This window comes from Lissotriton helveticus, chromosome 9 (assembly GCF_964261635.1).
Source record: "Lissotriton helveticus chromosome 9, aLisHel1.1, whole genome shotgun sequence".
NCBI lineage: Eukaryota > Metazoa > Chordata > Amphibia > Caudata > Salamandridae > Lissotriton > Lissotriton helveticus.
This window is the reverse complement of record NC_136070.1, coordinates 612,493,444-612,565,532: the sequence shown is the minus strand read 5'-3', so window position 1 is coordinate 612,565,532 and position 72,089 is coordinate 612,493,444. Positions and strand designations below refer to the sequence as shown.

Below are 72,089 nucleotides of genomic sequence, written 5' to 3'. Positions count from 1 at the left end.
TTCCACCTTCCACGTCACTTTCTTCAGTTTCGTAGTCTGAAATTTCAATTGACTCAGGAACTTCTCTATTCGGCAATTTTACTCCTTCAGGAACTTCACTTTGTCTTCCATCACTGGTACTTGGTAATTCGTTCTCCTCCTCTTCCTCAATTACCTCCAACTTCCCAGATTTCGGATTTTTGTTCCTTACTTCAGAGTTTGTTCTCTGCCTTTCGATACTCTCCTGGTCTGAAACTTCTTTTGGTTCAGCTTCTTTGTCTTCAATAGACACAACCGAATCCTCAGTTATCTTTCCTTTTAATAGATTCTCTTCACCTTCAGAATCTATTTCAATTATTTCTAAGTCTTTTCTTGTCAGATTTCCATTCACTGGCACAGTTTCCAGATGTCGACTTTCTTGTCGATCTTCAGAATCTGGAATTACTTCACCTTCTGTTTTGTCTTCTGCTTCAGAATCAGAATCATCTGTGGTATCACTTTCAATATCAGAACTTTCAGGAGTTGGTACTGGAATAGTATGACTAGGATGTATCCAACGTTTCAATCCTCTGCACTTTACAGCATTAGTAGTGATCAAGATTATCTGCCTAGGTTTCTGCCATCTAGGAGCTAGACAATTCCTTCTCCGATGTACTTTCGTTCTGACCCAATCGCCAGGTCTCAGATCATGAGTCAAAACTTTTTCATTTGATTGAGCTTCAGTTCCCACCTGATTAGACACAGAAGTTACCATATCAGATAACCTTTTACAGTAATCCAAAATTGCACTGTCATTTATGCTCAACAGTTTACCTACAGGTACAAAAGCTTGCCTCATAACTCTTCCCATTAAAATTTCATGAGGACTCAAACCTGTCTTTTTATCTGGTGTACTTCTTAATGACATCAAAACAAGTGGAAGAGCATCAGTCCACTTAATACCTGTTTCAAGACACATTTTTCCAATTCTGTTTTTGATTGTTCCATTTATTTGTTCAACTACGCCTGATGCCTCTGGTCTGTATGCACAGTGTATTTTCTGCTCAATGCTCAAAGCTTCACAAATTAACTTCATCAGTTTGTTATCAAAATGGCTTCCTCCATCACTCTCAATAGTGACTGGAAAACCATACCTTGGGATGATTTCTCTGAGCAATAGTTTTGCTACTGTAATTGAATCACAATGTCGTGTAGGGAAAGCCTCTACCCATCTTGAGAATAAGCATACAATTACAAGCACATATTTCAAACAGTTGTGTAAGGGCATTTCAATGAAATCCATTTGTAACCTGGTAAAGGGACCACCTTCTCGACCAATTATTCCTGTCCCCACCACTGATTTTCTGTTTGGATTCATTTGTTGGCATGACAAACACCTTTGACAAAAAGATTCAGCAATGGTTCTAAATTTGGTATTGAACCATGTTTCTCTAAAAAGTCTGACCATAGAATCTCTTCCTAGATGTGCAGGACCATGATATAATCTGGCCATGTCAGCAATCAAGCAATTTGGTAAGACTACTCTGCCATCTTTGTAAACCCACACTCCATCTTCTTCACGTGGTCTACAATCTGATCTTAACCACAAGTCTTTTTCATCATCTTCTGCTTCATTTTGTAAATCTCTAATCTCATGCCATGTTTCTACAACAGTTGTTAGCATTAATGAATTTGAATCAGTTTCTTTACTCCTCTCCCGATTGTATGAATAATTTTTCCTTGCGCAGTACTTTGCTGTTTCGTCTGCGAAGGCATTTCCCTTGGAAATATAATCAGTTCCTCTAGTATGCGCTGCACATTTGACAATGGCAATTTCTTTTGGCAATTGTATTGCTTCAATTAATCTTCTAATGAAAACTGCATTTTTAATTGGTGATCCTGTTGATGTCATGTATCCTCTCTGTGACCAGAGTTGTCCATAATCATGCACAACTCCGTACCCATACTGACTATCAGTAATGATGGTAACTCTTATATCCTTTGATATTTCACATGCACGAATTAAAGCAATCAATTCAGCCACTTGTGCTGAACGAACTCCTTCAAGACATGATGCTTCTTCAACATCTACAACTGTACAAACTGAGTATGAAGCTTTCAAGACACCTCCTTCGGATCTTAAGCATGAGCCATCTACAAAGTAGACAAAATCCGATTCAGACAAAGGTCTGTCTTTGATGTCTTTTCTTGGTTTTGTGCAGAATTCCATGACATCTAAACATTCATGTTCTGTTTCAATGTCATCAACAATTTCAGAATCAGGCAGTAATGTAGAAGGATTCAGATTCAAGCATCTTGAAATCGAAACATTATCTGCTCCCAGTATGATTTTCTCATACTTTGTCAATCTGCTACTTGTTAAATGTTGAGTCTTACCTCTTGTCAGTAATATTTCAACTGAATGAGGCACAAAAACCTTCACTGGAAATCCCATAATGATTCCTTCACTTTGTTCGAGGCTGATACTTGTAGCTGCAACTGCTTTCAAACACCCTGGTAATGCTTTTGCAATTGGATCAAGAACTGCAGAGAAGTATGCAATAGGTTTCTTTAAATTTCCATGTCTCTGAATTAACACAGATAATGCACATCCTTCTCTCTCACTGCAATACAGTTCAAAATCTTTCTCATAATTTGGCATACCTAAAGCAGGAGCTTGACATAAGCTCTTTTTCAGGTTCTCAAAAGATTCCATCTCAACATCATTGAGAATAATTGGATCTTTTACATCTGACTTTGTCAATCTTTGTAGTGGTTTTGCAATTACTGAAAATCCACTTATCCATTGTCGACAGTAACCTACCATTCCCAAGAACATTCTGACCTGTCTTTGTGTTCTTGGCGGTAACATTGCTTGAATCATTTTTATTCTCTCTATTGTTACTTGTCTTTTTCCTTTTGCAATTCTGTGACCAAGATATTTTACTTCTTGTTTGCAAAACTGTAGTTTTGCTGGGGACACTTTATGTCCTTCTTCTGCAAGGCGATTTAACAGAATTATTGTGTCTGTTACACAATTTTCTCTTGTCTTTGCAGCTATTAACAAATCATCAATATACTGCACCAGTGTAGACCTACCTGGTAAGTCTAAATCTTCTAATGATCTTTTTAACAGTTCATTAAAGATTGAAGGACTTTCTGTATAGCCCTGAGGGATTCTTGTCCATCCAAGGGTCTTACCTTGGAATCTGAAAGCAAAGATTTCATAACTGTCTGGATGTAAGGGAACAGTAAAGAATGCATTGCAAAGGTCAATGACTGTGTACCATTCAGCATCATGTGGAATCTGAAATAGAATTACTGCTGGATTTGGAACCACAGGACAACATGGAACGACAATTTGATTAACCTTTCTCAAATCTTGTACGATCCTAAATGTTCCGTTAGACTTTTTAACTCCCATAATTGGTGAATTACAAGAGCTACTCTTCATTTCCTTTAATACACCTTGCTTGATTAATTTTTCAATTATAGGTGTAATACCTTCAATTGTTTCTGTTTTCATTTTATACTGTGGAGTATTAGGAAAATCTATTCCCTGTTTCAATGCAATTTTTACAGGATCTACGTTTCTCATCAGACCCATCTCATTTCCAGTAAAATCCCATATTTCAGATTTCACTGTTTCCTTTAGCTCTTCAGGTAAATCCTTTTCTTCAAATGCAGGAAACAATTTTGTTTCTTCTGCTTCCATCATCATCATTGTCATTCTGTATAAACCATCTTCCTCCATTGTTTGTAATTCAACTCCATCAGGAGAACAATATATTCTGCAATTCATTTTACATAGGATGTCTCTGTTGGGATTTAGCACAGGCTGCGTGCGCCCAGTCCTCTCTCTGTGCACATATGATAAGGTACACCCCTCCCCTTTTCTGCTCATGTGATTGTATTTAAGGCAGTGGAACTGGGCAAACGGTGCTTGGTTTTATTTCCGGTCACGTCGTCATCTGGGTTCGTGTATCTGTGGATTGTTTGCTGAGTTCGTGTCTTTTCCCCCAAGGATGGATTCGTTGTGAGTCAGAGCGAGGCTTCGTTCTGACCTAAAGACTTCTTCGGGCATTTGGATTGAAAGGTTGCAAGTGCCTTTTTTTTACTTGCACAAGGAACAGGGAAGTTTTCTTCCGAAGCGCGGCTGCGCTTGAACTTTGCATTAAGTAATTGTGCATCTATTTCCGGGTGTTGTTTAACGCTCGGCGTCCTTGTGTGTGACGTTTAGGTTCAGTTACGAACCGGCTGTTTGTTTTCGCTTTTCATTTTTTCCTTTGTGGCCACGGGGTTTTCGGGAACGGGGGTTTGCGGTGATTCAGACTTCACTGTGAAGAAAAGTAGAACGGGGTTTTTTCAGTCCACGGACTTTTTCCCCTTTTATTCTAATCCTCAGCGAGGAAGGACTAACCCGGAAGAGTAATTGGTATTGAAGGCTTCCGTCCATCAACCGAGGAACGGGATCTCCTATGCTGCCCGGTGGACGCATTACTTGGGTAAGAAGAAGGGAAGAGGTTGTGGTTATGATCTAATGCTGGTATTTTTATGTGCACGGAGAGATAGATTCACGCAGTGAAAATAATTAGGTGCCCTTGTTTGTTTGTATTTCCTATGCAGGTTGGGAGGTTCACTGTATGCTCTGGAAGCTTAGGAGAGCTGTCGGGAGAATTCCTGGGGTTGCAGGCCTTCTTCATTTCCCCCTGTTGTTTTTTACCCTTCCCTCTCTCCTGGCCCAGGCTGTAGAGTGCATCTGGTTTTCTCTGCGTGGCCTGCAGTCTGTGCGGGGGTAGAGAGAGGGGATTATCTTCGCTCCTGCAGCGTGGTTCCTAGTGGGAGACAGCGTTGACAAAAAACCAAGCCCACGAATAGTTGCGCTGCCCGAGCGAGGATGGATCTGGAGAGTAATGGGGATAATGGGCAGGAAGAGAGGGTGCCCACTATGCATGAGTTAATGGGGGCTATTACCGCTTTACAAACACAACTGCAGGACATGAAACATGAAAATCTGGGTTTGCGTAGGGAGTTGGATGTGGTTAGGTCTCGTGAACAGGGGAGTTGGGGTGCAGGAAAACCTGTAATACAGCCGGCCACTTTTCAGTATGACAGGGGAGCCAGTAATAGCACAGCTCCCTTGACAGTGAATGTTACCACCCCTACTCCTGTCCCTCTAGCGGTCCCTGAACGCTTTTCGGGTGATTCAAACAAGTTCGCTGTTTTTATGAATCAGTGTCATCTCCACTTCTTATGCAGACCCGCAGCTTTTCCTAATGATTCTGCTAAGGTGGCGTTTGTGATCTCTTATTTAGCTGGGACGGCCGCTACTTGGGCTGTGCCTTTGGTGGAGAACGATGATCCAGTCTTGAATAATTATGATACATTCAAAGAAATGATGCATGCCTTGTTTGCCAAACATGCGTTTATGCAGGCCAGTGATGCCGAATTATTGAAATTACGGCAAGGGAAACAAGATTTACTTACTTATGTCTCCACCTTCAACAGGTTAGTGTCTGAAACCCATTGGCCTGCTGAGAAACGTACCTCCATTTTCTATCAGGGGTTATGTGAGGAACTAAAGGATGTGGTTTCACAGGTGGTAATTCCTCCTTCTGATTGTACTGAGTTCATTGATTTGGTGGTGAAGTTGAACCATCGGTTAATGGAAAGGAAGGGAGAAAGAGCTAGGCCCTTTCTGTCACGCCCTCTGTCCTTCCGGGGTGATTCACGGGGTATTGGGGGGGATCTCAAACCGAACCCTGAACCCATGGAGATAGGCGGAGTTAGAGGGCCGCTGACCTCGGTAGAAAAGGACAGGCGTAGAACCAACAACCTGTGTTTGTATTGTGGCCATGCGGGACATTACGCAAGGGATTGTCCAGTGAAGCCTTCTAAGGAACTATCACGTAAGGCGGTGGCTTGTGTGCACAGGGACGTCCTGCATGTGGATTCTAGGGTACCTTGTACACCGTATCAAATACCTGGCATAGTGAAGAGGGTCCCCAGACATTTTACTATCACGGTTTGTTTGGTGATATCAAACAATCATAGGGCTCCGGTGTCGGCTTTATTGGACTCCGGTGCTACGGGGAACTTTATGGACATCAAGTTGGCTGAGAGAATGGGGGTTCCATGGATTTACAAGGAACAACCAGAACCTGTAAGGGCCATCGATGGTACTGAATTGTCATCCGGCACAATTACACGTCAGACCGAACCTCTATGCATGATAGGAGATAATGGTCATTCAGAAGAGATAGGTTTTGACTTGATTGATGCCCCTTCCTTTGGTGTGGTTTTGGGTGTACCCTGGTTGCAAACCCATAACCCCAAGATAGATTGGATAAGGAGAACAGTGACCCTTGACTCGGTTCATTGTCTGCAGAATTGCTACAAGATCGCTACGGATTGGATAGCCCCCTTGACGTGTGCGGCGAGTTCCGGCGGAATAGGGGAAGCTTCGGGAGTCCCTGATCCTTATTTGGCCTATAGCGATGTGTTTGATAAAGGGAAGGCTAAGGAACTTCCTCCACACCGCTCTTTTGATTGCCGGATAGATCTGATGCCTGGGGCTACGTTGCCTTGTAGCCGTGTCTATGCCTTGTCGGGTCCTGAGGAACAGCATTTGAAGGAATATTTAGATGAGATGCAGGGTATGGGATTCATTCGTCCCTCATCCTCGCCGGTGTCATCGGCTATCTTCTTCATTCCGAAGAAGGAGGGTGGACTTCGGGCGTGTGTAGACTATAGAGCGCTCAACAAGGGTACGATTAAGAACAAGTATCCTCTTCCCTTGATACCTGTGTTGCTGGAACAACTGAAGCATGCGACGGTTTTTACCAAATTAGATCTTAGGGGTGCCTACCATCTCATTCGTGTCCGTGAAGGCGATGAATGGAAAACTGCCTTCCGGACCAAATTTGGCCTTTATGAGTATTGCGTTATGCCCTTTGGGCTTTGTAACGCTCCGGCTGCTTTTCAGTTTTTTATCAACGAGGTATTGAGGGAATATTTGGATTTGAGCGTCATAGTTTACATCGATGATATCCTTGTGTTCTCCTCCACTGTTGAGGAACACGTAGTCCATGTAGGGCAGGTATTGCAACGCTTAAAGGAACATCAGTTATACGTCCGGCTGGAAAAGTGTAGCTTTCACACGCCTAAGGTGGAGTTCTTGGGGTTTGTGATATCTGAACAGGGGATCATGATGGATCCCAAGAAAATAGAAGCTATTACTTCTTGGCCATCACCGACTTGTGTGAGAGATATCCAAGTCCTACTTGGATTCGCCAATTTCTATCGGCGGTTTATTTCGCACTTTTCAGAGATCATAGCCCCCATGACAGTGTTATTGAGAAAAGGGGTACCATTTGTGTGGTCTGATCATGCTCAATCGTCTTTGGATCTGTTAATTGAACGGTTCACAACGGCACCTGTTCTGGTCCATCCTGACCCTACTTTGCCCTTTTTTGTGGAAGCAGATGCTTCTTTGTGCGCTGTGGGGGGGGTGTTGTCTCAGAGAGACATGGAGAACGGATATATGCATCCGATTGCTTTCTTTTCCAAGACCCTGCTGCCTGCTGAGAGGAACTATACCGTAGCAGAACGGGAATTGCTGGCAATTAAATTGTCTTTTGAGGAGTGGCGCCATCATTTGTGGGGTGCTCGGCATCCGATAACCATTTTCACTGATCACAAGAATTTGGAGTTCTTTCGGTCAGCGCGTGCTTTGACCCCTCGTCAGATGAGGTGGGTCTCATTCTTCAATGAGTATGATTTTGTCATCACCTATCGGCCCGCGGTGCAGCAGTTAAAATCGGATGCACTGTCACGTATCCATGTGAAGCACACTGACCTGTCAGTCGAGAAAGTGAGGTGTTCCTTCATAGCTCCAGAGAGGATAGTGGGTAGTATTGCCATTGATGACTTTAATGATTTGGTTCGGGTAGAACTGGCAAAGATTGATCTTTCATCTTGGATGGCACAACCTTTGATATCCTTAAGAGCTGGGTTATTGTACCATGAGGACAAATTGTTTATTCCCCCTGCTCTCCGAGATATGGTATTGGAATGGTGTCATTCTTCTTCTCTGGCTGGGCATCCAGGTTCCACCAAGACAGTGGAATTCTGTTTGCGGTGGTTCTGGTGGGAGTCAGTTGTAAGAGACGTGCAGTCGTATGTAAAGGCCTGTCCTGTGTGTGCAGTAAATAAGCCCACTCATGCTAAGCCATCAGGATTGTTGCATCCTCTTCCGGTTCCAAGGGCTCCCTGGCAAACAATAAGTATGGATTTTGTAACGGACTTGCCTTTGGAGTCCGGTTTTACAGCTATTTTAGTTGTGGTCGATTCATTCACTAAAATGGCCCATTTCATACCCTTGGCTAAGTTGCCTACTGCAGGAGAATTGGCTACGATCTTTTTGTCTTCAGTGGTACGCTTGCATGGATTGCCGCTGGCCATCGTTTCCGATAGGGGGGCTCAATTTATCTCCCATTTCTGGAAGGAATTGTGTGCTGCATTAAAGATGAATTTATGTCTGTCCTCTGCTTACCATCCTCAGTCGGATGGTCAGACAGAACGCACCAATCAGACCATGGAGCAGTACTTGAGGTGTTTGGGTACATCGTTAACCTGTAGTTGGGTTAGGGCTCTCCCGCTGGCTGAATTTGCCTACAACAACAGTGTGCATTCAGCAGTAGGAATGACTCCTTTTTTTTGTTCTATGGGGTTCCACCCTCGAGCGATTCCCATTCAGCCGTCGGGCCAGGTACCGGCTGTAACTGCCTTAGGTCTCTCTTTGGTTCAGATTTGGAACACAGCGTTGGAACATCTAGAGAAGGCAAAGGTCGACATGAAGAAACAGGCAGACAAACATAGGGCCCCTGCTCCTTCCTATAGTGTGGGGGATAAGGTGTGGCTTTCCACCAAGAACTTGCGGATAGGGGGGTCACGTAAATTGCAGCCAAGGTTTGTGGGCCCTTTTTCTGTACTCAAGATAGTCAATCCTGTGGCTATGAAATTGGGGTTACCTGATGAGTATGGGATACATCCTGTCTTTCATACCTCCCTATTGAAACCCTATATCGATACCAATCAGGTGTTGCCCCCTCCTCCCCCTGTGATGGTGGGAGAGGAAGAGGAGTTTGAGGTTAATACTATCTTGGACTCCAGGAGAAGGAATGGGAAACTGATGTATCTGATAGACTGGAAGGGATATCCCCCTGAGGATCGCACCTGGGAGGCAGCTAGTGGAGTCCATGCCCCAAGATTGGTGAGACTTTTTCATGTGCGCCACCCTTCTAAGCCCCGTCCTGTAGGGAGGCCTTTGCGGGGAGGTACTGTTGGGATTTAGCACAGGCTGCGTGCGCCCAGTCCTCTCTCTGTGCACATATGATAAGGTACACCCCTCCCCTTTTCTGCTCATGTGATTGTATTTAAGGCAGTGGAACTGGGCAAACGGTGCTTGGTTTTATTTCCGGTCACGTCGTCATCTGGGTTCGTGTATCTGTGGATTGTTTGCTGAGTTCGTGTCTTTTCCCCCAAGGATGGATTCGTTGTGAGTCAGAGCGAGGCTTCGTTCTGACCTAAAGACTTCTTCGGGCATTTGGATTGAAAGGTTGCAAGTGCCTTTTTTTTACTTGCACAAGGAACAGGGAAGTTTTCTTCCGAAGCGCGGCTGCGCTTGAACTTTGCATTAAGTAATTGTGCATCTATTTCCGGGTGTTGTTTAACGCTCGGCGTCCTTGTGTGTGACGTTTAGGTTCAGTTACGAACCGGCTGTTTGTTTTCGCTTTTCATTTTTTCCTTTGTGGCCACGGGGTTTTCGGGAACGGGGGTTTGCGGTGATTCAGACTTCACTGTGAAGAAAAGTAGAACGGGGTTTTTTCAGTCCACGGACTTTTTCCCCTTTTATTCTAATCCTCAGCGAGGAAGGACTAACCCGGAAGAGTAATTGGTATTGAAGGCTTCCGTCCATCAACCGAGGAACGGGATCTCCTATGCTGCCCGGTGGACGCATTACTTGGGTAAGAAGAAGGGAAGAGGTTGTGGTTATGATCTAATGCTGGTATTTTTATGTGCACGGAGAGATAGATTCACGCAGTGAAAATAATTAGGTGCCCTTGTTTGTTTGTATTTCCTATGCAGGTTGGGAGGTTCACTGTATGCTCTGGAAGCTTAGGAGAGCTGTCGGGAGAATTCCTGGGGTTGCAGGCCTTCTTCATTTCCCCCTGTTGTTTTTTACCCTTCCCTCTCTCCTGGCCCAGGCTGTAGAGTGCATCTGGTTTTCTCTGCGTGGCCTGCAGTCTGTGCGGGGGTAGAGAGAGGGGATTATCTTCGCTCCTGCAGCGTGGTTCCTAGTGGGAGACAGCGTTGACAGTCTCTGCCTAATAGATTTACTGGACTACTATTACAAACCACAAATCTGTGTTTATCTCTGTAATTTCCAATTTCAACTGGTACTGGATCAGTTAAGTCTGTTTTAATTTGCTGATTACTTACTCCGACAACTTGGATGGTATCCCCAGAGAGAGGTAGGTTTTCAATTTCCACTGATCTAACAGTAGAACGGGTAGCACCAGTGTCCACTAGAAAAGTGATGTCTACATCATTAACTTTCCCGTTTACATAAGGACCAGACTGGTCAACCTCAAGAGTGGCTCCAACAACACACTCTTCCTCCTCTCTCGGGCACCGTCAGCAATAATCATCAGAATCGCTGTCTTGACTTTCTGCTAATAAAAATTGTTGTGAAGCATTTTGCATTTGAACCCTTTGCTGCTTTTGCTGTTTTTGTGGTTTTATTACCTGTTCACTTCCCTGAAATCCCACGTTTGGATTATATTTTTGAACTCCCCCACAATTCGGAAAAGGTGGTTGTGGCAATTGATCTTGACGATTATTCACCTGTTGTTGTTGCTGTTGCTGTAACTGTCGTTGAATATTAAATTCGTTTAACCCCTGTTGCATCTGTAGCTGTTGCTGCAGGTCAACACCATTCTGCATCTGTGGATTCAATAAGGGATTCTTTAAGTTTTTAGGAGGATGAGGACACTCGTCCCTCCAATGTCCAATTTCGCCACAATTAAAACAAGGTAATCTTTGCTTCAGTTCCTCAATCTTTGGGCTAAATTTCTTTGGGAAATTATTACCTTTAAACTTTCCTTGTATCTGGTTTGTATTTCCAGTTTGAACAAAATTAGTGTTCTTATTTCCCATGCTGGCAATCTGTTGCTCAGCCACCTTTACCTGAGCCCACATGGCTTTCTCCTTCAGCTTCTTCTGTTTTACTTCTATTTCATCGCTGCAATATTTTGCTTTTCTTAGAATATCATCTACAGATAGTGATTGCCATCCGACAATACTAGTTCTGATCATTTCTCCAATTTCAGGTTTTAGTCCATAAACAAATCTATAGACAAAGTGACTCATGTCTTTTTCATCTAATTTTTCATAACCACTGTATTGTTTAAAAATTAACAGTAGTCTTTCATAAAAAGAATGAACTGATTCTTTTGTTTCCTGTTCTGTTCTTTCTATTTTAACCCAATCGACTTCTTTGGGTGGAATTTTGTTTTTCATCCAAACAATTACTTTTTCATAAAAATCCATTACAAGTGGATTTGGAGCACCTGTTTCTTTGATTCGTTCAGGTTCTGCCTTTGGCCAACTAATAGATATTTTGCATTCTGTCCAAAGATCAGATGGAACAACAATGTCAAAAAATCCATCTAAATCAATCCACAGAACTTTTGACACTTTAATAAATCTATCGACTTGCCTGTACCACTCAACTGGTTTTTCCCTCAATTTTGGAAAGTCATTTGTGAATAACAGTATGTCCTGTCTCGACCAAGGGACATGAACATATCCTCCTCCTGCAACTTCTCTCATTGGAAATTGTTTTGACAATTTATCCAATCTTTCATCTTCCTTCTTTTTCGTCCATTTTACTCTCCATTTATTCAGTTCTCCTAGCTTTTTGATATATACGATCAAATCCTTAATATGAACTATTCTTCCCATTGAGTTCAAACTCTCAATGTCACTTTCTGAAAAATCTAGTCTGTAATGTTTTGCAAAATTCTTTTGTTTACTCACATCGATTTCAAGTTCTGCTGCTAGATCCTCTAGTTGATCATATTTATTTTTCGTTTTCCACTGAATGCTTTTGCAAATGAACAGTAGTTCATCATCTCGATAGTAATTTAAACTATCTGGACCAATTGTTCCAATTATTAATTCTTCGATATTCGCTTTTAATTTGGCCACATCTAGTTTTGGTGTGGTTACCCTGACTTCAGGACTCCCTATATCTGACATAGCACCCATTGGTGTTTTTGGAGATAAATCCTCATTAAAGGTTAAATCAGGTATTCTCGATTTAGAAGTGTTTAATTCAGTTAAATCTGAATAAAATTTTTCAGCAGCCTTTTGAATTTCTGTATTTAAAGGAATAGTTAATCCATTTTTGTTTGTATCTTTTTGGTCAAATACAGGCTGAACAGGACCAATTGTTACTGGAACTGTGACAGCTTCCATGCCTTTTGTCATTCTTTTAATTAATTCTTCTTTAGATCTTAAATATTCATTATAATCAATATCTTCAACATTTCTTGTCTCTCTTGTATAATCTTTTGGAGGTTCCCTTGCTCTTGGAGTCATTGTAAAATGTCTACCTTCATTTCGAGCATTCTCGAATTCTGGTCTTCTAGGAGTTTCAGTGATTTCACAATTATTTGGATAAAGTTTAGGAGCTTCACTAATTGGAGGTGCACTCGGTGAAGTTTCAGTAGAAACCACCGGAGTAGACCATGATCTAGGAGGTCTCAAAGGCTGATTAGGCTGATTCTTTCTAGTAGTTGTATATATTTCTTCCATAACTGCATCCTCAGATTCACTTTCCATAGATTTCCCTGTAGGAGAACCCATTACCATTTCATGAATTAAATACAATCCTTCACTCATGTTTCCCTGTCTCCACATTCGCAATCTATCTTCATGAGTTTCTCTTTTCCAAGATGGATTTTTAGAAGGTCTTTTAATTCCACTAGCTTCTCTTTGTAACTGATACATCTCGTCTTCCCACTCAACTAAAGCTTCAAATTGAGTTGGTCTCGGTTTTGGAACAAGAGCATTCATTTTCTCTCTTAAATTTCTTAAGACTCTTACATTAAATGAACCATCATCAGGCCAAGCTAAAACACCGTCGTTTTTAGTATAGCGCTTCCAACTGTCGAACCATAAGACAGTATGATATCCGTATTCACCTTCCATATACGCTGCAGGTGTTTTATACTTATGAAGTAGTTTACCACCTCGCGTTTCGATTTTCTTGTCAGGTGAAAATAAATTCTTAAATTTTTGAAATAATGTTGTCTTTTTCTCAACATGTTTAAAATGATAACTCATTTTTAAAAGTTAAATTTAATTCACAAAATCGTTCGTAAAATATTTCCGGGATGTTCCGCAAAACAACCAATCCGTGCGCGAAACACACCAACAAGCCAATGACAGTTGAGCTACGTCACTTTTCTGCTCAATCAACGACCAATCAGCTCACAGGTCGTCAGAGACTCAAGAGCCAATTAGAATATAGCTTGTGACGTAGGTCACCCAATCCCAGCGCGGCTCTGTGACGTACACAGCAGCTGTGGTTTCTCGCTTCTCACTCCTGGCGCTTACCCCTCCTTCACAAAATCTTTTCACAGCGCCATTTTAAGAACACTTTTCAGTGTAAATTAATTCTTAACAATGACTATAAAGACAACATCTGTTCGTTTCACTATTTAGGATAGTTTACATACATTCAAGTATCCACACTTCGGAATAGACGGCGCTATTCACACTAAGGATAATATTCAATTGTCAGTAGAGTAACCTTACCCCACCCTTCTAACACGTATAATTATGAACTCGCTTTGCTCTGAACCCACCGCGAAGTGAAAGTTCTAAGAGTTCCACTTGAACATAAAATACAATTCAAACTCGCACTTTTACACGGAAAATTCCCTAATTTCAAACACACATGAAATCCGTACAGGACTCTCACCTGTTTATAGAAATCATGCACCGTTAGCAAAATAACGACGTTATCCGTACAGGACTCTCACCTGTTTATAGATATGAAACATGTACCCGTACAGGACTCTAACCTGTTTATAGATAATCATGCACCGACGTTAATTTTACCCTTCACTCAAGCTCAGATATAACTAATACTCTCATCACAGTGAGTTTTATGGAAGGCGCTTTGTCCCTATTCTCATGCTGCTTTGATTTCTTAGAAAACCCTCACTATACAAGATTCAGACCTAGCCCTAAAACTGTGCTGCTCGGCGACAACACTATGGTACACGGCGATACCTCTTGTGATACTCGGCGATATCACTACAAACGGAACAGATGGCTTGCGTGACTAATTTCTCGCCACACAATCTATACCGGTATAGCTTACAGATAGCACGAAAAACGAACTCAACAAGTGTTAAAACATTGATCCTATTTCCATACCATAACGCAACCCTTAGCAACCAACATATTACCTTGGTTACCCCTTAGCAACCATCAATTTCTGCTACCAGAGAATTGATCCAGCGGGCTATAGAAAATATATCATAAACAACGCTACCCAACTTCATAACCTATAAACAAAATTCTAAACTAAATATGGACCCATTTATAAACCTGATATATTTTGGGCCTACTGAATCAGGTGGTCAGAATAAATCTATATTCACAATATCTACAAACTATATACATATTTATACATTTGCAGAAAGAATATTGTCATTAGAATAAAACCCAACCATTTAAACGACCACCATAGGCGACGTGATCTAGCTAATAGTAACCTACACTTCTGAATAACCAAGACCAGCTTGTTTGTCTAAAGTAAGATTTTATTTACTAAATTATGGTATATAAGTTGATAGTTTTATAAATGAATTTTATTTGCAATAAAGTAAGCATGATTGTAAAGAAATATGAGAAAAATACAGTTTAAGCAAGTGAATCAAAATCAAAGTGAATATTTAAAGTTTAGCATTTCTAAAATCTAATTCCCTAACTGAGCTAAATAGATAGAAATTAAAGTAAAGTTCTTTGAGGATTCTTACGTGCTCCACGCAAAGTCCAGCAGCACTTCACCCTCATCGGAAAGTCAGAAAGCAGCAGCCAGCCCAACCCTAAGGGTATGACTTTTTATACCTTTCTACGCTAACTAAACTAGCAAAGGAAAGTTTTCAGAAATCCTCGACGTCCCATTGGCTGAGAGTGACAAGTGACATGTCACCCGTTTCTCAAAAAGTTCCATTAAATCATGTCTCATAAAGACCATTGTCTCTTCCACGTGAAGCCAGAAGCTTCCTGAGATTGCAACAAATGTATTAAGTCATTCTCGCAGTGTCCATAGACTTTCAATACAACTTCCGCGGATGCCAAGTTAAGGACTGACAAAATGTTCACTTTCGACCTTGGCCATGTCCGACAGAATGATGTCAGCTCATCAGTTTTTGCTTTGTGAATGCAGCTTCAATAAACGCTTTAATTCAGAATGGGCGTCTCGTGACTTTCTGCAGAATTATATGTCAGCTCTTTTTCTGCGGTTCAAATGACTAGGCCCAAAAGCAGGCAACTTATGTTTTCTAGTATAAAACAAACACAAGAAAAGTATTAATGTAAGAAATAAAGTAGATTCTGTATCCACCCCATGGTTTACTAATTAATTAACCCACCCGATTAATCAAATTGTTACCTAGCCATTGCAAACAAATAAAGCAGCGTTTATATCTACCAGTCTCCGTTTTTTCATGAGACCCATATGCACCTAGAATAGTAGAAATGACATCACACAGACAAGGAAAAGCAAAACAAGCACATGCTTCTTTTAAGTTTGCAGCAGTTAGTAATGACAAAAACGAAAACAATAAATTATTTTATTATTTTGCACGAACAAAAAGATGCAACATTTATGCACGTTTATGAGCACACATGTTAGTCCCCCCATGTGTAAAGTTTAATCTAAGTTGTATTAGCACGACATATCACAATTCATTAATATTTTTATTCATGTTATGGAAATGTGACTTCGCGAGTTTAAACAAAATTTTGTTTTCTATCTCGCTCCATCACCACCACAAAACCCCTTCCAGCGAGGATGATGTCGGCGACACCACACAAAGCCGAACAATGCCACCTACTGGCGCGCAAGGCGATTGCTGAAAAATGTCCAGATCCAGTCTGATGTCTGGGGAATAGTGCCCTGCTAAGTTTCCTAGGTCCATGCGTGATGTGCTGCTCCAGTCCAAGTTTTTTATTTTATTCTATTAGTAGTATTCTTTAATGCTTTATAAAACAGGACTACAAGTCCCACAATTCAAAAGAAAAAAAAGAACTGGAGCAGCACATCACACATGGACCTGAGAAACTTGGCAGCTGTGGGAATATTCTAAGGTAAGGAATCAGCAGCTGGAAGTCTCTTTCAGATGTGGTTTTGTTAGCTGTATCCTGCTTAACCCCTTCGCCGCGGTGCTAATTCCCCTGCGGTGTTGGGGGAAGGGGGGCCGCGCGCTGCGCCACGGTGCTCGTGACGAGCTCAGCTCGTCACTCTGCACGGCTGCACGATGAGCTCGTCATGAGCACAGCGCCACCGTGCCTCATGACTGTCATGAGCACGCAAGGAGTTAAAAGTTTGTCTCCTTCAATGGAAACTAATGGACAAATTAAATTACTGCTAAATTTTCCTAATTTCCCTTCTTTTCTTCCAAATGTTATGTTTAGCATTGATGGAGAATTACAACAAACCCAGCATGAAGGGGCTTGTTAGGTATTGGAAATTGGGACCTGTCTTTAAAAATTATTTAGTCCCTGAGCGCTGGATCAGCATATGTACTACAATCAAACTTTGAACTTGATCAAAACGGATTATAGCAAAAAATAATTTGATCCGAACTGTGCATGAGGTTTTTTATTTCAAAAATTTTTATTGAAATGAATAAGGTAAGTTTTGCATATACATGGTATACATTAGTGCCTCGTTTTAGGTATTCGTCTAGAGCTGCCCACATGTTCTCTTTGGCTGTATGGTTCGCTGCCTTGTGTTTGGCAGTGATGTTGTCTGCTGCTCGGAGGAATGTTACCCAGTTGAACCAGCGCTTGAAGGTGGCTTTGCTGGCGGACTTCCAGTACTGCAGGATATTTTTGACCGCTGCCGTTAGGAGCATGTCAACCAAATCCCGCATTTCTTTGGATTCGAGTTGTGGCTCTAGGAAGCCGGTGACTATCCCTGCAAGCCCTCTTTGCATCTGGCAGGAACGCTTTGATTTTAGGACATTCGTATAGCATGTGGGCCAGGTCACCCCTTGCTGTGTGGCAGTTCCAGCACTCGCTGTTGTCGGTGGCCCCTACTCTCTCTAGTTTCGCCGGTGTCCAGTGTAGTCTGTGTAGTACCCAGAATTTTGTTTGTGCTAGCTGTGGTGTGATCTTGTTTTTGGACGCCGATGTCCATAATTTGGCCTTCTCTTCTTCACTCAGTGGTCTGCGGATGATCTTTTTTTTACGCAAGCGTGAAAGGAAGTCACTGGGCTCTGTTAAATGATTAATGTTCTTTCAGACTTCCGGCCCCGGAAACGTTACAGCTTTTACTTTTAAACACAAGTCAACTGAGATGGTTTCGTCCGTTTTACACTTGATATAAAAAAGAAACATGAATGCGTTCCTATCCCCAGAGTGTGAGCTACCCCTTTCCATGTTGCCTTTACACATACATGCCAACATTTCAACTTCGGTAAGAGGGAGAAAAATGCGCGTGTGCAACGACCTCAATAAAGTGTGGCGTGAAACGTGAAACAAGTCAGGCATAACAGTAAATGTCAGTGGCGGTTGGTGAGATTTGCACGTGGTGCGCTGTACAATTTGTGATGTAGCACACCCCAGCGATTGCGCTAGCCCGAACTACCCAAGGGGGGTTCGGGGGGGTTCCCCCCCCTGAGATTTTTTTTTTAAATGAGTGGGCAAATGGTGCATTTCCAAGCAAATTTGTCTAGACGAATGCTCACCTTTTTGACTGTGAAGAGTAAAGTGCATGAGGTTCTGTAGATATCTCAGACACTGTTGTACATGGCATTTAGTGACTTGCAAATTGTGACTAACAATTGAGCGCAATTTGTAAGTTGCTAAATGCCACAGTCGTACATCCGGCCCCAAATCTGCTTATGGTGACCTGCAATTTTGACAGCCAAGGTAGACTACCAGCACAGTCCGATTTATCAAAGCAGCACAACTCTATGGAACCTGAGGGAGAAATACAAAAATACCACATCTAATGCCTGGTAGTCGTCTGAGCTAAGAGATGTGTGCATAGCAATCAACAGCTAAACAGGCAATCCCAAAACGGCGGACCAAGCTCCAATACTAAAATACATATTCAACATTGAACAAGAACCTATAAAGCCAAATGCTTGAAGGCATTTTAGAGCCTAATTCACAATATAATTTAATCCGAGAAATCAACATACTCAATGAATGAACGAACCTGGGACGTTTACTTAATAAACCTCTACCATGAGCAAATAAGGACATGAAAGCAATCAATTGTTTGCAATAACATTTTATTAAGGTTTCAGAAATAAACATATTCAAGCAAGAATGTGTTTCAAACTCTTGGAGCACTGAGCAGAGTGATATTCATCAGTGTATCATATCTTACGTAAAATACACTTCCTTAGGAACTATTTTGATAGAGTTCTAAGACCTACTAGAGAGGCCTGTGTATGTGGCTTTTTTTGCTGCCTGCAAGAGAGGTTTTGGTGGCTGCCACTGACAGCATGCAGTTTTTTGCGACTTGAAGACATTCATTTTTGAGACTAGTATTCCAACTAAGGTGTTTCTCGTTCCTGTCAGTTCAGCGTAAACAGAGGTCGAAGCATGACCCCCTTTGATGTCCTTGCCTAGGTTGTGCCTTGAATCTGAACAGATTTTTTTAACTGTACTAAATAGTCCTTCACAATAGGCATTGCTATGCGGCAACAGTAAAAGAAACTTTGCAAGTTTTGCAAGGCTTGGAACTAAAGGCAGCTTAGTAACACAATTTTTTAATTTGGATAGGCTTTCCCAAACCTCATCAATTCTTTCACATTTCGGCATATCACGGTCTGCCATACACTGATATTGACGGAATTGTTGATGAAGACTTTCTAACTCTTCCGCTTGAATCACATCTGGAAATCGAGAGACTAGAATTTCAATTTGTCCAGATGTAGCTTGTAGTCTGGTGTCAGGGTTCAAAAATGTGAGAGACGTGAGGATGTCATCTTTTAATGCAGGCATTGACTTAATCATATATTTTACAGCATTTATGTAAAAATACTTAGCTTCATTCAGAAATTTGTTGTACTCTGCTGAACCCAGAAGATCCTCTTTCCTGGCCTCCTGTTTGGTCATGAGGCCAATGTAAATTTCATTTAATGGCAAATGATTGTCTGGATTCTCAATGTCAATTTGTAGCAAATCTGAAGCTGTAGCCATAACTTGAGGCTTTATAAAGTTGGCCATCAAATTTTGGAACAGATACATTGCTGACGAGTGAAGAACATGTATCATTGGAGCCTCACTTTGAAGTAGTGTATTGAAATAATCAAAAGTTGGAAGCACAGCCTGAACAAACATGAAATACAGTTTTGTCATTGGGTTTTTGAAGTGCTTTACAAGTCGTAGCTCTCGATCACCAGATTTTCCCTTTTTCTTATTGCCTTCAGCATCCTCATCAAAGTTTGACAGAAAGTAAGACTTTAGTGAGTCCCATTGCTTTAGCGTTCTCTCTGCAGACTTTCCCAAGCTTAGCCACCTAGTACTGACATGTTTAATCACTTTCCTGACTTCTGTCTCAGTAAAATGCATAAACTCTCGGAGTACACCTTTGCGCTTCACACTTTTGTCAAAGTGGTAATAGATGTCTAGGAGCACATCATCAACTTTGACAGACAGTGCTTTGGATGCTTTTTGTGCACTCAAATGACATAAATGACAAGGACAACCAACATCATACACTTTTTGTTTCGCATCTTTTTGTTCACTCCTGATTTTACTGAGTAGACTGTTGTGCTTACCATTCATGGAATTAGTGTTATCAGAGGAATATGTTGCACAGTTATCCCAACTGAGATTTTTTTCTCTGATAACGTGGTTGCATGTGTCAAACAAGGTCTGGGCATCTCCTGCAACAATAGAAGGCATATCAAGCAACGATGTAACTATGTGCCCAGTATTTGGATCTTCATGGCGCACTAAAACAGGAAGATATTTATCATTTGCATCATTACTTCCGTCAGTTGCTAGGCCAAACCAAGTTTTCTTCTCTAGAGCCTTTTTTACCTCATCAATACAGTATGGGGCAATAGCTCCATTAACTATGTGACTGGCTTTTGTCCTGCCACAGGAGAATTTTGAAGCTATTTTTGAATCCGGAAACATTAATTTGAAAAGTGAACTGGCATGATCAGAGACTGCTAGGGGTATGTTATGTTCGATTAGGAAGCCAAGAAACAAAACTTCAGCTTTTATCACCTTTTCATCAATATCCTCGGTTGCCCGGCCTCCAACCCAATCGGTCATTTTTTTAGTCTGAGTCTGTGACAGTTCACTACTTTTATGTTTTGGTGTATTAACATGCTTTAGTACATCATTCCTGCCCCCATGAGTAATGCTGAAATCGGACGCACAAATTTCACAGAATGCACTGCCATGCCCATTTCTAGATTTCAAAATGAATGGAAAGTCTTTTTGCCATGTCTCTTTGAATGTACACTCGTACTTCCTTTTTTTTTCTCCCCTTGGAGGTGTGCGATCTGATCGTTTCAAACTCATGATCAAACACTATTGTTATCCAATCAAAATAAAGGGGTGTGGGCCAAGTTGAGAAGTGCAAGCTGCGTCCCGGGATGAGGCTGCTGCGTTTCCAAGAAGAGGCTGCTGCGTCCCAGCTCAGAGGAGAGAACGTCCTTAGGCAATGAAGAGGCTCCGGGGCGAAAAGTGGCTGCGAACGGAAGAGAAGAGGCTGCGGGCAGAGAGGACGTCGTCGGCACCACGGACACAGGAAGCTTCACAAAAGGCCCTTTAAAAGTTAGCTGTAAAAACGCTTACAGCTGACTTTTAATGTGACCTGCGCCTTTATAAGGTACCTATATGGAATATAACAGGAAAAGTTTGTATTTCACACTGGCATCTATATACACTGAAATGGTAGGCAAAGTTCAAATCCTGTTCATGTTGCCATAAATAACTTGCATGAGCAATGCAATTTGGGAGTGTGGTTCGAGTCTCGGCTTAACGTCCGGTGATTCTGGGCACATCACGTAATCTCCCCGTGCTTACAAAAATGCTTGTGTCCTTGTGTAATCTAACTGGTGCTCACTTAAAGCGCTCCAATACCTTTGGGTTGAGTTTGTGCTATATAAATCTGCTCCTTGCGCTTGCATATTACAGCCTGCCCCAAGACACTAAAAGGGTTTCACACTAGTCTTTTGTGCCTGCAGACAAGCTTGGATCAGGGTAGGGAGACCGTTTGATGAAGATCCACATGTAGCCATTTGGGTCAATTCTTTGATTAGAGTTATTCTAATGCATATAAAGCATTCCAGGAGGGAACTGTCAGAGGAAGGCTCTTAATGCCCACCGCAGAGTTGAGGATAAGAACCAACTTGCTTGAGACCACCACCAGCATCATAATCTGAACCCTCCTCAACCCTTCCAATGATCAAATTGCTGCAAAACACAGTCAGGGACAGCAGTTCTTCCAATTGACTCCCCTCCAATATCTTTTATAATGATTTCTTAGAAGTCTCCCAGAGAACTGGCATGTTCTAAGGGGCCCTAGCCAGCAGTGTGAGCCTGCTAGAAGGTGAGGCAGAAGGGTGTTGAAATACAAAGGAGCAATTGACAGAAAGCATTGACTGAAGTTTAACAAGTAAAGTGTAAATTGGCCATGTGCAAAACAAAAAAAACACACGGTGAGGAAAATGGGAAGCAGATCTCAAAGAAGGTGAAATTGAAAGCTTTAAATAAGCTGGGCAGGCATGAAGGAATTTCAACATAGGTTACAGTCCACCACCACACAGACCAGGACATTCCTGCATAGATTCAATGCAGGAAAGCATTTGATGTTTTCAGAATATTTGGCCACATTTCTGAACACTTGTACTAAAGTAGTTAACCGTAGATAAATTGCATGCCTTGATTTGTAGTCTTAACTATTAAAGTAAAGCCTCCTACCGTAAAAGAAATGCTGCGTATAAAACTACAAATTCAGTGTGCAATTTACTATATATAGTCTTCACTGGGCTCAAGAGGATGAACGATACACACCCTCCTGCCCAGCACGAGGGAAGTTAATACTGGGCAGGGGCAAAGCCTATAAATACATATTGGTAAATGCAGATAACTGCACTGTCAAACCAGACCAAAAACGATGCACTTCAGTTTTGGAAGGTTTGTAAGTTTAAACTAATGCCCAAAGCAAGTACGCCAAGACAAGCTAGTAGAATAAAGTGACTATTCTGGTTAAATGTTCACAACTACTGCTGGCCACAGTAAGCATAAATGCTATCAGTACGCATCACACAAATAATTTGCTTGAAGTCTTAACCCAATGTCAAAATATTATTTTCCTTCTTCAGAAATGGAGCCTATTTACATTTTTTTTTGTTAAATCATGTAAAGGCAGGGTAATATGCAATTCCATTTCGCCGACAATAGGAATGAGCGGACATTGCCCACATAAATGTAACATTAAAAATCTACATTTTAAAATATTAGCAGAACGTTTCTGAATGCTTTAGCACAGGCTTTAAACAAATAATAAACAAGCAAGGGAAAAATAGTTTCTACGCAGCATGGAAAGAATATTTGCACGAACGCTGCAAATAGAAAGAAATGAAAGCACTTTAAACTTACCTGTTGGTGGTTTAAATCTTCCGACAGCAGCAGGAGAACACCAGTCTGAATCAGCAGAGGAATTCTTCACAGCGAGGAAGAAAAATGTAGATCTCGGACCAGGAGAACCTCGACAGGACAGCAAACGGCAGCAAGTGAAGAAAGCCACATACATACATGCCAACCCTCCCGATTCAGGCGTGAGACTACCGATTTGAAGGCTAGTCTCCCGCCTCCCGATTCAAGCATTCAGAAACCCGATACTGAAAATCTCACCTTTGGTTTTTTTAAATGTCCCACGTCGAAAGTACGTTTACTTCCTGCATTTCTTCCCCATTTCAAATCGGGCTTTTGGATTGGCTAACTCCGGCTCAGCAGCCAATCAGCACTTTGCAACGTCATCACTGACGTTGCACCAATGAAGAGGACAGCAATTCAGAAGGCAGGAAGTGCCGCGAAATCGGGAGCATAAAGCTCCTGAATTCCATTTACTTTTTGGGGTATGTGGCTTTCTTCACTTGCTGCCGTTTGCTGTCCTGTCGAGGTTCTCCTGGTCCGAGATCTACATTTTTCTTCCTCGCTGTGAAGAATTCCTCTGCTGATTCAGACTGGTGTTCTCCTGCTGCTGTCGGAAGATTTAAACCACCAACAGGTAAGTTTAAAGTGCTTTCATTTCTTTCTATTTGCAGCGTTCGTGCAAATATTCTTTCCATGCTGCGTAGAAACTATTTTTCCCTTGCTTGTTTATTATTTGTTTAAAGCCTGTGCTAAAGCATTCAGAAACGTTCTGCTAATATTTTAAAATGTAGATTTTTAATGTTACATTTATGTGGGCAATGTCCGCTCATTCCTATTGTCGGCGAAATGGAATTGCATATTACCCTGCCTTTACATGATTTAACAAAAAAAAATGTAAATAGGCTCCATTTCTGAAGAAGGAAAATAATATTTTGACATTGGGTTAAGACTTCAAGCAAATTATTTGTGTGATGCGTACTGATAGCATTTATGCTTACTGTGGCCAGCAGTAGTTGTGAACATTTAACCAGAATAGTCACTTTATTCTACTAGCTTGTCTTGGCGTACTTGCTTTGGGCATTAGTTTAAACTTACAAACCTTCCAAAACTGAAGTGCATCGTTTTTGGTCTGGTTTGACAGTGCAGTTATCTGCATTTACCAATATGTATTTATAGGCTTTGCCCCTGCCCAGTATTAACTTCCCTCGTGCTGGGCAGGAGGGTGTGTATCGTTCATCCTCTTGAGCCCAGTGAAGACTATATATAGTAAATTGCACACTGAATTTGTAGTTTTATACGCAGCATTTCTTTTACGGTAGGAGGCTTTACTTTAATAGTTAAGACTACAAATCAAGGCATGCAATTTATCTACGGTTAACTACTTTAGTACAAGTGTTCAGAAATGTGGCCAAATATTCTGAAAACATCAAATGCTTTCCTGCATTGAATCTATGCAGGAATGTCCTGGTCTGTGTGGTGGTGGACTGTAACCTATGTTGAAATTCCTTCATGCCTGCCCAGCTTATTTAAAGCTTTCAATTTCACCTTCTTTGAGATCTGCTTCCCATTTTCCTCACCGTGTGTTTTTTTTGTTTTGCACATGGCCAATTTACACTTTACTTGTTAAACTTCAGTCAATGCTTTCTGTCAATTGCTCCTTTGTATTTCAACACCCTTCTGCCTCACCTTCTAGCAGGCTCACACTGCTGGCTAGGGCCCCTTAGAACATGCCAGTTCTCTGGGAGACTTCTAAGAAATCATTATAAAAGATATTGGAGGGGAGTCAATTGGAAGAACTGCTGTCCCTGACTGTGTTTTGCAGCAATTTGATCATTGGAAGGGTTGAGGAGGGTTCAGATTATGATGCTGGTGGTGGTCTCAAGCAAGTTGGTTCTTATCCTCAACTCTGCGGTGGGCATTAAGAGCCTTCCTCTGACAGTTCCCTCCTGGAATGCTTTATATGCATTAGAATAACTCTAATCAAAGAATTGACCCAAATGGCTACATGTGGATCTTCATCAAACGGTCTCCCTACCCTGATCCAAGCTTGTCTGCAGGCACAAAAGACTAGTGTGAAACCCTTTTAGTGTCTTGGGGCAGGCTGTAATATGCAAGCGCAAGGAGCAGATTTATATAGCACAAACTCAACCCAAAGGTATTGGAGCGCTTTAAGTGAGCACCAGTTAGATTACACAAGGACACAAGCATTTTTGTAAGCACGGGGAGATTACGTGATGTGCCCAGAATCACCGGACGTTAAGCCGAGACTCGAACCACACTCCCAAATTGCATTGCTCATGCAAGTTATTTATGGCAACATGAACAGGATTTGAACTTTGCCTACCATTTCAGTGTATATAGATGCCAGTGTGAAATACAAACTTTTCCTGTTATATTCCATATAGGTACCTTATAAAGGCGCAGGTCACATTAAAAGTCAGCTGTAAGCGTTTTTACAGCTAACTTTTAAAGGGCCTTTTGTGAAGCTTCCTGTGTCCGTGGTGCCGACGACGTCCTCTCTGCCCGCAGCCTCTTCTCTTCCGTTCGCAGCCACTTTTCGCCCCGGAGCCTCTTCATTGCCTAAGGACGTTCTCTCCTCTGAGCTGGGACGCAGCAGCCTCTTCTTGGAAACGCAGCAGCCTCATCCCGGGACGCAGCTTGCACTTCTCAACTTGGCCCACACCCCTTTATTTTGATTGGATAACAATAGTGTTTGATCATGAGTTTGAAACGATCAGATCGCACACCTCCAAGGGGAGAAAAAAAAAGGAAGTACGAGTGTACATTCAAAGAGACATGGCAAAAAGACTTTCCATTCATTTTGAAATCTAGAAATGGGCATGGCAGTGCATTCTGTGAAATTTGTGCGTCCGATTTCAGCATTACTCATGGGGGCAGGAATGATGTACTAAAGCATGTTAATACACCAAAACATAAAAGTAGTGAACTGTCACAGACTCAGACTAAAAAAATGACCGATTGGGTTGGAGGCCGGGCAACCGAGGATATTGATGAAAAGGTGATAAAAGCTGAAGTTTTGTTTCTTGGCTTCCTAATCGAACATAACATACCCCTAGCAGTCTCTGATCATGCCAGTTCACTTTTCAAATTAATGTTTCCGGATTCAAAAATAGCTTCAAAATTCTCCTGTGGCAGGACAAAAGCCAGTCACATAGTTAATGGAGCTATTGCCCCATACTGTATTGATGAGGTAAAAAAGGCTCTAGAGAAGAAAACTTGGTTTGGCCTAGCAACTGACGGAAGTAATGATGCAAATGATAAATATCTTCCTGTTTTAGTGCGCCATGAAGATCCAAATACTGGGCACATAGTTACATCGTTGCTTGATATGCCTTCTATTGTTGCAGGAGATGCCCAGACCTTGTTTGACACATGCAACCACGTTATCAGAGAAAAAAATCTCAGTTGGGATAACTGTGCAACATATTCCTCTGATAACACTAATTCCATGAATGGTAAGCACAACAGTCTACTCAGTAAAATCAGGAGTGAACAAAAAGATGCGAAACAAAAAGTGTATGATGTTGGTTGTCCTTGTCATTTATGTCATTTGAGTGCACAAAAAGCATCCAAAGCACTGTCTGTCAAAGTTGATGATGTGCTCCTAGACATCTATTACCACTTTGACAAAAGTGTGAAGCGCAAAGGTGTACTCCGAGAGTTTATGCATTTTACTGAGACAGAAGTCAGGAAAGTGATTAAACATGTCAGTACTAGGTGGCTAAGCTTGGGAAAGTCTGCAGAGAGAACGCTAAAGCAATGGGACTCACTAAAGTCTTACTTTCTGTCAAACTTTGATGAGGATGCTGAAGGCAATAAGAAAAAGGGAAAATCTGGTGATCGAGAGCTACGACTTGTAAAGCACTTCAAAAACCCAATGACAAAACTGTATTTCATGTTTGTTCAGGCTGTGCTTCCAACTTTTGATTATTTCAATACACTACTTCAAAGTGAGGCTCCAATGATACATGTTCTTCACTCGTCAGCAATGTATCTGTTCCAAAATTTGATGGCCAACTTTATAAAGCCTCAAGTTATGGCTACAGCTTCAGATTTGCTACAAATTGACATTGAGAATCCAGACAATCATTTGCCATTAAATGAAATTTACATTGGCCTCATGACCAAACAGGAGGCCAGGAAAGAGGATCTTCTGGGTTCAGCAGAGTACAACAAATTTCTGAATGAAGCTAAGTATTTTTACATAAATGCTGTAAAATATATGATTAAGTCAATGCCTGCATTAAAAGATGACATCCTCACGTCTCTCACATTTTTGAACCCTGACACCAGACTACAAGCTACATCTGGACAAATTGAAATTCTAGTCTCTCGATTTCCAGATGTGATTCAAGCGGAAGAGTTAGAAAGTCTTCATCAACAATTCCGTCAATATCAGTGTATGGCAGACCGTGATATGCCGAAATGTGAAAGAATTGATGAGGTTTGGGAAAGCCTATCCAAATTAAAAAATTGTGTTACTAAGCTGCCTTTAGTTCCAAGCCTTGCAAAACTTGCAAAGTTTCTTTTACTGTTGCCGCATAGCAATGCCTATTGTGAAGGACTATTTAGTACAGTTAAAAAAATCTGTTCAGATTCAAGGCACAACCTAGGCAAGGACATCAAAGGGGGTCATGCTTCGACCTCTGTTTACGCTGAACTGACAGGAACGAGAAACACCTTAGTTGGAATACTAGTCTCAAAAATGAATGTCTTCAAGTCGCAAAAAACTGCATGCTGTCAGTGGCAGCCACCAAAACCTCTCTTGCAGGCAGCAAAAAAAGCCACATACACAGGCCTCTCTAGTAGGTCTTAGAACTCTATCAAAATAGTTCCTAAGGAAGTGTATTTTACGTAAGATATGATACACTGATGAATATCACTCTGCTCAGTGCTCCAAGAGTTTGAAACACATTCTTGCTTGAATATGTTTATTTCTGAAACCTTAATAAAATGTTATTGCAAACAATTGATTGCTTTCATGTCCTTATTTGCTCATGGTAGAGGTTTATTAAGTAAACGTCCCAGGTTCGTTCATTCATTGAGTATGTTGATTTCTCGGATTAAATTATATTGTGAATTAGGCTCTAAAATGCCTTCAAGCATTTGGCTTTATAGGTTCTTGTTCAATGTTGAATATGTATTTTAGTATTGGAGCTTGGTCCGCCGTTTTGGGATTGCCTGTTTAGCTGTTGATTGCTATGCACACATCTCTTAGCTCAGACGACTACCAGGCATTAGATGTGGTATTTTTGTATTTCTCCCTCAGGTTCCATAGAGTTGTGCTGCTTTGATAAATCGGACTGTGCTGGTAGTCTACCTTGGCTGTCAAAATTGCAGGTCACCATAAGCAGATTTGGGGCCGGATGTACGACTGTGGCATTTAGCAACTTACAAATTGCGCTCAATTGTTAGTCACAATTTGCAAGTCACTAAATGCCATGTACAACAGTGTCTGAGATATCTACAGAACCTCATGCACTTTACTCTTCACAGTCAAAAAGGTGAGCATTCGTCTAGACAAATTTGCTTGGAAATGCACCATTTGCCCACTCATTTAAAAAAAAAATCTCAGGGGGGGGAACCCCCCCGAACCCCCCTTGGGTAGTTCGGGCTAGCGCAATCGCTGGGGTGTGCTACATCACAAATTGTACAGCGCACCACGTGCAAATCTCACCAACCGCCACTGACATTTACTGTTATGCCTGACTTGTTTCACGTTTCACGCCACACTTTATTGAGGTCGTTGCACACGCGCATTTTTCTCCCTCTTACCGAAGTTGAAATGTTGGCATGTATGCACATACCCCAAAAAGTAAATGGAATTCAGGAGCTTTATGCTCCCGATTTCGCGGCACTTCCTGCCTTCTGAATTGCTGTCCTCTTCATTGGTGCAACGTCAGTGATGACGTTGCAAAGTGCTGATTGGCTGCTGAGCCGGAGTTAGCCAATCCAAAAGCCCGATTTGAAATGGGGAAGAAATGCAGGAAGTAAACGTACTTTCGACGTGGGACATTTAAAAAAACCAAAGGTGAGATTTTCAGTATCGGGTTTCTGAATGCTTGAATCGGGAGGCGGGAGACTAGCCTTCAAATCGGTAGTCTCACGCCTGAATCGGGAGGGTTGGCATGTATGCCTTTACAGGGTATTTCTATATTTAGCCTCGAAGTCACGTGGGCCAAATCACAGCGCCTTACCAACCCAGGCTACTGGCGGCATCAGACTGTGCGTAGTTTCCGGTTTGACTCCAGACCACGTGACATGCTTTGAAGGTACCTGTTCTGGCGCAACTGCTTCAGAAAGATTATCAGTTTATCACGCTGTGTTTGGCTGCCTCCGACCAGCGGTAAAGGCAAACGGACCAACAAAATGTTGTTTTACTGACTGGCGTGAAAATGGAAGGCTCAGAGAATTCCGTAGCAATGCCGTTTTTTGCACTTCATCCATTTCTAACCTCGTAGCGAACGTGCCTCGTTCACGGCGAGTCTGATAACAAGCGCAGCCGGTCCCTTAATGTAAGAGGGGAAGGGGAGAGGGAATGTGTCTTAACATTTCAAATGCACATCCCCCAAAGGTTAATTTTGTTCAATTAACTTATGAAGCCTGGTGTCGCCAAAAAGTGCTGGCATTAAGCATTTAAAAAGAAAATATAATGCAATTAAATGAAGGATTAGCACAACCACCTGGTTTGCCGCCTGCCAACAACCTTTCGGCTTTGTCAATGTTCGTTTTTCCTCAACTTTATTGATGGGGAAGCTGCCGATCCTTCAAAAGTCTAAAGGAAGAAAAAGAAGGCTCTCAAAAAACATAGGTTGCGACTGTAGTCAATGCCTATAAGGCAACTACTTTTGTGTGTGGACCTGTGTCTTGTGAAAGGGCAGAATGCCCTCCTCACAGTAAAGTTAGTCAATAGATGAAGCCTGAGCTTACCCACTGGCTTGTGCGTTAGTGGGTGGAAGAAAGGTGTGAATGACAACAGACGAAGAGGGCTGGCTAGAATATGTAAGTATATTACGCATATCGTTGTAGTAAAATCAAAACGTCTTGGCAAACGCCAGCCTTGAAAAATATAGTAAAATGTAGCAGTTTCATGCCCCCAGAAGCCAGAGATGGTTTCGGGTTTTACTAAACATATATATATTTTAATGTGAAAGAAATGTAGCCAGCATTCCTAGAGGGAGGGGAAACAACTTCTATCAAAGATGAGGGAAGAGGATTTACGGTCCATTCAGTTCCCCTGATTAGATCCGGAGTTAATCAAAAAAGGAATGGACACTAGTGTCTACTGAACCATTGGTTCAAACCGGACAACCCTCATAGGCAGCCTGATTCAATCGATGCGGTGTATCTTTTATCCGCCCCGTCGGGTGTCATGGCATATTCATAGGGTAGTCAAGAAGCGTGTGGTATGCCTGCCTCACCCGAGGCTACCTCTGGTCCAGGTAGAAGTGTCCAGGAATAACAGGGAGGGTAAATTATTATAAAAGGCAGTGTATCTCCAAAAGTTTTTTAATGAAAAAGGGGATGACACTGTCGGTTAAGAATTGTCGATATATATATGTAATCGAGTAACTAGATTACCATATATCTATGTATATATGGATGCGTCAACATGTTTCAGCTCTTTAGGCCCAGCCGGGTCTGTGGAGCTTTCGTCAGGACAAAGTACAAACAAACATAAATGAGGTACTCACACTAGTCGTGTAGGTTCCTTTCGCTATTTTTAGCGTTTCTTATTTAGTCACCTGAAATATAGGAGCACAAACACACACAATCTAATACAATATAGTATGTTGGTTATGGTGATTAGGCATAATGCTTTTCTTGAAGCACACATACTAGGATTACTAGTGAACTGATATGCACCTAATTTTTAGCTACATAAATTTGTTGCGAAGGAAAGAGCAATAGAGAACAGGTATTCACAGTGTATACAGGGAGCATGCTGCTTATATAAAGTTTGTTTTGGCGGTAAAGTATTGGTTTTTTTTGACAATTAAACTCTATTACGCATCTTGTTGGAGTTGCGCGCAGTGGCTTTTACGCGCTCTATTATCTGGCAGTGAAGACGCGCAATAGAAGGAACTCAGAACAGTACCTTAATAGGTTCTTTAGAAAACTTCAACAGGGGTGTGGGAGTCGCTAGACGTGGTCTTTGCTAGAGGGATATTACCAAAAGTTAGAATATCATAAGCTGGACTTCTTACCCGTGTGCTGTCATCTATGGCAATAGTTCTTACCCACGTGGACCGCGTTCAGGTCCCTGTGCTGACTCTGCCCCTGGTTACAGGCGGGGCTCGGCTTCCTGGCCTTATGATAGCAAGGCCACAAAACAAAAGAAGGACTCCAATGTATGACCTTAGTACCTTCAAGATGGATTCCGCCTCCGAATATTACACGAAGGATTCAAATCTACGGGTTTATGGACATGGTGTGTTCGTTTTTGAAAAAATAATAATAAATATTTGATTGTCAAAATAGATCAGTAAAGAACACATACAGCGTTTTTTTAAATGAATAAAAAGGGTCCAACAGTTTTGTATTCATTATGTGGATTCTGCTGTTGATGATCCAGCCAATTTTGTTTAAACAGATGTATTGTGCACTCCTCTAGACCGAATTAATTGTTTTTCATATCTCATGGGGATGTTAGTAGAACTGACTCCATGGAATGTTATCGTTCATCCCTGATAGGTGGGTGCCCAAACGGTCCACCCACCTTTGTCCTTTTCAAACAGAACTTGTTCTGCATTGTTATTCTTGTCTTGCAGCATTTCGAGTACTGTCCAACTCAGGTCATCACAGGTATGTCCCGCCTCCACAAAATGTGTGCAGAGGTTCGTGTTATTTCTCTTCATTCTCACGTTACTCCGATGTTCTCCAATTCGTAACTTGATTTTCCTACAGGTCATGCCTATATATTGGCGTTTACAGGGACAGGTGACCATGTAGATTAGATGAGACGAGTTACAATTGGTGTGATGTTTTTGGGTCCATTTGAAAGTATCTGTAAGTTGAAGAGTTTTGGTTGGTTTTGTAAATTTACATACACCACAAGTGCCACATGGGTAATGTCCAACAACAGGTTGCATCCTGGCATCTCTCATGACAGTGGGTGTTTGTTTCATTCTAGGTCTCGTGTGGACCAGGACGTCTTTTATGTTTTTAGTTATCTTGTTTGCAAATCTTGGCTTTGGCCAATCGAATTGTCCGGAGGTGATTATCTGCCAGTTTTTCCTGATGAGTTTCTGTACATCATAGGTAGCTGGACAGTAAGTGGTTACGCAAGTCACCAAATCCTTTACTGGTTCCTTCTCATTCGTTTGTAAAAGGCATTCACGTGGCTGATGTTTAGCCCTTTTCATGCACTTTTTGATCACTGATGGTGTGTAATCCCTTTGTTTGAATTTCTGGCTCAATTCCATTGCTTGTATCTGATAGTCACTGTCCTTGCTGCAGTTCCGTTTGTGGCGTAGGTATTGACTGAAGGGGAGATTTCCCCGCAGTGGCCGTGGATGGTAGCTACAGTACGAGAGCAAGCTGTTCTTTGCTGTGGGTTTTGTAAAAGTTTTTGTCTCCAACTTCCCATTCTCATGAAAGATTGTTAGATCCAGGAATGCTATGCTTTGGTTGCTGGAGGCAAACGTGAATTTGAGCCAACGGTCTCTTGCATTTAACCATTCCATGAATTTTATCAGGTCTTTTTTGATTAACTCCGGAGGGGAAACAACATCAACATCTTTTGAGATGCTTGTAGGGAATTGCTAGAATGAATAGAAGGGAAATAATACATTTTGATGCCACTGACACTGGTCACACACCTCAGTAGAAGTTAAAGACTTTCTCACAGCAGATTCCCCCAATAAATTCCCTAAGGATGCTGTGACTTCAGTAGTAACTTTTGAAACGAGAATTGGCAAAGCAATCTAGGTCTCCCCTATGCAAGAGTTATATGCTTTGCCATTGTGTGTTAGCCATGTTGTAAGCCATCGTGGCTGCTGGTCAGCATCGCTAAAAGTTGGTGGTGTAGTTATGAGTGGTATGGAGTGGAGTTCCATGAAGTGTCAGAGTGTGTTGGAGAGTGGAGTGGCATAGAGTGGTGTTCAGTGGAGTAATGTGTAGTGAAGTGGTGTGGCTGGAGTGGTATAGAGAAGAGTGTAGTCGCGTAGAGTAGACACGCAGAGTGCATTGGCATAGAGTGCAGCGGCATCCAATGAAGTGGCGTAGAATCCTGCATCTTAAAATGCTGTGGTGTAGGAGGCAGTGGTATAGAATGCACTGGATCGGAGTAGAGTGGCATGGAGTAGAGCAGCATAGAGTACTGATGTAAAGTAGATTTGCAAAGTAGCATGTAGTTGCATAGAGTAGATTGCTGCAGAGTGGTGTGGAGTGATGTAGAGTAGTGACAGAGTGCATTTGAGTGGCAAAGAGTAGAGTGGTGCAGAGTAGAGTGCAGTATTGCGGATTAGAGTGCCGCACAGTGCACTAGTGTAGAGTGGTGCAGAGTAGAGTGCTACCGTGGCGTAGAGAGCAGGGGCATATAGTACAGTGGTGCAGAGTGGCATGGCACAAAGTGCAATGGCATAGGTTACTGTGGTATAGAATAGAGTGTTGCAGAGCAGAGTATAGTGATGTAGAGTACAGTGGTGCAGAGTAGATTGGTATAGAGTGCATTGGTTTTGAGTAGAATGTATTGGCTTAGAGTGTAGTGGCGCAGAGTAGAGTGTAGTGACGCAGAGTAGAGTGTAATGGCGCACAGTAGAGTGTAGTGGCACAGAGTAGAGTTGTGCCGAGTAAAGTAGAGTGCTGTGATGTAGAGTATATTGTTTCAGAATAGACTGAAGTGGTGTAGAGTGGAGTGGTGCAGAGTAGAGGGGAGTGATGAAAGGTAGAGTGGAGTGGCATGACTTCAAGTGCGGTGTTGCGGAATAGAGTGCTATATAGTAGAGTGGTGTAGAGTGGAGGTTCCCAGCCCACAGTGGAATGGGGCAGAGTAGAGTGGAGTGGTACAGGGAAGAGTGTATTGGCGTAGAGTGCAGTGTTGCAGAGTAAGGTAGAGTGGCCTGGAGTACATTGGCATAAAGTAGAGTGGTGCAAAGTAGAGTAGAGAGGTGTAGAGGGCAGTGGCCTAGTGTGCAGTGGTGTGGGAGTAAAGTGGGGTATGCATGGTGTGGTAGTTCACTGCCATTACATACAACCCATTTTCAATTGAAATGACCATTACATTTGCACAGACATACAGTTTTACTGGTAAAAGTGTAGAGCAGGCAAACAATAATGTGTAGAAATGTCATCACCTAGTTCCACCACACTTAAGAATTACAAAAAATGTGCATAGTTTGTGTTTTCCTAATTCTGATATATTCTGAAATATCTACACTGTTCATTTACAGACAAACTTTGTTGTGTGCTAGAAAGAAATCTTTTCTTTCCCAGCAAGATTGTCCAATATCCTTTCACAGCAAGATTGTCCCATACATCCTCTCAATTTGAAGTCAGAGAAAGAAAAGTAAACACGAAGCTCCCTTGGAAGACAGAGTCTAACATTTCACCTTTGTCTTTTAGTGCACAGCAAATGTGACAAGATAAGAACACGATTAAAATCCTATTTACTGAAAGTGAGCACTCTGAAAAATACAAGGACCCTGGTAAATGTAAACAGGCAATGCTCCACAGGATGGACAAGATGTGATGGACAGACTCAAAGAATAAAGCACGCAAATGTGAGTTATAAAGCCAGTGGTAAGGAATGAGTGGAGTGCATTCCCAGGGAAGTTTTCCCGAATGTCCCCAAGATGTCATTAGCAAACCAGATAGCTGAGTTGTCTGATATTCTTCGGCCTAAAAACCTAGACTGGAGCAGCACATCATACGAAGGCCTGGGAAACCTGGAAGACATCTAAACCTATTTAGCTGACAGAATAAATGAATATTGACCAATGGTCAGGGAGGGAGAGTTGAACTTCACAAGCAAATACTGTTTGTAATTGATGCCCATTTATTTATTTATGTTTTTTCTAGAGCACTTTGTTACAGAAAGGCGTAATTGTGCTAGAACCAGCAAATTTGTTTTCTAAACTTCATGACATTCGCATGGGACTGAGTTCCATGCCTCTGCTACTTTAGAGAGCAAAAGACCTACATCCCAGAGGAATAGTCATAAACTTAAACATCTAAAGGAGAAAGGCTGAGTTAGATCATAGTATGCTTGTGTAATGCCAGGATAATAGTTGGCTTATAATGCAAAGACACAAACTGTGAAAAGCCTTAAAGTACAAAATAGATTTTTGAAAAGATTTCTCTTCTGAACTGGAAGCCAATGTAAAGTATGCCGATGCCCAGAAATGGGTTGATGTTGGTGAAGTTTAAAATGAAGCAAGCTGTTGCAGTTTGTACCAGCTACAGTTACTGGATGGTACATGCTGGAAGTCTAAAACACGGACCCATGGCATTCTGAAGCCGATAAACCACCACTACATGAATGATAAGGTAATGTTTGTTTTCTGGTGTAAAAGGCAGAATCTAACATAAAACCTTTAGATGACAGAAGCAAGAGGATGTGACTTTAGTCAATAGTGCTTTAAGTGAAAGTTCATTTTCTTACACAACCTCATGATTTGTCACTTTCTTGACAGACAGAGAACATATGCCTAAACAGTCAGGCCACTATCCTGCAGACCAGACGCTAGAGGAATCACCTGACATATGTAAAGAGCACCCTCCATGCCACTACAAAGCAAGTCCATGGACTAGAGAAGGGAAATTAGATCTCTCCCAAACTTCAGGGAAATCCATCTGCTTCCACTGGTTACTCACATCCCATTCAAATCTGCTGTATCACCTTCGGGGGAGCGAACTCTACCCACCAGCCTACCTGGCAGACAATAAAACCAAGAATCTGAAATGTTTTCCTGATGCAGATCCTGTAAGTACTATCTAGCATTTGATGCTTTATTTTCGCAAGCACAACTTCTTCCATATGATGAAGTATATGTACCCACACATGCATTCATATGTCATGATACTGCCAGCATTTTATTTTAAATTTACTTTTCTAAGATGGTGGATGCCCATCTGATTGTGGAAAATTAGGAGTGGCCCAGTAGCAACCTGCAGCTGCCAGACCTCCTTAAAAGTTAAAAAATGAAAATAAAAACTGGATGGAGGGGCAGCATAGCAACAGAGTAGCTGGGGGTGAGGATATGCAGCTGATGAGTGACCACTTTGAGCTGGTGCTGTTGGAGAGCAACAGAAGTTATAAAAAAAAAAGTCAAAGAAGGTGAGGAGAAGCAACTGAGCAGTGGATGAGCAACACAGAGAGCATGGGGGGGTGACAAAGGGAGCTGCACACAGGGTCAGACAGCGAACAAGAAGACACATGCACTCACCTGGAGTGCTAAAAGCAAAAGAAAAAAGTACTTACCTCTATATAAGAAGTGGACGTTTAGAAGTCATTGTTTTTTAAATAAATAAAGAAAGTGGCTCTATATATACTGGACCAAAGTAAGGTACAGTGTGAATAGAGTCCCCAGAGGTTTGGCAGAGGCTAAAGTTAGATATAACCTTACTCTCTAAAGTGGTAGCTTGGTCGAGCAATAAGGCAGTATCAGGGGACAGTGTAAAACATTTGTTGTACACACTCAGTCAGCAAATGGCCTCACACACTCAAGAACTGAACTCTAGGCCAATTGTTTTGTATCAAAAGATATCATTGTTTTATTTTAGAACCAACAAGATATCAAAATATACTTTCATACTTTTCAAATTGGCAATAGACTTTTTGAATGCAATAGTTACAGTTTGTTGCAATAGGCAACACAATTTCAAACACAATGCAACATTGAGTTAAATGGGAATTTTTAGTTAAATGCAATTAGTTATTTTGTATATTACTTTTCGAACCACAGGACTGGATCCTATATTCAGTCCCGGGACATGACCTGTAAACAGTTAAGTAAAAGCGTTTTGGTTACAGTAGTGATTATTAAGGAATATTATTGTATTTTAAAAGTTGACACTTACAAACTTTTTCAGTTGAAATTACCAATGTTATCGTTTTTTTTGATAATCAAATTTTATTGAAATTTTCCAAAACACAAAAATCATTGGTAGCATATTACATAATAGCAGTGCATTCCTTTCCCTTCTTGTGAACAACATTGACACATTAAGATCCTCTTAAGCGGATACGTCCTCAACCGGATAGTGTACTTCATAGGGGAGGTGGACCTCTGAAGGTGGTAATAGGCCAAACCATTTGCCCCACACCCTAGTAAACATGTCTGGGCACCCCTGGGCCTCAAAGAGGGATTCCTCCTGGACCCCACACCAATCCACACCTCTCTTCCATTTTCGTAGCGTCGGAGGCGCAGCCTGGGACCATCCGGCGGCTACGTCCCGCTTCGCCACTGCCAAAGCAGTCCCCAGGAAACGTTTGTCGATCCTGGTGCCGTCCAGACCATCAAATACCCCTAACAGGAGATGTTTTGGGCCATGAGGAACTTCCCACCCCAGGGTCTGGGTTAGCCCGCGTTCCACCCCCTTCCAGCAGGGTTCCAGGGCCGGGCACAGCAACACCACATGGTAGAAGTCTGCAGGGGCAGAGTCGCAGCGCGTACATGCCGGGGAGGCCCTCAGGCCGGCTCTAAAAAGACGCGCCGGGATAAGTTACGCTGCGTGGAGGTAGTAAAGTTGGATCAGGCGTAGCCTGGAGGAGGTTGTGAGGGTTTTGGGTGCCATAAGGGTGTCGCACCAGTCCGAATCATCCAGAGGACCCACCCATCCCTCCCAGCGCGCCTTAAGCCGATCTAGGGAAGTGGGGGTGTTGTTTACCAGGGCTCGATATATACGGGACACACCTCCCCTACCCAGGTTGCCCATCATCACCTGAGCTTCCAGGGGGCTGAATTCCGGGAGAGTGGCAGGTGTTGGGAAGTGTGTGCGGAGAGCATGGCGGAGCTGTAGGTATTTGTAGAACTGGGAGTGGGAGAGGGCGTTCCACCAATGTTATCCTATGGAAGGAAATTCAATTTGCAGGTAAAGTATGTTCACGTTAATTTTGTAATCCAGTGCTGGACTCCTAGTTTCAGCACTCGGACCTCTTTCTAAAACAGGCAAGTAATTACGTTTTTATCATTGGCACGATTTTTAGAGAATATTTGTAAGTTTAAAAAATCGACACTTAAAAACTTTTTCTGCAAAAAGCAGGCAATGATATCCTATGGAAGGAAATTCAAGTTACTAGTAAGTACGGTTAGAAGTACCTTTCAGGATCAGTACTGGGCACAAAGATGCAGCACTGAGGTCTCTCCTGATAACAGGTGAGTAAATCGGAATTCGTAGTTCGGCTGAGTCCAAAACTCCACACTTAGAAGAATTTCCAAGTGAAACCAGTCAATGTAAGCCTATGGAAGAAAAGTGAGTTATCGGCTTTTAGGTAAGTACTCGACTGGCAGAGTTAAGGTTCTGGGCATAGCATCAGGGGTCTCCCAGGGTCAGGTAGGTACAGTTGGTACACCCTCAGTGGTACAGAGGCAGCCGGGTGCAGAGGTAGCTAGGCCCAATGTTATCCAATGAGAGGCAGGGGGCCTTCTGTTTGTGGCTGCTGGCTACCAGGCCACGCGGCTGTGGGAGCTGGGCTCCTGGTCACTTGCTATGGGCAAATGGAGAAGTAGGATAGGACAAAGGTTGCACTGCCAGGGGCACTCGCGCGGCTGGGTGCAGGGTGCTTTTGAGCCGTTGGGCGCTCAATGTTATTCAATGGAGATCTTGAAAAGGGAACAAAGGCTGTAGGCTCGGGGACGGAGGATCTTCTGGAGTGACCAACACTTCGAGGGGTAAGTTGGAATCTTGGAGGATAGGTAGGCACCCAGGAGTTGGGCACAGGGGGCCGTGGGGCGCCGGGTGCTGGGGTGACTTTTGAGGTCGGGGAATCTTACCCCCTGCTGGTCGCGGTTGGAGGGGTCCCTTGTCCTGAGGCTGCAGGCGTCGGCGAGGCGGGTCCTTGGGCACTGGATTCCAGGTCAGAATCGCCGGGGGGGACATCCTCAGGGTCTTTGTTCACTCAGGCACAGGCCGGACTCGGCGGGTGCAGAGTGTGCTGGATTCGCGGTTCCTGGCTGGCACCAGAGGTATTGTTGTTTGAGCAGATCCACTGCTCGTGGGAGTCCCTGTCTTGGTAGAGTCACAAGGCAGTCAGGTCCTCCGGAGTTTTTGAGGTTGCTGACCACAGAAGTAGCCGGGGTTTTGCAAGAGCAGGTTCGAGGGTCAACAGGCCTGTAGGGCTGGGGCCAAGTCAGTTGGTGTCGTCCTCTTCTTAGCAGCTGCACGGCAGGTCTTCTTGTTTCTTGATCTTCTTGCTTGTTTTGGTATCCGGAACTGAGGAAGGAAGGTTCAGGGTGCCCCTAAATACTACATTTGGGGGTGTTACAGGTAGGGGAAGGGCAGGGACCAATAGGTCTTTGCCCTGGGGTGAGTACACCCCCTATCCTGCTCCTCTCCTGTGGGAGGGGGCAGGAGCCTATCTCTGATTGGGCAGGGCTCCCCATCCTCAAGATGGCCGGAGCCCGGAGTTGTGCTTCACCTTGCCTCTCCTACCTGAGGGGTGGAGTTAGCACAGGCAGGCACACCCCCTTTCCTCACGTAGAGTTTCCTGCCAGTCTTCCCGCCAGAGTGGGGGTGTGGGGGCCAGTTGCTGAGTACAGCAAGTGGCCTGGAGAAGCTCACAAAGGCGGCATGCCTTTGAAGCTTCCCCCTAACCCATCCTGGGGGAGGAGGCCTGGCACCTCGCCCAGGATGTGCATTGTTGCATGCCCAGGAGAGCGGGGGCTCCCCACCCAGGGGTCCAGGAACATGTCTGCTGTGTGGCAGCCTAGGCAGCCTCCCAGACAAGACGTGGAGTGTAGGTTAGGTTTCAGGGGGCATCTCTAAGATGCCATCTGTAGTGCATTTTACATTAAATCCCACACTGGCATCAGTGTGGGTTTAATGTGCTGAGAAATTTGATATCAAACTTGTCAGTCTTCAGTGTAGCCATTATGGTGCTGTGGAGTTCGTTATGACAACCTCCCAGCACCATATACTCTTAATGGCATCACTGCACTTACAGTGCCCAGGAATGGCCAAGGGTACTGTTGGGGCACAGGGCTCATTCACCTGTGCCCACACCAATGGCATAGGGCACCCAGCTAGAGGAGTGGCTGATGTATGCCAGGGCAGTGGGTTTGTAGGCATGGCACACAGAGATGTGTGCCATGTCGACTCTTTGTTTAGTTCTGCACCAGGACACGCAGCCTGCAATGGCAGTGTGTGTGTGTCAGGGTACACGGCCCCTAAGGGTGGCACAATAAGTGCTGCAGCCTTTAGGGGTCTTCTCTGGTCGCAATGCCCTGGATACCTGGGGTACCATTTACCAGGGGCTGACATGTGGCCAGAGATGCCAATTGGGTTTAGGCTTTAGTACAGTTTTTAGAGAAGGAACACAGGCCCTGGGTACCTGATTGGCCAAGGAAAGTGCATCACATATCAGGCAAAAAGTGTGGGCGGTTACTGCAACAGAAACCCACTTCCTTACAGTCATGCAATTAACGAAGCTCTGATTTGGAGAAAGAAGTGACACAAGAAGGTAACGGAAAACCTAACATAAGAAGCAAGCATACAAGATTGGTAAGAAACCAATCCATGATAACCAGTGGGCTTAGTTCAAAGCCCATTATGAGCATTGGTGTTATCCGCAATAGGTCTTTCGATAACAGAAAGCTGAAACTCTCTGTAGAAGAGTCTAAAAAAATCATGCACATGTGCGACATGCGGGGCGACACGAGGTCTTCAAAGAATGATTGTAGGGGCCTATGTATAGAGCAGGAATACCTGAGAATGAAGATTCAGAAGGATAAAGGTGAATACGTACACTGTTCATTATGGAAGGGGAATACGTGGAGGAAGAATCGTTTTAGGTCCTCCCTATTGACGATAACTTTTGCGACGCAGTGGATGCTTCTATCTACCACGCTGTCGGAGCAGCCATGGGACCCTTCGAGAGGCGCATTATGCAGGCCTTATATTCTTATGCTTCTAGGGAGTGCCAATCCCCACCGCGCCCCCTAAGAGGAAACCAGAGGCGGCAGTAGATATGGGAGCCTTTGAATGCCTTAAAAAGGCCTTCTTGGCGCATACCCCTGTCCCTCAGACAGAGCCCTTAGAGGAGGGTTGTTCCCCTATCGCCAGAGGCTGTTGAAGATGAGGGCGATGATTCCCCTATGGAGTGCCTCGACGAGGCGGGTCCTTCCAGACCCTGGCGTCCTTACCAGGATGCAGCAGACGCCCCTACTGACATGTTGATCCCTGAAGATTTAGTCCACCCTCGTTCCTCTGTCCGGAACCCGAGCAACAAGGTGGCGCAGTTTGTCACCGGTCACATGAGGAAACCCCTTGAAAAAGAGGTTAGAGCCTGTCTGCGGGTGGAGTGCCCTCGCCTGGCTCTGGTGGGCTAGGTGGTGGTCATATCGGAGATCGATGCCAGGATGGCCACCTTTCTCCAAACATACATTTGAGATCCTAAAAAAGGGATTGACCGTTCTTGGAAAGCGTGCCAGGACAAACTCCTGGACGCATGTGAACCCCTCACAAAAATCTTGGATCTCGCGGAGGAGGCTATGGCCTCGGGTACCACACTCTCCCTGGAATCCATTTCAGGTTGGGCCCAGAGGGCCATAGTATTCCTAGGGGAACGCTAAGTGCACCCTAGCAGCCAAAAGGCGGTGCTCCTTGCTCCTCAAGTTTGACCCGAAACTAGGGGACTTGACCTTCTCAGAGGCAGAGGTTGTGGCGGACGGGGTACTCTTTTGTGAGCCATTTGTAAAAAAGCTCACGAAATTCATCACCACGTTCACCAGATTGGATAAGGCGCAGGCCTCCATCAAGCGGGTGTTCCACCCAGATGTTTTTGTCGGGGTCAGTCGTGGCTTGGGGCGCTTGACCGGCCGCTTCCACACCCAAGCCCCTGCCAAAGGATTCAAGAAAACTGCGTAGCAACCCAAGCAAGAATTCTTTCAATCTGGAAGAAACAGAGGTGCCAGGGGAGGAGGCAGAGGCCAGTTCCAAACTCAAGCAGGTGAGTCTCTCCTTATCCCTACATACCAGCGGGGGGAGGGGGGCAGACTAGCTCTGTTTGCACACAATTGGGAGGTCATTACCTCGGACTCATGGGTACTTCGGACCATCAGGGGCTTTCAGATAGAAATTTACGGGACCCCGCAGCAGGTATTGCGGCTGAGGCCCATGGTATTCACGGCAACTCAATCAGCTCTGGTGGATGAGAAGGTTTGCGATCTTCTTCGCAAACGAGCAATAGCCTACTCCACCCTCCGTCCAAAGGGATTCTTAAGCAATATCTTCTTAGTAGTCAAGGTAGACGAGGTCATAGCCCGGTCATCAACCTGAAGGAGTTCAACAGCTGGTTGGTGTACCGCCATTTCAAAATGGAGGGAATCCACCTGCTGCACGACCTCCTGCGCCCAAACGACTGGATTGTGCGCCTCGACCTGAAGGCGCTTACCTCTCCGTCTCTCCACATCGCAGGTTTCTGTAGTTTTTGTGGAGGAGCAGGTCTACAAATTCACCACTCTGCCCGTCGGCCTTTCTTCCGCCCCTTGGTGTTTCACCAAGGTGCTCAAGCCGGTGGTGGAATTCCTCAGGGCCGGGGCTTCCGGCTCCTAATCTATCTCGACGACATACTTATGATGGCGCAGCCCCAGATCTACTAGCACAACAGTTGTGGATGGCAGTGAATGTGTTGCAAGGTCTTGGTTTCATCATCGAGAAGAAATCCCTTCTAATGCAGGCCCAGCAAACAACATTTCTGGGGTTTGTAATAAACTCCGTTGACGCCACCCTGAGTCTTCCTTCCAGGAAGGTCTCCAAAATCTGACGGGAGCTTTGGCGCACGCTGGTCCGGACCTCAATCTCTCTCAGGCAGATTGCGAGAGTGGTGGGGCTCCTATTGTCCTCCATTCAGGCCATCTTCCCGGGGCCCCTGCACTACAGAGCCCTCCAATGGCTGAAAGCTACTCGCCTCCGGGAAGGTCTGCAGTATTCAGAACTTGTTCCCCTTTCAGGCGAGGTACGCCTGGAACTGCAGTGGTGGCTGGATCACATGGAGGACTGGAACGGAAGGGCCCTTTTCGGTTCAGCTCTAGATATCGCCAAAGAATCTGATGCCAGCAGGTCTGGATGGGGAGCGCTCTGTGGGGACTCCTTTACAGGAGGAAAGTGGTCTGCAGTTCTTCTGGAACTTTCTTGGTATTCTCCAATCCTACTACCCAGTGATCAGTCGATTCTTCGGGATCCCCAGGGAGGGCCTCACCCTATGGTTCTACAGAATCCTATGCCCCTGATGGCTTAGAGGATTTCCGGCAACGCTGGAGACTCCGGGGCCTATCGGGAGCAGCTCAGAACATCCTGGCGGCCGCATGGGCCGATGGCACCAACAAACGGTACCGCTTGGCTTGGTCCAGATGGGTGGATTGGTGCCTTAGCTGGGACCAACATCCCGTGGGGTGCGACGTGGTTGTTGTCCTAAATTTCCTGGCTTCTCTTGCCACGGATGGTTTGGCGTACCGCACCATAAACTCTTACAGATCGGCGATCTCAGCGGGTAATGTTCCGGTGCAGGGTAACGCGGTTGGCGAGCACCCGTTTGTCTGTAAGTTAATGAGAGGTATTTGCTTATCATTGCCACCGTTACCAAGGTACTCGCAACTGTGGGATGTGAATAAAGTCTTACCTCTCTTTAAGTCCTGGCCTTCTAATAGGTACCTATCTCGGAAGGAACTCTCAGCAAAGTTGGCCATGCTACTATGCTTGATCTCCTGCCGGAGGGTTTCAGATGTGAGAGCCCTGGACCTACATGGACGGATTTTTACCCCTCAGGGGGTCACTTCCACAGTTCGCGCCGCCCTAAATTGAACTATAGGATAATTTCCTATCTGGCTTTTGACAAATACCCCAAGTTATGTGTAGTGCAGTGCCTTAAGGCATATGAGATCATGACAGACGAATACAGGCCTCATGGCGTCAACCAGCTGTTGATCTCCCTCAGAAAACCATTCAAGGCTGTGTCTCCTCGTACCATTGCAAGATGGATCAGATGGGTCATGCAGGAAGCAGGCATTAACATTTCACACTTCAGCGCTCACTCCGTGAGAGGAGCGATGGCTTCAAAAGCCTTTTCCTTCGGAGCACGCCTTGAGGATATTATCAATGCTGCTGACTGGTCATCGGATTCGATGTTTAAAAGATTCTATTTTAAACCAGTCGTTGATATGGCTTCCCTGGTAGTGGACAAGCTTTGACCGAGCATAATCCTTGCCTGTAGTCCTGCCATAGAATACTAGGAAATTTTTCATTCTCTCTGAAAACTGGCACAGGTGGAGATCGAGCAGCTCCTCTTCCCATTAAATGGACATTACATGGGGAAAACACTTTTTGAAATGTTAACATTTAGAAAGAGACTTGGAAAAAAGTGCATTTTACTAGGCCTTGTAATTCTAGGGAGAGATAAAGGAGGGCACTGAAGCAGGCCTTGCTCGACATACGGGCCCAGCTCTAGAGGTGGGTAAGACAACAAATTAACAGGAAGAGCAGAAACAGTTGAGCCAAATGTTTGCTATTGTAAATTGTACACCATACCTCATGCTCTTCAACATTAAAAAAGTGCTTTCCTTTAACATGCAGTAGTGAGTCACCATAGTACATCAGATTATATCCCTGCCTTTAAAGGCATTTAATAAGTGATAGTTTTTTTAATCAACAGAAACATTCATGTTCCTACTTCCCCGTTTAAAGCTTTTAGTGAATTAAAGGCAAGTCTTTTGTCATGTGCGCCCTGCTTGTGATTTGGATTCTTAGTGCAGATGAAACAGTTATAGTATACTAAATCAAACAGAAAAGGTTTTTGTACAGTTCACATCTTGAACACATGTATTTGAAGGTGCCCTCTTATGCAATAGTGAAAAAAGAGGCTCAGGGAAATAAAGATTCGGCTAGGATCACACAGTTTGGTCAAGCAGGGAAGCCAGGATTGATCGTAAGTTTTTTAGTTTCACATCGTGCAATTCAGCCACTATATGGGTATCACATTCTCCTGTTTTGCATTACAGATTCATTCTTTATCTTTCATTCTTGATTATTTGACGTTACAGTCTGGGCAGAAGGCAGACATCAAATGAAAGCTAGGCTTGTTGTGGGTGAGAAGGTCCAGGAGGACTTTGAGCTGAGCCAGGCATCTGGCTCAAGCCTTTAGTGTATTGCCCATCTCTATCCAGCTGTACCAGAAGATCGCCCTGGGCCTTCAGAAGCTGCCCTCTGTTGTCCCCATTCCCTCTGAGTCCTCCACACCTCTTCATGGGGATATGCCCAAAGAGGTAAAACGCCAGTCAGCCCCTTCTACCACATAGAGGAGTATAGTTTGTGTCTTCTTTTCATATGTCCTTTATTTCACTCTTCCAGCCTGCTCTCTCCGTCACATGGCCGGTGGCATAGCCAGTGTATTGAGGGACCTAGTGCATGAAGGAAATGAGTCCCCTGACTGCTACTTGAATTATAAAAGTCAACAATAAACAGGGTTCAGTGAGCCCTCAGTACATGGTGACACAGACCGTGTCTGTTCCCATGAACAATACAGAGATGTATGCAGCTCAACAAGCCTACAGAACGCAAATGTAGAATGCCTTGTATTGAGGGTGAGAGAAGAAATGGGTCCCATATATTGCATTGAATGCATTGTCTATTCATCATTGCACCCTCATTTGGTTGTTCATAATTCAAGATTCGTATGTTAAATGTAATGTGCGACTCATGGCAGGTTTGCCTCACCAGAAAGAGCAGAGTCTGTTCTGTATAACCAGATAGTTTCATGATACCAAAGCTATCCATGGCTGCAATTGTATACTGCCTATTGAGAAATTTTCTAGTGTTCAATACCAATTACTCACTTCAGGAATTAAAAAATAAACATTTTAATCATTGCAGAGGCACTATTATGAGTTTTCAGTAACTTTTTTAAAGGTATTTTACCTGTGGTATTTGTACCTGATATTTCAGGAACATTTTGAACTAATCAATGTTTTATTAAAAATTATTTGAAAATATTTTTTTCGTTGCTTCTAAGCCTAGCTCCGGCACCATGGGCAGATTTTTCATTCGGAGAGGTTCTTTAGATGCCCTCCACATTCCTATATGTTATAATCTAAGTCCTGTACCAGCACCCCCATGACAGCTGAAAAAGAAATAAGAATGTCTGCTAACCTACTTTATGGAATTGCCGTGAGTAAAGACCTTGTTGACATTGAAAAAAAGCATCAAGGTCATCTCAGCAACAATGCTACTGATCTGATTAGGGATAAACCATCCCAACCATTTCTTAGATCTTATCCCCAAAGTAGATTTGGTGACCATGAGAGGGGTTTCAGCTCAGATTGGTACACAATTCGACCATGGCTGGAGTACTCCGTTAGTTTAGATGATTGCTTTTGATTACCATGTCATGTGATTTCTAATGGAAAAAATGATAAGGTTACAGATATTACTTAAAAAGCATTGGATACGTATTTCAATTTCTTGATGTGAATGAACTTCCCCTGCGTGCTAAATATCCCTCTCAATCTATCCAAATTGAAGTAATAGATACTTTAACTTGCAAGCTTCTCTCACAAGTCAAAAAGCAGTGCAAAAGTTGTGATTCAAAACATTTTTGTACTAAAAGCAATGGCACCAGTGATCAATGTAATGCTGAAAATATGTACTTCATGGTGCGTTTTGTGAGCAAAGCCAAGCCTGAGGAGCATTTAATTGGTATTTTACATATGGAACAATTGGATGCTGAATATATAGCGGATCAGATTTTAAGCCACTTAGTTGCCTGTGATTTCAAGCCAGAAGACATTTTAAGTCGGTGCTATGCTGGAGCATCAGTGATGAATGGATAAAATGGGTGTGTTCAGGCTGTGATACAGAAAAGATTAAATAAATATATTTCTTACATAGACTGTTCTAATCCTCAGCTTCATCTTGTTGTCATAAATGCCATCCAGAATGAACCAAGGGCAAAGCGATTCTTGGATTCTTTTTTTTTGCTGCAGATTTTATATAGCGCGAACTCGACCCGAAAGTATTGGAGCGTTTTACATGAGCACCAGGTATGTTACACTAGGACACTTTCATTTTTGGTAGGTGCAGGAGGATTAAGTGATTTGCCCAGAATCACAGAATGCTGAGCCGACGCTGAGGCTCCAAAGTCTGCAGCTCTAGCCTAAAGGATACATCCTTTCCCCCCTTTGTAATATGCTGAACAATTTATTTCATCGTCATTATGTGAGTCAACAATATAATGGATGGACTCTCTCAAACGTCTTCTTGAAATTTAATGGACTAGCCATTACGAGGTTACAAAATGTGTGGTTGAAAACATAGACACAATTTCTGAACTTACATCTGACATATATCATGATGACAATGCTACATCTGAGTTGAAGTCAGAAGCTTGTGGATTATTGTCTCATTCAAAGGGAAAATGTTCATGTTAATGGAAAATTATTACAAGACCTGCTTTTAGCTTTAACACCTGCAAATGCTGTATGTCAGACACAAACAAACTTGTCTTTTGCAGTGGAAGTTGTACAGTCCACTCTTATTGTCCTGAAAGCATGGCGTGCAGATCCAATGTTTTCTACCAAGTACTGCTGTTTTGTTGATGTGTCAGGTGAAACACACGTGTTAATAATGGACCAAAAAGGAGGGAGCCTCTCAACAGCCTATTTGCAGAATCAGTGGTGCTTCCAACAGTGGAACAGTCTACAATTGAGACTTCACCTTCTCAACAGCAAGTGTTCAGCCAGCCCCTCTTGAGCATTCTGGACAGAGCAATAGCTGAAATGGAGACCAGATTCTCCCAGAAGAACATTGAACTTATTGAACCTATTTCTATCTTGGTTATTCCCTCATTGCCTTATATTTTTTTATGTGAACACTTGTGCTCCCCTTTTAGAATTAAATATTGTAAGCAAAGCTGCTCTTGCAGCATAACTAATCGTTGCAAAACCATTGTTACAAAAATAAGTTGCAGATGTTGTCACCAGGTGTGAACTGGTGCATTATTATGCTGAAGCTTTCCCAGCACTTCATGAAATATAGGTCTCTGCCCTAGTTATAGGGGTTTCAACCGCAGCTGGGAAGAGCTCCTTTTCAACCCTATTGCGTGTCCTCACACCTTTCCAATGCACAACGATTCATGATAGGAAACAGAATGTGACTATTTTAGCACATGAGAAGGAGCTCACAGCAAACGAATGTATGGATGAGTTTGTAAGGGAGTTTTCAAAGAGCAACAGAAGGTTACCTCTATGCCAGCAATTACTAGTTTTGCAATTGTCAAGCATAATAACTGCTTGCAGTTTTCAAAAATACTCCTTTCTCTTTTTCCAAATGTTACTGTTTTTTAAAAATTTGTATCTATGAAAGTACGTCGCAAAAGAATGACCTGAAAATAGAAATTATAATGTTCATATTGTGCAGAGAAATAAATGTTGGACAAATTGCAACGTTTAAATAGCCAGCCTTTCTAGTACAATGACGTCAATCATTTTGTGCAGTAATGGGGACCTCCATAATCTTGAACTACTATTACAATTTTCTTGGTATTCAAGTACTTGGGTTAAAGCCTGGCCTGCTGGAATTTGAGGGTGTGCGCTTAGGTTCAGACATTGCTCAGGGGTGTGGAATTCAATAAAATATCTACTTCTCCATGGGGCAAGTTGCTTCATAAATCTACTTGTCCTGTAACAAAATCCACTAGTCTCTTTTGTTCCATGTAATGCGGCAACAGATTATCGCAGCCATCTCATTATAAAAGAGCTCAGATATCACCTTACTGATTATGCCAGGGCTCATATCATAGTAGGGTTTGAATACTAGCATTTTCCTTATGTTCCCATGTTCCTGCAGATCTACATACTGGGGATGAAGGTAGTGGTAAGCAATAGTTCCAGAGTTGGAATGCCATTTTGAATGCCATTTCGAGTCTGTGCAAACCTACTAACTTACATGTTTTAAGGATTTTCACCAACTCTTAACCAACTCTTCTTTTCCTATAATGAGAACGATTGAAAATGTACTTTGGACAATGTCAGACATAAAACATCTTCCAGGGTTAGGAAAAAAGTGGTTGGAGAGAACTTGAACTAGCAAACACTTAGATTTTTGCCTGAGCAAATCTGCATGTGTATATTTGCTCATGTTAAAATGCAGTTCACAAATATTTTTGAGGAGTACGATTTCTTGGCCTACTTCTGTAAAATCTTATGAATTTATGAAAGTCGTATATCTGCACTTAAGGCAAGGACATATACCCTGAGTGCACTTTTGAGACTTTCTTAATAATTAGGTCTTTAATTAGGTTTGGCTTTAACCATGACCTTTTGTGATGATTAAAATTCTGTCTCTCTCTTGGTCAATCAGCTGACTTCCCTGTGAGTGACAGCATTCTGCTCTTTCACAAGGAGCATATAGGCACACAAAGTAGTTTTGCTCAGTGCCAGGAGCTACTGTGGTAATTTGTGTTTTTTCAGACCAAAAACAATGCTTGCTATAATGGTGAGGGCCCAGCAGCTCCCACACCAATAAGGCTTTACAAAAACTATGCCAAAACAAGTCATGCATTGACAAAACCTAACGGCTGACTACCAATTTGAGACATATTGATTTGCCAATGCTTGTTTATTTTTATGTTTCCTATAATCTTATTGAAATTGGTTACACTTATTTTCCATTATGAACAGCATTAACACATGGATACAAATATTCCCTTAACTGCAGACAATGCCCTTCCCTCGTCCATACTGTGGTACAGTAAACTGCCAGCCAAAGGCTTTGTGCTGTAGGGGGTTGGGCCTACTTGTCCCTAGGACAAAATGCACTTGAAAACGTGTTACCCTTGACCTCAAAACAACATGTCCTGGGCGTCGGGCTATAGAAATTCCACATCCCTGATTGCTCTTACTTTCAAATAACTCTCCACATGCTTTGTACGTACACAGAATCTATCCGCTTTATCATGGTGACTGTTTGCAAGTAGAAATAATATAATCTAGGGCATGTAGGCTACATCAAGAAGTGACAAATTGGGTCCGTAGTGGCAAACAACCGAATGCACCTTGGCCCACCCAAATAAAAATTCCTGGAGCCGGGCCTGGAACAAAGGATAGAAGAAGAAGTTTCCACCAGGAAATGTGGTAAAATTATGGAATACACCAAGGAAGTGAATAGGAACCACCGTTTCACCATCCCCTTCAGAACTGGGCCCATTTTAACCATATTTGATGCTTCTAGGGCAGGGATTTCCAATATAGGTCCTGTAAAGATGAAACCATTCTAGATTTGCAGACTGCCCACATAAAATACATTTAAAGAAGCAGAATGTGAATGTAAATCATTTACATAATCAGAGGTTAGACTAAAAATCTATCATGAATCCAGGCCTTTTAGGCCTACAATGGACAACCTTGATCTGGGACAATCTGGCACCCCCTTGCTCGTGCCGCACTCGCTGTGGGGTAAATTGCCAAGCTAACCACAGAAATGTGTTCCAAAAAGATGGTGCTTAGCCATAGTGCTCCGTTTTCTAACACTCGAACAATTGGGTATCACCGCTTCTTGAACTAGAGGGATAATGCCCCATTCAATCGAGAACCACTCTTGATACCTCAGGGCTGAATCCGGAGCAGATTTAATATCCAACTGGCACCAAGGTGGCACCAACTTGAAACGATTATTCAGAAAGACACCATCCGGAGCTCCCTTACCGGGTCTGATTATGTGATTACTGTGATTGTGCCATTATGAATCTTTGCAGAGAAATAACACTGAAGTGCTAGACTCCAAGATGGATAACTTACTTGTGAGTACTTACCCATGTGCACATTGAGTGTGGTGTGGAAGGCCCAGCAAACTAGCAAAGGTAAGCGTTCACCAAAGCCAACTGTTCCTGCTTTGTTGCTGCCATTGACATTGCCAATGCTTTTAAAATTGTGCCAGCATTGGAAAAGTCACAACAACGGCTGGCCATTCTTGCATGGTAGTTTCTATACTTCCAAGATGGCTATCATGTTATGTATAGACGAAATCGTGTGGTTGCCTGGGAAGTATAGAAAATAATGTTCTTGTAACTCTATTTTCTACAGTTCCATGATCGCACCACATTGTGTCTAGATGCAACGTGATTGCATCTTGGTAGTAAAGAAAATATATAGGGAATAGGGACATGGGGTGCAAGGAAAAAGAAAGCATGTGTGAAAGCAAAAAGGGACAGAGAAAAGAGGGGGAGGAAAAAGCAGAACATGCAGGGCACAAGTCCTAAAAAAAGAAGTGGGGGGACGCTGTTACCGGAAGTGACATCACGAAAGGTGGCTTGCACCATCAGGATCTCCTCGCTCGCCCCTTAGATGCGATTGCATCTTAGAAGCCAGTTCTGGGAGTGTCAGACGGGCTGGCTTTAAACTTACACGTCATGCGTCAGTGGAGATTTTCTTACACATGCAGGGCTCGATCTCGTCCCAGAGAGGCCAAAGAGAGAAGTCCAGCTGTTTGGCAGGGGGGGACAGCGTCCCCCCAGTAAAATAAGTGGGGGGACGCCGTCCACCCGCGTGGAACCGTGACTCGAGCCCTGAGAACATGTGCTCCCAGGCAGCGCTACATCTCAAATGCAATATAAACAAGCATTGGCAAATGCAACAGGTTGCGCCTATGTGATTATAATTACTTTTTGTTGTTGTAAGTTTTAACTTGATGGGAAGATGCAAAACTGATATGCTAAAATAATATTTGAACAGGGGTACCTAAATGCGGGTGTGACATGAAAAAGGTCAGCATGCTCTCTGATAGATGTAATGAAAATAATATCTTACTCTCTGTGAGACACTGTGGGAGAATAACCGATTGTTGCAGAGACAATAGAGAGAATTCAGAGGTGAGGAGGGAGGACGGGTGGTGTTACGAGGTAGGACCTGGGAGGTAGGTAGGACAGAGATGAATAAACAAGTGGAAAAAAATAGTAAAACAGTGTGTGCATGTAGTACATAAAAAATATTGATTGAAGGCAATATGTGATGAGGAGAGAGACAGGGCTAAATAACGAGAAAATCAACAAAGTAAAGCACAAGAGAAGGAGGGACTAAAGAAGGAAGCAAGTATTGATTGATATTCACAGGCATGAGATACGCTCTGTGGATTATGTAGAGTTGTATCTGCCTTTCTGGGGATGCGTGTGGGGCTTTCCAGCCCATTCTTTGTCTGTGAACTGTGGGAGCGACCCTTGACCCTGTTATCAGGCAGGTCGCTCCCCGCGCCGCACAGCACCACCTCTGTGTCGCTGTCTTTGAGCCTGCTGCTGCCGCTGTATAGGTTCGAGCCTTGCGCTCGCTTTGCCCCCTCTTGCAGTGTTTGTGCTTCTGCTTGCATTTCTTTTGTATTGCTTTACTGCTTTTGTCCCTGTTGCAAGTATCGTTCATTTTCACCGTTATTTCCCTGATTGTGCCCTCTTTTTCCTCCTGGTTCCCCCACCCGCTCTCCCGTTCATTTCTTCCCGCCGCTGCGTTGCCTCCGGCATCGCCCCCTAATTGCCCATTCGCTACCCCGCTCCCGCCTGCAGCGGCTCCTCCCCCCCACCTCCCCTTACATGTTGGCCGCTGCGGGCCACGCTGCTGGCACGCCAAAGGCGCGCCTAAGGCAAGCCTGCCTGCGCCCATCCACGCCCAGCTCCAGACCCCTGGCCCCCATGAACGCCATGACACCAGCCACCCCTACGATGCCAACACCCTCCACGCACTCAACACCGGCTGATCAAACACCTGCTTCCTGGCCGCCCGAAGCGCACCAGAGGACCCTTCTCCTGCCGGAGCTGCAGCTTCACCAGTCTCCGAGCCGCCAAACTGCCCACCAGGACAGGACGCAACCACCTCAGATGCATACTACTGAACACCCGCTCCGCACGTAAACACGCCGTCGAACTCTGGGACCTGCTCGACACATCCTCCCTGGACGTCGCTTTCCTGACAGAGACCTGAATGAATGAATCCTCGGCACCCGACATTGCCATAGCCATTCAGGACCGTTACACGATCACACGCAGAGACCGCACCAACGGAGTAGGAGGTGGAATCGCCATCATCCACAAGTCCACCCTCAAGGTCTCGACCAACTCCAACGACACCCTCAGCACCGCCGAACACCTGCACTTCCAGACCCACACTGATCCCAACACCACCCTCAGATGTACTCTGATCTACAGACCCTCCCGGACCCCGCCTCAGTTCAGCGACTCCATCGCCGACTTAGTCAGCACGCACGCCTTCGCCTCCACGGACTACATCCTCCTCGCAGACCTGAACTTCCACCTCGAGAACAACGACGACACCAACTCCACCACCCTGATCAACAACCTCGCCAACCTCGGACTCAGACAGCTCATCACAACGCCCACCCACTCCGCCGGCCACATGCTTGACCCCATCTTCTCCGCAACCTCCCACCTCTCCTTCAGCCACACCACCGAACTCCACTGGGCCGACCATCGCTGCATCCACTTCACCTTCTGGAAACCCACCATGCACCACCGCACCCAGCAGATCCCCCGGAGCAGCTGGAGCAAAATCACTGATGACCAGCTAAACACCACCCTTGCCCGAAGCCCACCCACAGACCCCACCGCCGCCGCCAGCAACCTCAGGTGTTGGATTGAAGACTGCGCCAATACCCTTGCCCCGATCAAGAAACCCTCCAACAGACGCACAAACAAGAATGCCAGCTGGTTCTCCGCGGACCTCCAGACCTCCAAACAAACCTGCTGAAAGCAAGAGAAGAAATGGCGCCACGAACAGACACCGGAGAACCTCACAGCCCACAAGAACGCCATGAGCCAACACTACAACAAAATGAACCTGCAGCTGACTCTATGCTGAGCACATCAATCATCAAGTCCTCTGTAAAGTAAAGTCCTGTGCCAGCCCACCATGCGCCAACACCATCACCTCATCAGATCCGGCAAAAAGACCTCCTTCAAGAACTGCCTCAACAACGCACACAACAGCAAAGAGCTCTTCAACATTGTGAAGGAACTCTCCAACTCCAGCTCCAACACCGACATCCCACCATCACAAGACCTGTGCAACTCCCATGCCTCCTTCTTCCACCGCAAGATCGCAGACATCCACGACAGCTTCGACAGCCAGACCACCACGACAGCCAACGACACCTCAGACCCTACGGCCACCACCCACAGCGACCCCCTGCTCACCTGGACTCACATCAACGATGACGACACCATCAAAATCATGAGCACCATCCACTCTGGCCCCCCGTCAGACCTGTGCCCTCACCACATCTTCAACAAAGCCAGGGCCACTATCACACCCCATCTCCGCAAGGCCATCAACATCTCCTTGGAGACAGCACCTTCCCGGAGAAGCCTCCAAGATCATCTGCGGTGTACCCCAAGGATCATCCCTCAGCCCGACATTGTTCAACATCTACATGGCCCGCTCACCCACGTTGCCAGACTGCACAACCGCAACATCATATCTCCTACGCCGACGACACACAGCTGATCCTCTCCCTCACCAAGGGCCCTCTTACCGCCAAAACCAACCTCCATGAAGGAATGAAAGCCGTCGCCGAATGGAAGAAGAAAACTGAACTCGGACAAGACGGAGGTCCTCATCCTCGGCTCCACCCCCTCAGCCTGGGACGACTTCTGGCGGCTGACCACCCTGGGAGCAGCACCGACACCCACGACCACGCACGCAACCTGGGGTTCATCCTCGACTCAACACTCTCCTTGCCCAAGCAAGTCAACGGCATCTCATCCTCCTGCTTCAACACCCTCTGCATGCTCCGCAAGATCTTCAGGTGGATCCCCACCGAAACCAGAAGGACAGTCACCCAGGCCCTCGTCAGCAGCAGGCTGGACTACGGAAACGCCCTCTACGCGGGAGCCCCGGCCAAACTGCTGAAACGACTGCAACGCATACAGAACGCCTCTGCCAGCACGATCCTCGACACAGCCACATAACACCCCACCTGAGAGACCTACACTGGCTGCCCATCAACAAGTGGATCACTTTCAAGCTCCTCCCCCAGGCACACAATGTACTCCACGACACCGGACCAGCATACCTCAACAGACAACTCACCTTCTACACCCCGAACCGCCAACTCTGCTCTGCCAACTGCACCCTAGCTACGGTCCCTCGCATCCGAAGAGCGACCTCCGGCGGCAGATCATTCTCCTACCTCGCCGCCAAGACCTGGAACACCCTACCCATCCTACGGCAGACCCAAGACCTACTAACCTTCAGGAGGCTACTCAAGACCTGGGTATTCGAGCAGTAGCAGCACCCCTAGTGACTAGTGCTCTCTACAAATTTCCTGATTGATTGTGAACTGGGCACCTAGGTCTTGTTCCCACTTGCAGCAAAGTGTGTCAAGGTTTAGTGCCACGTGCGTTCAGAGTGAGGCCGCAAACCAAAGTGTCAGATTTCTGCCTCGCCCCATGACATGCAACTATTGCATGATGAGATGCATTTGCAGTTCTAGCGTGACATCTACCCATTTTGCCGTAAGTGAGGCCACCAGTGCGCAGTGCGTAAGAAACTGCCCAAGTGGCAGTCCCTCCTCGTCCACGAGGGTTGTGTAGGGTGTGAGTGTCCCCTTATGGTATAGGTCCCCCAGGGTGTGGATACCTTTATCATGCCATTCCCTGAGTGTGAGTGCCGTCAGTTCTGATTTCCCACTTGGGGTGCCCGCTAGAGGTATCGCTGGTGTGTAAGGGAGTACGCTACTTGTCAGAAACGCACTCCTACGGAAACAGCTGTAGGCCACTGCAAGCAGTTGAGGCTCCGGCGGCCGTGATTGTGTCCCAGGGTGAAACAACTGGAGTATTTGCTTCAGTGAGTAAGTTGGCAGCGCAGTTGCTGTGTCTGCGCGGTTACGATCTGATAGCCACCGTACTATCCACTGTAGTTGAGAGGCTAGGTAATAATGCTCGAGACAGGGGGCTGCCAGTCCACCCTGGTCTGTGGATAAATATAGATTTTTCAGCGACATCCTGTGTCTGGCATTCACCCAGATGAAGTTTCTGAGCTGTCTCTCAAAGGCAGCGAAGAATGAGGTTGGGATGTACATAGGAAAATTCGTAATGTAGTATAGGAGCCGCAGACATCCAAGACATTTCATATTGAATACAGTTCAGTTCAGAAGACTTTATTTCGATCACTATAGATAAGAAAAATACAACATAGAACAAAACACAGACGCAAATAAAAACATAAACATTTAAAATGCCCAATCACAGTCCATTACAACAGCAGCACAATTAAACAATAAAAGTTACATTTTAAAAAGGACCAAGAATTCATCATAAAAATACTTTAAAATAAGCATAAAAATCAGTGAAAATCTCTGATAATATTAAAAGACATAGTCCACACAAAATAGTTTGAGTTACATAATAGAGTTTAATAAGACCCTTCAATGAGGTAACCGCATAAATACTATCAATTGAACACTTGGCACATCTGATCCACATTGCCGTTAGAAACTTGGCTGTACAGAATACAGTAATACAAGATGTATCTGTCTGCATTATTCTGTATGCCTCCTTGCACTTTCTTCTTTACAAGTATCTACAAAGTGAGGCTATCCATTTAATTGGAGACTGACTATACAAGGGGCAGAAAAATAAAACATGCTCGAATGACTCTGGTCCCTTTTGACAACAGATACAGTTTTCATTCACCCTGTCTGCTACTTCACACCATTTTCTTTTAAAGGGTTTTACAGGTAAGCAACCTAAACTGTAGGTATAGTTTCCTTGCTAGAGGAGGTACAATTTCATCTATTGTGTCCTCAAATGACAGTGTCAGTTTAAAATTGATAAAAGCAGCCGAAAGCGATCCTTTACAGTTCAATATGAGTTCAGTCTTGCAAGAATACCCCAGTAAACCGCTTTAAGGCTAGTTTTGTTAATCTGACACAGAGTTTCTGGTTGGTTCCAATATGCACCTAGACATATCTATTTAACATATTCTTAAGGGTATGCAGCCACATGATCTTGCTTGCAAATGTTGGTGTCATCAATTCACGGAGGCCCACCTTATAAGACTCAAGTGCTGCAGTAGCCCATAGCCGATTCTAAAACATAAGTAATCTAAGCTCAATTTTGTATGACAATTTTTTTCTGGGCCAGATCTTGGTAGAGTGGAGTACTTTTTTTTTGTTTGAATATTTTTTATTCGTTTTCAGCACATATTTTTAATACATGGTAGAATATTAAACAAGGAATACATCATATGGTCCCTCAGTCTTATAAAAGCAGTCAAACATTTCGATATTACACCACGGGACGTTAAAACCAGTAAGGAAGGAGAAAGGACTTTAGAGAGAGCAAGGCCGCATGATGTGGGTAGCAATTCGGTCTGAGGTCTATGGATGTGATGCAGAATGGTGTGTCTTCTCAGGTACATGTCTCCTTCAGTCTATATCCAACAACTGTATAAGGCGTGTCGCCTAAAGTGATCTCGTAAAGAGGTGCTGTGAGTTAGAGGGTAATTGACATCTAACACAATATTCATAACATCACAACAATCGTGTCAAATGGAAAACTAATATGACACCAGAACGTAACCAACAAGGGAAAGAGGAGAAGGAGGGAAATAAAGAAGAGAAGCTCTCCGAGAAACTGAGAAATGGGGAAAATAGAAATGTAAAGAATAAAAGAAAAAAAGGAGGAAAGGAAACAGAGAAATAAAGAATCAAGAAGTGCGTCTGTGTGCAGCTATGGAAGTGTATCCTTGGTTCCAGGGCTAGGGGCACGGGGGGGCAAGAGTCCACTGTGGCACGGGTCTTCTGATGGGGGGAGGAGCCAGCCCGTCAGTGGCCAGCAAGCATCGGAGTTCCGTGATAAGGGGGGAGGGTGGGGTCACTGTCGTGTGAGGTGGCCGCATTACCATGTGGCACGGGCGAGGTGTGTCATCCGCACGTGCTAGACGTTAGGCAACTTTTGGGGGGGTGTGGGTGGTACCCTGTCCCGCCCACTTTCCAGGCCGGGCCCAGAGAGAGAGAATATCTAAGTGACTCCCAGATCGAGACACGCCCGTCTGAAGGACTTTAGGGTATTATCCCAGAACTGCGCTATGGGGAACTTCCTCAGACCCGCTGTTTCCTCTCTGTGGAGGGTGGCGCTTTCCGCTCTCGCCCAGTTTTCAAAAGAGGTGCACCAGTGTTTTGCGTGTGGGGGCTCACTACTCTTCCAGCGTTTAGTAAGTAACCTCTTAGCCGTAATGGACCCCAGGTCCCAGAACCTAGCGGGGACCTTGTTATGTTTTGTTCTCTTGTACAGGCCTAGGAGACATGCCTCCCATGTGTGCTGTAGGTCGTCGCCAGCACCTTTCTGCAGCAGAGTTGTCACAGTATGCCAATATGGTTGTATGTTAGGACAGGTCCAGAGCATGTGGAGGAGGCCTGCGTCGGTCAGGGAGCATCTCGGACATGCGGAAGTAGCAACTGTAAAGTACTTATTAATTTTATCTGGTGACAGATACGCTCGATTTAATCTGTAAAATTGGATACGTTTGAAGCGGGAATTACGTGGGACATTAACGGGGCTAGCCAGTACTACTGCCCATTCTTTATCTGTCCACGCTTTCCCCATGTCTGCCGCCCATTTGTCTCGCAGTGGTTGGGTGGAGCATTGTGTGTGTGTCAAGAGAGCCTGCGCTAGCCAGTGGACCACATGTGATCCATTTCCCATGACATGTAGGTATTGCACCAGGAGGTGTGTTTGTAACTCCTCAGAAATATCTTCCCAATGCCACGCGAATGTGCGTGTGAGAGATGCATGAAGGAGAAACTGCCCGGCTGGAAGGCCCGTGTCTCTAGCTAATGTCTCAAAGGGAATCAGGGTGCCGTCCGCGTACAAGTCACCCATCGTGTCCACTCCAGCCTGTGTCCATCTCTCCAGCGCGGCCTCTACCACCACTCCACCGTCTCTGGGTGTCCCCAACAGCGGGAGCATCGGGGCATAGGGTTTCTTATTGCGGGTGAGTTTCAGGCTGCGTGTGAAACATTTGCGTGCAACTGCTAGGTGTAATTGTGACGGGTAGGGAGTTTTGGTCAGGGGGTGGAACAATGTGTGGACCTGCGTATGGGTCAAAGCAATAGTGTCTGTGGCAGTGTCACATAGGTTCCTCCCACTCAGCCATCCAGTCACCCATTGCAGCTGTGCTGCCAGATAATAATGCTCCTGAATGGGAACTGCGAGGCCTCCAGCGTCTGGGTGCGTAGAGTTTCGTTAATGCTACACAAGGTCTTCCAGCATTCCATATAAGGTTCCTGAGCGAAGTTTCCAGCTCCCGAAAAATACGGGTCGGAACATACACTTACACGTAACATACACTGGGATATTGGCATAATAGTACAATAGTCGGTGAGCCGTCCGCCGTTAATGCTGACCTCACATTCCTGCATGTCCGGACTGAAGGAGTACACTCCAGATTTGGCCCAATTAACTCTGAGTCCCGACATAGCCTCAAAAGTACGGAAGATATCCGATAGCGTCGGCGGTAGGCAGGTCAGGTCCCTAACGTACAGGAGTAAATCATCGGCATATAATGAAACCCCATGCAGACCATCTGCTAAGGGGATCCCCCACTCTACACCTTGCGCTCTCAGTAGTGCAGCAAGAGGTTCCATCGCTAATGAGAAAAGCAACGGGGACAGGGGGCATCCCTGTCTGGTGCCTCTCCCAACTCGGATGGCGTTGGATAGCAGTCTGCCGGTGCGTACCCGTACTGTAGGTTTCTGGTACAATAAGCGCAATATGTCAATATAGTCAGCTCCAAAGTCATATTTCCTCAATACCGCCCGAGGTAAGGCCATTCCTCGGAATCAAAAGCCTTCTCTAGATCCAGTACTAGACACCCTGACCGAGGCCATCGCAGTGTAGCATATCTTTGCACTCTAAACAGTCTGCCGATATTGTATGAGGTGCTGCGAGTGGGCACAAAGCCATTCTGGTCGCCATGTACGAGGGCAGGTATCAAGGGGGCCAGTCGCTGAGCTAAGGTGGAAGCGAGTATCTTGTAATCAGTATTCAAGAGGGCCAGTGGGCGGTACGAGCCCAAGTGCGTGCTGTCTCTACCAGGTTTCGGGAGGGAAATGAGGTTGGCTTCATTTAGCGTGGGGGGGAGGGAGGAGTCCTCAGCAGCTGCCGCGTACATCCTCAGCAACTCGGGAATCAAGATATCTGAGTATGCTTTAAAAAACTCAGCATGTAGTCCTTCTGGGCCTGGGGACTTTCCGTTAGATAGGGCAAAGATGGCTGTGCGTAGCTCGTCAGGCGCAAGCGGAGCCTCCAGGTCGCCCTGCTGCAAGGCGGTTAACTCCAGTAGCGGTATGCCGGAAAGATATTTAGCGATGTCCGCCAATAGGACCCGCAGCTGAGAGCGATATAATGCCCGGTAGTGATCCACGAAAGCCTTGTGTATCCTGCTTTGCGTGTACACCACATCGCCCCGCCCAGTGCGTATCGCCGCCACAGGCGCCGTCCGGTCCTCCTGCCTGATCAGCCAAGTCAACAATTTTCCAGGCTTGTCACCGAGATGATGCGTGCGTGCCGAGTGGGCCGCGTAGGTAAGATGACATAGCCTTTCCAACAAACCTGCATGCTCTGCGCGCGCCTCTAGCAGTGACTCGTCATCACCCTCCACCGCCTCCTGCTCCTTTCAAAGTAGGTCGGCGTTGATGTGTGTCAGCTCCCCCTCCAATTACTTCTGCATATTGGCTTGCGTTCCCAGGCAATGAGACCTGATTACAACCTTAAAGGCGTCCCACTCGATTTGGGGGGAGGACGCGGTGCCAGTATTCACCTCGAAGTATTGTGTGGTTTGTGCGGAAAGGGAATCACGAAAAGGAGCATCAAGGAGCAAAGCCGGTTGTAGCCTCCAGGTAGGGATGGGCGGGTGCAGCCGTTCCCACGGCATTTCCAGTACATGAGGGTTGTGATCGGAATGGGTGCGGCCCATATAATATGAGTCTGTAACATGGGGAAGTAATTCACTGGACAACATATACCGATCCAGCCGCACATATAGTGCGTGTGCGCCCGAATAATAGGAATACACCTTGGAGGTGGGGTTACGACTGCGCCAGGCATCACGTAGGTCCCACTGCAAAGCCCAGTTCGTGAAAACTTTCATGGCTCCATGCGCTGGGGTGCCTGCCAGGGGTGGGAAAGAGCGGTCCAATGTGATATCGAGAATGCAGTTATAATCGCCTCCCAGCACCCAGGGGATACCATGCCAAGGCGCCAGTGTCGTGGATAGCTGTGCAAAGAAACCTCCCTGGTCCGTGCTAGGGGCGTACAGTGAAGCCAAAACCAGCGGTTGCCTATCCAGTCTGCCATGGACAATTACGAATCTACCCTCCGGGTCTATGTGGGAGTGTGAGGCTGTGAAAGGGGTCCAGGGTCTCACCCATAACAGCGCCCCTCGGGCGTTAGAGGAGTATCCTGTGGCATAGAGCTGCCCTCGCCATCTGCGGCGCAGTGTTTGTGCCTCCACCCCATTCAGATGCGTCTCCTGCTGGAGCGCGATATGGACATGATGGCGTTTAAGGTAGGAGTAGATCTGGTACCTGCGTGATGGTGTGTGCATGCCTCTTATATTCCACGTGCATATTTTGATCGCTGACATTTTATTTCCTTAAGTAACCCCCCTGCACGCTCCCTGCCACCACCCCGCAATGAGTCGCTGTTCCTGAATTCCCCATGCTCTCCCGCAGTAGATTATCAAAGACACCTCCATTAATGCTTGCAACAGATATTCAAAAAAACAAAAGGGTTGCAATCCAAACAATGCAATAGGCCATAAAAAACGAAACCAATAAACAATGCCAAAAGGTCGGCCGCTGAACATGCCGCCGTCCAAACTCTCTAATGAGATAGTCAACATTTAAGTTCAGGGGGGTCGCTGTACACTAGGCGTGGCCGTGGTGTCACAGATAGTTCAGCAAGCAAGGGAGGCTTCGCCCCCCCAGGCTCCACGGAGCAGGTACTGTCAACAGGAAATATGTCAATCAATCGCTGCATGGCTTGTTGCGGATATGCCACCCAGGTCGAGGCGCCATCCGGAAGGCCAGTCCGGCCCCACCCCTCCCAGCGCAGCAGCGACGACAGCAGCGGGGCTCAAACAAACGGGGGCAGCAGAGAGTTGCCACCGGCATGGCATCACGCCAAAGATCAAGCACCTCAGGTCAGTACTCACTGTGTCTCGCTTCAATGGCCATGCATCCGGAAGATGACCTTGCCCCGAATGTCGCCAGGGCTGCGGCCCAGCAGGAGTTTAGGTGGACAAGGTGACCAGGATGCCACAGATCAAGTGTGTCACGCCATGTGTAGTGGCCATCCATTCAATGAATCAAGTCCGCCGTCTGCGGTGTGACATCCGGTTGTTCCGTGGACATCTGGGAGTCAGGCAGTCCGTAAATGGCCTCGTCATCGCTAGGCAACTCTCGGGGGCTGGCGTCCGGAGCAGTATCTGTGGCTGGGGAGCAACTGAGCTCCACCATTCGGAGGGCATCTTGTTGTTCATGAAGGATAAGTTCTGCGGGTGGAGTGACATCCGTAGTCGCCCGCGACTGGCGGGCCGGTGATGTTTTGTTCCTGCGGCGTCGGCGCGGCCCGCGATTACGTGGCATTGTGGAGGATCCCGGCATCCGCCGGGGTGCCGCAGCCGCCCCACCGTCCAGCCAGGCGTCGGCCTCCTCTGGGCTGGTAAAGAATTGTGTTTTGTCCTGTGCCACCACTCTCAGTCTGGCAGGGAAAAGGAGGGATTACTTGAGATCCAGCTGGCGGAGGCGTTGTTTTACGGCAAGGAAGGAGTGCCTCTGGCGTTGAACCTGGACCGTGTAGTCGGGGAGGAACATTATCTTGGCGTTGTCGATGCAGACAGCCCTGGAGCCGTCTGGTTTCCCGCAAGATGGAGTCGCGGTCGCGATAGTTCAAGATCCGGAGGAGCAGCGGCCTAGGATTAGACCCTGTGGGGAGTGGCCTCGTCGGTACGCGGTGTGCCCGCTCCACAACGAAGTGGGGCGATAGCACGCCCTCTGGTAGCAGGGCCCTCAGCCATTCCTCCATGTGCGTCGCTGGCTCCTTCCCTTCCCATCGCTCCGGTACACCAACGATCCTAACGTTGTTTCTCCGTGCCCGCCCTTCTGCATCCTCGGCGCGGTCCTCCAAGAATGAGACCCTATTAAGGAGATCTCGTACCTGCTTTTCAGTCTGGGTGACCCTAGGCTCAAGATCCGCCACTGTGCCCTTTAAGGTGGTGGTGCGCTCCGCCAGTTTCTTGTGGTCGGCGCGCAGGTGTGTAAGATCAATTGCGACACTGTCTATTTTGGTCTCCAAAGAGGTGCGGGTGAGTTGGGCCAATTCCTCCAGTCTCTCCATGGCAGCCAGCATGGTGTCGAGCTTTGCCGCCATCTGGTCGGCATCCGCTGGCTTCGGTAGCTTTTCCATCCTCCCCTTCAGCTGTGTCCCTCCTGTGCCAGTTCGTGTCCTGACACCCCCAGACATGAGCAGCTTGACCGATGAAAGAATCTGTGCCCTTCACAACAACATCCAGCGTCTGGCAGGGGTTCGGCAGGTGGCCCAGGTATCGCAAATAGAGAGGTGCGCAGATGTGGGAGGTGTCACAGGGAAAAGTCGTTCACCTGGTGTGGCCGCCGCTCCTCCCCCCAGTCGTCCTCACCCCAGTCAGCGGGGAACCAGGGCCAGATGGCCACCGCGTCTGCGCTCAGGGCTGGGCAGGGCTACAATCGGCTCCGGCAATGGGTTCCGTCCTCAGCGGCTCAGGCACCGTCCACTGGCCAGAGGCGACTCCCCGGTGCAGTCGTGGGGCAGGCAGGCGGAGGTGTCACTGTATGCACCTCACGCGGGCATCTCCCCAGCCACACCTCGCCGCGTAGCACGCCAGCCGGAAGCTCTGCTGCACGAGAGTCAATGGCGGGCGTCCCGGGACGGCATCCTGTGCAGGGACCAGCGCCTGTGCGTCGCAGGGCCCACGGGGTAGGGGGCAGCCCGGCTCGGAGTCCAAAGTCAGCGGAGGCCCGCGTTGCAATGGCGGTCGCGCCCCGCAGGCTCCGCGCCCGCAACCAAAGTCCTGCGCCCCTCCGGCTGCTCGAAGGCTCGGGGCCCGGCATTGACAGGCCACGGCCCCCCGGTAGAGTGGCCCTCGGATGTTGCTTCCCCCGCCGTGGCATCAGGCAAACACCGCGCTCTGGGCACTAGCGTCCTGGTGCATGGGGGACTCAGTGCGGGCAGTAATCAGTGTCCGGGTCCCCACAGGACACGCCGATGCACGTCTCAGCCCGACGTCCGTGCCCCAAGGCAGTCACCACCGTCTCGCTCGCCAGGTCTCACTTCGGGGCCTAGCTCTCGGACACAAGCCCCGGCCTCTCTTAGATGCGCCCGCCGGCCGGGCGGTAGGAGGTGCGACAGGGTCGAACCAAGAGACCTCTGTGCGGCAGGAAGCCTCCGATCAGTTTCAAAATCGTCAGGGAGGTGGTCCGCAGTCTGACAGCACTCCGCTCGTGGTTTGAGATGTTTTCGGATAAATGGAACGGAGTATTGGCCTGGGGAAGGGGAGCTCGGGCCGGAGCTCTACCCTAGTGCGTCCTTCACCATTGCATGCGTAGCCACGCCCCCGGTGGAGTTAACAGAGTACTTGCCAGAAGATTTAGCTGAGATCTAAAAAATTTATGTTCAATTACTGACAAGTTTCTAGATTTTGTACATCCCTACAGCTCCGCACTGTATAAAACTGCACCTAAAGTTTTAACATTATAAATCTCTAACGTCGGTGCCACCCTTCTGGATATAGTTTTCCAGAGAATTTTTGCTATATTAGCTGTTTGTTGTATTAGGGATGGCTGTACCCTTTCCATCTGTGGGACCCAACTTAAATTCTTTGTAAGTTTCATGCCAAGGTACTCAAACTCAGCCACTAGTTCTAAAGCTGCTTCTTGCACTTAGTTGTTAATCTGGAGGAAAAGAACATGCATATAGTTTTGGAGCTATTTAGCTCCAGCCCCCGTTCCAGGCAAAATGCCTGGAAATCATTCAACAACTGTTGGAGCCCCTGAGGTGACTTAGAAATAAGCAGTGTGTCATCTGCAAAAAAAAGAGCAGGGGCCCTCTGTCGTCCTATTTTTGATGTGCCACACCCATCCCTGGTCAGAAACGTTATAACATTGTTTATGTACTGGATATATCACTTTGAACATGTCAACTTCTGATAGAGTGGAGTTCTAGAGGACAAGGGAAAGGACGTGTAAGAAGGCAGATAAACCTATACCACAAGGAAGAGATCATGAGAGAGAAGCTGTCACAGCTACTTGTTTCACCTCTCCCGGACTAAGTAATGGCTTCATCTTCCAGGCCATCAATTCTCTCCATCTATTTAAGCGCACTGACAATCAATTATGCGTGAATGGGAACTATGTAACATGCATACTTGTCTCATGGGAGACGTAATATCCCTGTGCTCATAATAATAAAACTTTGGATTTTCTCCAAAGTAAGTAATGCCTTATTGAAAACCCAGTAGAAAAATCCCAGAGGGAGATGATATATGAATGCAAAATATTCGGCGAAAGGAGCTCTCCCCAACTTGCTCCCCAGAGACACGCAACGTGCAGGGATATTAAAGAAGCCATTTCATTGGAGCACTGAGATGGTCGTGCTGGTATTGTTTTTCCATTCCATTTCTTTTTTTTTCTTTTTTTTCAACCTTTCTTTATTGTTTTGTTACATACTAACAAAAAAACCAGAAAAAGATTGCAGGGTATGCTGACAGTCATCACTACGGCATATTTAAGTATAGCATCATGCAATTATAGAGATCAAGAAAAAGAAAAACATATAATCCAGTACATCACATTGCTATTAGAATTCTTATTTATCAAACCCTCCGGTGGTACATATTCGTCTATGTGGACATCTCCTACCAGGGTACCAAGTAGCCCCTGAACTTGACATCAGTCCATTAGTGCTGTTCGCCCATATATATAAAAAGGTGGGTCATCTATACAACAACATATTACGAGCGTTACTCTTCAAGGATTTGCTTCCTTTCACACCCATCCCCTATGATCCTTTCACCCTATTGTTTTTCCATTCCTGTGGTTTCCTTTGGGTTGTGAGATGACAAAATGACAGCCACTTCAAAGGGTTGACGAGATAAATAGCGCATCAGCAGCTATTTAGAAAACAAACCCATGCTTACCTGAAATCCTCAATGGTGACCCCGGCAACCCTCCACAGCCCTGCATTAGATTGGGCACACATTAAAACAAGTAGGGAGCAAAGAAACAGAGCAGAGAGCCCTTCAAAAACACACTGCGCATAAGCAGCCCTTAAAAAACATGGGGCACCCAGGCAGCCACTCTCACCAGATAAAGTGCTCCTCCAACTGAAGGCTGCCCAAAAACACAGCGCCCAGACAGCCGCTTCCAAGAATCCTTTCGAATTATAAATAAAGAAGACCCGGCACGAGAGTAGCTGCTTTCAAGTACATTGGCATCCTAATAAAAGAAGTTCCTCCTGCCAAAGCACATGCGAATGAGTACTTGGGCTATGTGAGAAGTTGGCCTGATATATAATGTTCACTATTCTAGTGAGCACTTTGTATCAGTACAAACAACCCTCATTGATGATTGGTTGTAAGTCAACCTTAAAGACCAGCTATCCTAGTAGCATGGATACGAGCAGTCTAAGGCTAAGACTCTAGAGGGCGTGTTAAGCCAGCTGTTTTACCATCCCATTACCCCTTGAACACCAAGTGAAAGGACACCACACAAGTTGTTATCAAAAATAAAGTGTATTTATTTATAACAAGACTACCCTGGCTCTTTATGAGACAGGGAGCTAAGCACACAACAAAACTCTTAAAGAATTACTGAAAGTCGCACAATTTACACAAATGCCCGAGGGGCACGAAAAACCATATACACAAAAAGTGGAATGCGAAGTTACTAGCAGGTAATTAATACTTTTCTAGACTGTAGAAACGCTAGGCCTACAATGCTGAACCCTTAGATTAGAAGCAGGAGGCCTAGGGACGCCGTGTGCAGAGTGGGAACTCTCACGCGTGATGCGGGAACAAGTCTATGGATACTAGCACTTTGCAAAGTTACTGTTCTCGGGCGAACCCGACTAGGTGGGTCGAAAACAAGGGTGGATCCGAACACTTAGGGTGTTGGACTATGCTGGAGCACCGGACTACTCAGTTTACCTAGCCCAGGGGCTGCGGCTGCATGGGGTTCAAGTTGCGTCGGAAACCCTCGTTGAAGATCCAGGAGCCTGAAGAAAGAAGTTGCTGGCAGGCGGCCAGTGAAGGAGTTCGTGGTGATCCAAGCCTGGATCAGGGAAGAAGAAACCTGTAAGCAGAGGGGACCAAGTTCTGAATCACTAGCCAGTGATTTAGGTGGGCACCAGGATGGCACCGGACGAAGTCACCTCAGCCAGGTGAGTGGGCGCTGCTGGGCTCTGCAGTCTCTCGGACCAGGAGGCGTTGTCGGCGACCAGGATGGAGGTGCGAGCTGTCCCACGAAGGTACTTGCTGTCGACGTCGCTGGACCCAGGATTGGGGCAACAAGTCTAGGCAAATGCAAGGCCCACGCGGTGGACCTAAAATGACGTCTTGAGTGGACCAGGAGGGTCCAGGGTACTTCTCCGAAGGAGGGAAGCAAGGGCCAGTCTGGAGCAACCAGACCAGCGCTGTTTGTCGTTAGAGTTCGTCGTCAGAGGGTCACTAGCCAACGGGCAAGTGACCTGGACAACGCGGTGAGCAGCAAAAAGCAGAAGGGCCCCACGCAGATCTCGTGGATGCAGGGGGGCTGAACTTCGGTGCTGGAGCTGCTCAGGGTCGGGGCTTCTCTTACCCCAAAGCACTCAGTCGAGGGTCACTCGGTGGTCGTGCTGGACAAGCGTCGTGCAGTTCTGAAGATGGCCGGTCCCTCGAGGTCTCGTCGCACCCACGGATCACAGCTGGTCTGATGATGTAGGTTGAGGTCAGAGGTGCCAGGGAAGCCGGTTCTCGTCGTGCTGGAGCAGTCTTGATCCGGAGGAGAGACTGGCAACAAACCGCAATACTTGGTTGGTGCCTGCTGCTGCAGGGTGACTACTCCTTAGTCACAAGGGAGAAATCTTGGGAAGAGTCTTGAGTTCTTCGTGTAGAAGGTCGGTTCAGGATTCAAAGATTGATCTAATTTGGAAGGGGGCCAGTTCCTACCTTTATCCTGCAAAAAGGGGCTGGCACGCGACTAAGTCCTGCCCTATGGGTGGGACTAGGAGGGGGGTGGTTACACCCCTCTCCTTTGGCGGGCTTTCCCCAGATCAGGGGCTGGAGTGCTCCTGGAACTGGTTCTAGACGGCCTATGCACAGTGAGCACCGGGGTGCCACTTGCAGTCACCTTCCTCTAAAGCCCTGCCTACCTAGGATACACAAAATCCTGTCTGGGACGGTGCTGGCACCGCCCCTGGCAGGAAACCCTTTGTCCTTGCCTCCTGGGCTGCGAGGACTCCCAGCAGCAGGAGGGCAGACTTGTGTCTCGGTGGCAGCATCCATTTTGTGGAGCTAAGGCTCTGTCTGACTTTAACCGGGGTTACAGGTTACATACATGTCGTGTCCCTCTAGAAGGGTGGAATGCTAACCCCGTCGCCAGAATTGGCGAGGGGTTAGTATTCCAATTCGTATGACACCTTACTCGACATGTTTTGATAAAGCGATACCAGAGTTGGCACATAACCGCGAGGATTATAATGCACTTAAGAGTATATGGTATGCGATATCATGGAAACGGCTAAGGGATGGATCCCGAAAGCAGTCTGCCTTCAGGATTGTCAAGGCCTGCCATAGGAGTGACTGATAGGAGATCTGTGTGTCCATTTAGGTTTAGATATAGGAATACTATATCTACAGCAGAGGGTGAGTACACCACTCTGCCCCAGCTGTCAAGCAGCCAGTTGTGTCTGATTTAGTTAGTCAGCCCAGGGGTGGCATAATACATGCTGCAGCCCCTGGGAGACTTCTGGGTGCACCTCAGCCCTGGGTACAGGGACTTGGAGAGGGCCCAGTGCCAATTCAGTACCTGGGTACAATTTGGAGAAGGTGAGGAAAAGGGAGAGGTGTGGCGCCGCGGCCAGGGCGACTGACGCTGGAATCTGGGGACCACGGTTCGATCCCCGGCTCCGGCAGCAGGTTAGCCCAGCACCATGTGACTCTGGGCAATAGCTCGCTTAATCTCCCCCACGTCCCCCAGCGCCTAGAGACCCTTACGGGTGATTGTGCGCTTTACAAATGTGGACTTTACTTTTAGAGAGAACAGCTAGGCTGTGGGTCTGATTAGCAGGCCCACAGCCAGGGAAAGTCGTAAACCAGTGAAGCAAAAAGCAAAAAATCTGGGTGATCATAGGATTGCAGACCCTATTCTCCTACATGACCCCCCCCCCAAACTTTGGGACAATAAGCTAACCTTGACCAGGTGAGTCTTCTTGCTCTAAGTGGAAATACCTGGAGAGCCCATCAGCATTGCCATGATCAGTACCAGGTCTATGCTCCACTGTAAAATCCATCCCCTGTAGGGAAATGGACCACCTAAGTAGTTTGGGGTTTTCACCCTTCATCTGATTTAGCCATAAGAGGGGCTTGTGGTCGGTCTGAATCTTAAAGTGAGTGCCAAACAAGTATGACCTCAACTTTTTCAGGGCCCACACCACAGCAAAGGCCTCCCTCTCAATAGCTGACCAATTTTTCTCTCTGGGGGTCAGCCTTCTGCTAATAAAAGCAATAGGCTGGTCGTTACCATCAAAATTCAGCTGAGATAGAACAGCTCCCACACCCAACTCAGAAGCATCTGTTTGGACAATGAAGGTCTTGGAGTAATCTGGACTCTTTAGGATAGGTGCTGTGCACATGGCCTGCTTTAGGTCATTGAATGCTTTCTGACAGCTTGCTGTCCACTGAACTTTCTTTGCCATCTTTTTACTTGTCAGGTCATTAAGTGGAGTCACAATGGACCCATAATTCTTGACAAATTTCCTATAGTACCCAGTCAGGCCCAAGAAAGCTCGAACCTGAGTCTGGGTGGTTGGAGGAGCCCAGTCCTTGATGGCCTGTATCTTGCTTTTCAAGGGATGAACCTGGCCTCCACCTACAAGGTGGCCCAGGTACACAACCTGTGTCTGCCCTATCTGGCACTTAGTGGCCTTGATAGTGAGACCTGCCTTTTGCAGTGCCTCTAACACTTTCCTCAGGTGGACCAGGTGATCCTCCCAGGTGGAACTAAAGACAGCTATATCATCAAGATATGCTGCACAGAAGTCATCCAACCCAGTGGGAACTTGATTCACCAGCCTTTGGAAGGTGGCAGGTGCATTTTTCAAACCAAAGGGCATTACCACAAATTGATAATGCCCACCAGGGGTAGAAAATGCTGTCTTGGGCTTGGCCTCCTCAGCTAACCTGATTTGCCAATACCCAGCTGTCAGGTCAAATGTACTTAAGTAGTTGGCAGAAGCCAATCTATCTATAAGTTCATCTGCTCTTGGTATTGGGTGGGCATCAGTCTTAGTGACTGCATTGAGTCCTCCGTAGTCTACGCAAAACCTCATCTCTTTCTTACCACCCTGGGTGTGAGGCTTTGGCACTAGAACTACTGGGCTAGCCCAAGGGCTATCTGAGGGCTCAATGACTCCCAGCTCCAACATTTTCTGCACTACTGTCCTGATGCAGTCTCTGACATGATCAGGCTGTCTGTAGATTTTACTCTTGACAGGCAGACTGTCTCCAGTGTCCACTTCATGGGTACACCAATCAGTTTGACTGGGTGTCAGAGAGAACATATGTCTAAAGGATTGCAGAACTTGTCTACAATCCTGTTGCTGATGTTCAGAGAGGCTGCCACAAAAGACAACACCATCTACTGATCCATCATCAGGATTCTGAGTGAGCAGGTCTGGGAGAGGGTCACTCTCTTCCTCCTGTCCCTCATCTGTGGCCATGAGCAAGCTCATGTCCTTCCTGTCGACATATGCCTTGAGCCTGTTCACATGGAGCACCCTGAGGGGGCTCCTGGGGGTTCCAAGGTCCACCAGGTAGGTGACCTCTCCCTTTTGCTCAATGATGGTGTGGGGCCCAGACCATTTGTCTTTGAGTGCTGCTGGGGCCACTGGCTCCAGCACCCACACCTTCTGTCCAGGCTGGTATACAGTCAGGACAGCCTTCTGGTCATGCCAAGCTTTTTGGAGTTCTTGGCTGGCCTCAAGGTTTTTAGTTGCCTTCTCCATGTATTCAGCCATCCTGGAGCGGAGACCAAGTACATAGTCCACTATGTTGGTTGCAGGCTTTTTGAGAGGTCTCTCCCATCCTTCCTTCACCAAACACAGGGGTCCTCTTACAGGGTGCCCATACAGAAGTTCAAAAGGGCTGTAGCCAACCCCCTTCTGTGGGACCTCTCTGTAAGCAAACAAGAGGCAGGGTATCAGGACATCCCATCTACGCCTGAGCTTTTCAGGTAGTCCATGAATCATCCCTTTGAGGGTCCTGTTGAATCTTTCAACAAGCCCATTGCACTGTTGATGATAGGGTGTGGTGAACCTGTAGTTGACACCACATTCCTTCCACATTGCACATCCTGACATGAAGTTTGCACCTCTGTCAGAAACAACCTCCTTAGGGAAGCCCACTCTGGAGAACACTCCAACTAGGGCCCTTGCCACTACAGGTGCTGTAGTGGTCCTAAGTGGAATAGCTTCAGCATACCTGGTGGCATGGTCCACCACCACCAGTATAAACTTGTGCCCTGATGCTGTCTGGGGTTCCATTGGACCAACAATGTCAATCCCCACTCTTTCAAAGGGAACCCCCACCACAGGTAGTGGTATGAGGGGGGCCTTTGTTGTGGCACCTGCCTTACCACTGGCTTGGCAAGTGACACAGGAGCGACAAAACTCCTTGGTATTCTCACTCATGTGAGGCCAGTGAAAGTGTGAGACAAGCCTG

At 45.6% G+C, this 72,089-nt stretch overlaps 1 long non-coding RNA gene across 1 annotated transcript; it reads left to right on the top strand.

Annotated features, from left to right (window-relative positions):
• Positions 1 to 34,532: 34,532 nt before the first annotated feature.
• Positions 34,533 to 35,816, top strand: LOC144782875 (uncharacterized). Its single transcript, XR_013601296.1, has 2 exons — positions 34,533 to 34,649; positions 35,562 to 35,816. It is a non-coding gene; the product is annotated as an uncharacterized LOC144782875 (long non-coding RNA).
• Positions 35,817 to 72,089: the final 36,273 nt, after the last annotated feature.